Source organism: Myodes glareolus, chromosome 26, assembly GCF_982192425.1.
Source record: "Myodes glareolus chromosome 26, mMyoGla1.1, whole genome shotgun sequence".
Classification (NCBI taxonomy): Eukaryota; Metazoa; Chordata; class Mammalia; order Rodentia; family Cricetidae; genus Myodes; species Myodes glareolus.
In genome coordinates, this window is record NC_142051.1 from 10,209,343 (window position 1) to 10,281,033 (window position 71,691).

The window sequence follows — 71,691 nt, forward strand, 5'->3', positions numbered from 1 at the left end:
CTAATCTAATTTGATAACATTGCTTTAGTGGTTACCCTTAAAGTATGTTTCCCACACTCCCAATTCATTATCACAAACATGAGTGTGTTTCTTCTGGTTTTGCTCGTATTTATTTGGGTAACTCATAGCTTAATTTAATTGTGTAATTATAACTACAAACCAGTCTGGACCTTACGGAGGATCAGTTAGCCACTAACTGTCAGGGGTACACAGGCAAAAGAGTGTAATAGGGAGGAGCTGATGGCCTTCAGCAGAGGCCTAGGCCACGGCCAGTAAGTATTATGGAGAGGACAGAGGGCAACAGGGACTTATCCAAGGAGCTGATAGAGGGAAGCCTGGTTTAAAAAAGAAAAAAAAAAAGCTTTGATTGTATTCCTAGGTAGCTGATTAAGAGAAACCCAGTAAATGCAGTGGGAGAACAACATGGTGTGTGTGTTGGGCGGGGGGAGAGTCCAACAGAGCTAATGGAAGCCTGTTTAGGACGGATGCCTAAGCAGATGTGCAAACGGACGAGGCTGAGGAGGGACGGAGTGATGTGGACAACGATGAAGTGTCAGGTCGAAAGAGCTTTGCAGTGAACCTGGAGAGTTTGTGGGTGGGGGGGACGGGGTGATAGTCATCAAAGAGGCCATCAGAGACCAAACACAAACTGTATGGGTCACTCGAAGAATTTCCAACTTTACTTTCAAGACAATGGAACTCAAGAAAGAAATCGGGCTGTGGAATCATGGGCGTAGGCCCTGATTTGAGTAGTCTTTGCATTGTGAGGAAAGAACGGGAGCGCCAGATAGGAAGGGGGTGTGGCCCCTGATCTAAGTCAGAGCCCGTGGGGCCCGAGTTTGCGAGATGGAGACAAGGTATTTCCTGGTTGGCTTCAGAACGTGCTCTTTGGTTATGGAGGTGGAACTGAGGATGAAGGGTGGCTATTTAGGACCTGGATGGAGGGAAGTACCTTTGTTGGAGACAGTGGACACCGGAAGAAAATGAGTGACATTTAGAGATGCTGAAGCGTGACTCTAGACACGTCACATCTGAATACACAATGTGAGGGGACCTGTAGGTGACTGGTAAAAGTTTGCATGTGTGCACGTGTGCATGTGTGTGAGTGTTATTTAGGAGGAAGTTCTGGACTGGCAACCAGGGTGAGATATAAATAAAAGCACAGAAGTGCAAATTTAATTCATAAAGAACGTGAAATTGAGGGTACACGGGAAAAGGGAGCCCTGCATTGCCAAAATGGTGACAGACTTCTGATTGCCCCTGATGTCCCAGGAGCAAGCCAAGGCCCTCACATCACATAATGGGCATGTGTGTACTGAGATCTCACTTGGTCTGAAAAATTTCAGTGTAGCAAACCTGGGTTTTCTTATGTAAGTTACCGAAGCAACACTAGCCAAGAAAAATCTTTAGCCCAACTTCAGTGAGCACAATTCTAAACAGAGACCCTATATTTATAACTATTGCTTGTCTGTCATTCTAAAACGTGACACAGTTACAGCCAGGTGAAAAGAAGGGGAGGGGACATCATACTTAAACTAGGGTGTTTCAACTCCAGTCTTCCATGTCCCCAAGTATGGCAATGCTCACACAAGTGGTTGGCTACAGTGAAAGTCAATGAGCATGGGGTTAAAGTCTCGCTATTCCATTCCACATCAACTAGCATGTGACACAGTGACAGCCACAGACATGTGTGGGCAGAAACCATGCAACACTCAGCTTACAGAAACTGAGCCTTAAAATGAGTTCGAGCCACCCCACAGCCTATGAGGTATCTCTTTAGGGCCTGCCATTGTCCCCAAGGAGGGGCTAGCAGAGCATCTCTGTGAGCATCACTTCAACACCTTGCTGCCCAGGTTACCTGTAGGAGTGCCCAGAAAACTATACTCGAAAGTCTATTTGTAGTTTGTTCCTATCTCCTCCCACAATATACTCTACAGATGGGCAAGTATTTTTAATTCTGGTAGCCTTTTCACTCAAAATCTCTCATCACCCAAAAGGCAGGTAGACCAAGGCATGTGTGTTTTTTTTTTCTTTCAAGGTCTTAGTGTATATTACTGCTCTTAACTATTGGTGAAAACCTGATTGCCAACTCGGGTTTATTAAAAGGTCATTTCCACCCAGTTCCATCCACTGTTAACCAAACTACCAGATTCAAAATCATATTGTGTCTTGTGTGTCTGTGTATACATGCATGCATACATACATACGTACATGCATACATGCATTTGAGACGGGGTCTCACTGTGTTGTCCTGACTGGCCTGGAACTCACAAATTCTTCTGCCTCTGTCTTCTAGGACTGGGCTGCCCGGTTGTGTGTGTGTGTGTGTGTGTGTGTGTCCGATTTGTGGGCATAAAAAGATTCTACTGACATCAATACTAAAACTGTTTTTTCATCAAAGCCTCTGTTTCATCCGCTTAGAACTGAAAAAGCTCCCTCACACCAAAACTACTTTGACTGTATTCCCTAAAGTTTCCCCAAGTTAACTCCACCTCTGAGCAGCAGCGGTCTCAGTCCTCCGCTGGCTCGTTTTTGCCCTTCCATTCCATCTGATCTATGGTTCCCAGGACATAGCGGAGACTTCTGGCTGCAGACGCTGGAAAATGTAACTCGGAATTTCCTACAATCTCAGCTCTACTTTCTCCTGGACGCCGGCCCCAGGGGTTGGAGCCTTGTTATTGTCACGTGGTCGCGGGCTCCAGGAGGGCCAATGGGCGAGCGCTCGCCCGCCTCCGCGCCCCGCCTCCCCGCTCGGCCGCGCCGGGACTTCGCGCCCCGCCGCCCGCCGCTGGCGGAAAAGTTTCTCTGAGGACGATCGAGCTCTCGGTCGCCGCTCGGGCTGCTCGCACCGCGACTGGCCGTCCTTCGCTGCTGGCTCTCCCGCTGCGCGCGGGCATGCGAGGCCTTGGGTGCCGACCCTGAGCTGCGAGGAGCACGAGGCGGCGATCCGGGTGTCCAGCCCGGTCTGGGAGTCGGTGCTCGTCGGGGGAGTGGGGGAAGGAGTTGGCACGAGGCTACGGAGCTCTGGGCCGACCGGAGGCGGCGGGGTGCGCGGCGATGGGTGCTCCTAGGCTCCGAGCTGCTGCAGCGGCGCTGGGACTGCTGCTGTTCGCCGGGCTGGGACGCGCGGGCCCTGCGGGGAGCGGAGGCCACGGGGAGCCAGGGCAGCTCTCGGACGATGCTGCTGGGCGTCCGTGCCCAGCCGTCTGCCACTGCCTCGGGGACCTGCTAGACTGCAGCCGCCGCCGGCTGGTTCGCCTTCCTGATCCTCTCCCGGCCTGGGTCGCCCGGCTGTGAGTATCAATATCATTCCCGGGGGTTGGAGGGGACGGTCCGGCCGAAGAGTGCGGGACGAGTGGAATCTATCAAGGCCTGGAATCAGGGTGCAGTGTGCACTGTGTGCGCCCAGGCCGCAAGTGGAGCCCGGCGGGGAACTTAAGTCTCCCTCTGCGTCCGCGCAGGTGGGTGCTTGGCTCGCCACTCCAGGGCCAGTGTACCGAACGCCCGCGACCGCAGGAGCCAGTCTGCGAGATCCCCGGATTTTACACGTTTTCTTCTGAGTTTATTATGTGGGAAACTGGTCCAACCTTAGCTTCTCAGTGGTTTAGAGTCCCTGCCTGTCCCCAGTTGCTGCGTATGTATGCGCCTTTCTCATAGAACCCCGCTCCTCACGCTCTTGTGGTGCTCGCTCTTCCCTCTCCTGTGCGTAATTTCACACTAGCAGACCATCGGCCTCCCTCCCGGGCCACTTTGTGAAGTGTGTTGGTTCCGGTGAGAAGTTGGGTGCGAAGTCTGATCTGTCGATAAGCAAAGGGAGGAAGTAGGTTTTCAGAACGGACACCTCTTTCAGCAGCAGCGCTAGGAAGGTTGAGGGCCAGCGTGGAGTGCTGTTTGGGGAATTTTAAGCCAAGAGAGGTCACTGCCAACTGTTTGGAAGAACACGGAAGAAAATATTATTTACTTGAAAATGCGAGTTCTTGTAAATGTCAACTCTTCTTTTCTTTACTATCCTCTAATTTTCTTAAAATTGGAGGGGGGTGTTTAAGCCATAAGCAAAAAAAAAAAGTTGTATGTTATATTAAAAATTAGTTAAAATAGTTGTCCTGCTTTTAACAAAATCAAATTGCACTTTATACTTAAGATTCTTAAATGTAGGCCTGGTGGAAATTCTCAGCACTTTAGCAATCGTAGTAGGTCTTGACAATAGTGGCTGCAGCTTTGGTCTAGCAGCTTAAGAAATCGTGTTTTTGAAGCAGTGTGCCAGCCTAAAGCCTTTCATCAGTTATAAACTGTTGACCATCAAACAAAATGCCTGGTTTAAAAAGCAGTTTAATAAGGAAATAGAATTAACGAGAATTGGATTGATATTTAATGGCTGATTATGGAATGTCTGATGTAGCAGCTTTTATTACTCGTGAAAGGGGAGATAAAGGCTTGAGCCTAAAGCAGGAAGACTTTCAATTAGTTGTGGCTAATTCCATTCAATTGCCTCTTGGGGGTGGGGTGGGGGGAGGTCGCTGCTGCATTCATGCAAGCAGAATGGCCCCATTGACGACATATGGAATTGAACATGTGAGTGCCTGGGGCTAAACACCTATGGATAATAGAGGAATGAGAGAGAAAACTACAGCGGGGCTCCCCTGGACTGCCTTTCGACACGCTTACTAAGTCTAACTTTATCCGGTAGTTTCTCAATGACAGGTGGCCCATTAAATGCTGTCAGTACACAGCATTGTGTTTTGGAACTTAGATGCTTTTCAGAAAACCGTGTGGACCTGGATTGGAAGTTGAGTTGAATCGAAAAGGGGGATTCAATACCTATTTAGACGTTCTTAAAGGGAGCTGACCTAATTAGGATTTTGTTTTGCAGATAATTTGGTGGCACACTAAAAACAAATTACAGTTTATTTGGTTAGCACAGTCTTTAATTACATTTCCGCCAGTAGTAAATTGTCTCAATACAAGTCCACATTCCTTAAATGTACGTGAAAATACATTCCACTTGTATAAATAAGCACTTAGTTTCTTGTCAGGGGCCCTGCTGTGATCGCTCATGACCGGCCTTCCCATTCTTGTACTTGTGTGACTTCTGACCATCTTTGTAGGTGTCAGCAAACCATGTGGTCTTAAGTTCTTTATTGCCAGTGTTCCTTTTGTTTGTGTTCACAGCCCTAGAGGTCTGTTCTTCGCCTCAAAGAAGCTCAAAAAGCAACATGCAATTGAGTTCTCCCCCCTGTTATTTGGTATTGCAATAGGCGGTGTAAGCTGCTGCTAGTTAAATCTTACTTAATTACAAAAGCTCTTAAGGAGACGGCATCCAAGACCAGGGCGCGAGGAGAGACTGTGTATTGTTAGCACAGCTCTCCTTTCCTCGGGAAATTCAAAGAGCAGAAGTTTGTCTTTGGGATAGTTTATGAGAAAGTTCAGGAAAATATGCTGCGTGCTCTTTGTTTCCTTTGTTGAGTTTGCAACTTATGAACATCTGTGCTGTGCTGTGTGTGTGTGTGTGTGTGCTCGCGTGTGTGTGTGCTCGCGTGTGTGTGTGTGTGCGCGCGTGTGTTTCTCACTTCATCCAGTTGTCGTTTGACACAGGAGCGCCTTGTGTGTGTGTGGAAGGCTGAGGGCTTGGAGCTAAACAATAATGACACTGTACTCACTTCTGCTTTTAGAACAAACCTGCAGTTCTTTAATGAAAGTGGCTCTTAAACACGTAACTGCTTGGAGCCTCGCTCGAAAATCTTTGTGCTTCCAGAGCTCCGAACCCAAAGAGGAGGGCTTGTTAAAACGCATTAGTTAGCCAAAGGGGGAAAACTGTTGGATTGCCAACTGGAACCACAAGTGTTATTAGATTCTAGTTGGAATTTCAGACGATGTGTCTTATCACGTGGAAATGTTTGAGCTCTTAACAGGGCTGAGGCGAAAGTCCGAAAGGTAGCTTGTGCTGGCCTGACTTCTTTGGTGTTGGCCTGTTTCGACTCTTCTGGAACTGACTCCAGGTGGGGGTGGGGAGGGAGTCCCAGTCCTTATGATTCCCACAGCTGTTCTTCTATATTTTCCAGACCAAACCTCGAGCACAGCAGGCTGATTTATGAGTCGCTTTGGACCAGTGTTTTAAAACAGCTACAGCCTGCCTTTGTGTTTTTCGGCTATCCATATTTCTGCTGAGTTAGCAGCTTGGGCAGGCCTCTGTGGGGTTAAGAAGCTCCAACTCCTCTGTCTTTGCAGTTTCAGATTTGAGTTGGAAGACAGATTTCCAAAAGCAATATGATAGCTCGATCCGAATGTGGTAAAATTAATAATTTTCACATATGCTCGCTCACTTGCTAAAAGGAAGAGTGTCTGCCATACACAGGGCTTGACTTTCCCAAGGCTGTGCCCAGTGGCTTTCTGGGTAAACAGTTAATGCCTCGCCACCCATACATTGGCCTCATCACAGCAAATCTTGTAAAAAGTCAAGTTCGCCAGGGACAATGTTCTTTCATGGAACTTCACACAACAAAGAATCTGCCCTGCTATTGAACGGGTTCTGTCCTGGGTTCAAGAACACACTGACACTTTACATCCTGAATCTCTCAAGTGTTCCATCCGTAAAAATAATATAGGGAGGGTGTAGGAAATGTGGCATGTAGGAAAGAGAAAGCAATTACTTCTGAAATATATATCACTTTAAAATCTAAGTCTAGGTAAATTAAAAGTTCCATGGCTTTACGTATTTAGCAATAAAAGTCACTGAAGAATTTCTTTTCTTTTCTTCTCCCACATTTAGTGTAGTTTCAATAGTATCCAGAGCTCAGGATGGAAGCATTTGCAGTAACTGAGATATGTGTGTCTGCCGGAGTTGGCAGACATGAAACCAGTGTCCTTAGAAAGTGCACTGGGCTGCAGCCCGTTTCCCGGTTTGAAGATCTTTTGTGGGGGGCAGGGGTCTCACCCTGTTACTGGAGGAAAACTTCAGCACCTGAATCTCATTCCTCCCAGGATTCCCTGTGAAGTAATCCTTACAATGAGCTTTTCTTTCCTTTTAATTTAAAAGAAAACCAACTGTCTAAAATGTAAATACCAGATTGCTCCCCCCTGCCCCCTCCCCGCCATGCCTTCAAACACAGGAAACAATGGTGGGGTGGGAGCAGGCTCAGCATTCTTGAGTTAAGTAGGTCCAAATGACTGTCTGTGGAGCCAGGCTAACGTCCCAGGTGGAAGACTCTTTTCTTGGTCATGTTTTAAGCCATGTGGGCAGTCTGTGACTGTCTGGGGGTGCTAAAGGCACACAGGTTTTGTTTGGCCGCCAACGTGAGTTGTTGGGCTCAGGGCTTCCTTGATGAACTCCAGATGGACTTGGGCTGGCTGGGCTGTGAGGGGAAAGTGTCTGGCTGCAGCCAGCGTGGTGAGCATGCACAGCAGTGGCTGTAATTGCAGGATTTTTATAGTTTAAAATGGAGCCAGATTCCTCCCCCCCCCCCCCCTTCATGTTATAACTCCTCCAGAACAAATCTGCTCATGCCTCTTACTGTCTGGTAGGTCTCTAGGCAAACAGAGCTGGAATAAAATGGTTGCAAGTTCCTTTTTATTTTGGTGTAAGGCGAAACACACAAATCAGGGCTTCGCTCTCAAAACGAAAAGCGTGGAAAATGACAGGGTCCTTAATTTCGAGTTGTCGCCTAAGCAAGCAGCGGCACCCTTGTGATTTCGGTGTTTCTATTGTCTGTGGGAGGACATTCTGAGGTAGGTAGCGTGGTTCGCGCCTGTCAGCAGCTAACTTTAGTTACCTAAAACTCTGGTTATTTAAATGCCTTCATTTTAAACGCCGAGGAATTAACTTCGGATCAGTCAGCCTCTTCCAGAGGGGAACTTCCAACCACATTGCACGTGAACCTCATTACCACTGATCGCTCCCCCCATTTCGTCTTCACTGCACTGCTTCGGAGGAATGTAGATGGGACGCTGAAACATTTGTTGGATTTTGTTGCTCCTGCCCCGCCTTGAATCTTGATGCTGGGTACCCTTCCTAACCCAGAGCACTGTATGGTTAGGAGTTAGTTACTTTCGGTATTTTGATGCCTGTGGGAATTGTCACGAAATTTGACTGGGCCTTTGAAGGAGAAGCCCTTTCCTTAAGCGACTAAAACGCGGTACCACTTGCCCTGCGTTATTAGATGGTTGTTGTGGTTATATTGTGTGCTACAGGATCGGATATTGAAATTCAAATAGTTCTTAAATGTATCCTTTTGAGCATGTACATTCTGGGCGTGTGCACTTGCACACACACGAACATACCCTGTACTAGTAATCTAGTCCCTTAATGCAGAAAAACAACTAAAATAACTAACTCCCCATGGGCGTCAACCTCTGTTCCTTTGGCTGCGGTAAGGACATGGTACTTAATATTTTGATAGTAAAAATGTTTCTTCGGAGTCCTTGTTTCAGTAACCTGCCTAATTAGCCACTTTTCATAGTCTATGATGTCATTGTATCAAGTCGAGGGTGGAGAGATAGATGAGAGGGTGAAGCAAGCTAAGGTTCATGAAAGGTCTGTTCACCATCTGCCAAAAAACAGCTCTTAAAATGCTTGTGGGCTTCAGGTATTTGAATCTGCCAGCCCTTTAAATGAAATTTGTCCTCAGAGTTTGTCGTTCTGAGCTTGGCATTTGGCTGCCATTTAAATCGTGGACATAGTGGTCCAATTATTTCTCTTCTTGTCACTGGTATGGAGAGAGAGAGAGAGAGAGAGAGAGAGAATTCCAAACCCTGCTCTGCCAGTAGGCCGCTAAGTGATATTAGTAACTTTTAAAGAAATTGCTTGTAATATTACTTTTGTTTTCTTACAGGGACCTGAGTCACAACAGATTATCTTCCATCCAGACAAGTTCCCTGAGCCACCTCCAAAACCTCCGAGAAGTGTGAGTCCCCATTACTTCCTATATGAGGACTGCATAAAATGTCTCCCTTCCTCTCCCCACCCCAGACCGTTTCAAGGGATGAACCTTTGGATGATAAGACCTTTCTTTGAACTTTTAACTTTTAGCTCGGGCAATGCCTTTAAGTAATGCATAGTGTTTTCCCATCTTTGGATTTCATATGGCCTAATTAGCCTTTTCTGTCCTTTTGGCATCCTTAGGAAGCTGAATAACAATGAATTGGAGATCATTCCAAGCCTGGGACCAGTCTCAGCAAATATTAGACAGCTCTCCTTGTAAGTGACTGTCAGCACCATCCCTGTGGATGTTTGTAAGAGCAGCAGGTACTACCTGTATCAGAGGTTCTCAGCCCATCGGCCACAACCCCTCTGGGCGTTGCATATCAGATCTCCTGCATATCAGATGTTTGCATTATGATTCATAACAGTAGCAAAATTTACAATTGTGAATTAGCAATGAAATCATTTCATGGTTGGGGTTGACACAACGTGAGTTACCGTATTAAAGGGTTGTAGCATCGGGAAGGTTGAGAACCACTGATTTCTATGGACTAACATGTAGCTCTTATAAGCAGACTGACTACCCTTTCCAGGGCATAATAAGGAAGGCCTATTTAGACTAACTTGTTTCCACTTCTAAGTTGCAAGGATTTATTTGTTTGTTTGTTTGTTTGTTTTGGTGCTGGGTGTGTGTTGGGGGGAGATGGGGTGAGTGTAACCCAGAGCTTCTTGGTTGCTAGGCAACCCATTGAACTACTACCATCTCAAGCATCTTTACAAAAACACACTTCACTAACTTTGCTAACCTGACTTCCAGGATTCAAAAGAAGCTGCCTGCCTTGAGTTTTGGTTACGATTTGTAGATTAGAATTTAAATTTTGGTGTTGCTCAGTGGTTGTCGTGGGAACCGGATGCTGCATTACATAATGTTTGTAGATAATGCTCAGACTTCCTGTGAGGATAATGGAAATTGGTAATATGCCATGGAGGTATCGTCTTTATTTTGACTTATGTGTGTATGTGGATGTGTGTGCATGTGAGTGAGTGCAGGTACCCTTGGAGTCCAAAAGGGGGCGCTGGATCTCCTGGACCTGTTATCAGCTGTTGGATGTGGCAGCTGGGAACCAAACTAGGGTCCTCTCAAGAGCAGAATCTGCTCTTTATCCATGAGTCATCTTGCATCACCTTATAAGTATGGCTCCTGGTGTGGGAATAACATTAGAAACCCCAACTGAAAATGTTTGCCAAGTTTTCACATACAATTAAAATTGTGTTGAATTTTCTGTATTATATTCATTACTGAGGTCAGCTTTGGGAACCATCTTGTCTTTGTAACACTTAAAAGTAGCATCTCATGTGTTCCAGGTGTAATTTCTAAAATTAAGCGATCTCCCGTTTTGACCTTAAGTAATTAAAAATTTACTTGTCTCTAAAGTTAAAACATGTCCTCTAAACAGCTTGATTAAAAGCCACCGTTGTTCCTTTTTTTTTTTTTTTCTGGTAAAGGTGTTGGAAGGGTTGAAGTTATATAGTAAATTTCAGGAGAGCCTGGTCAATTAATTAACGTGATCACTCTCCAATTGCTTCCATCTGGTGATTTATAGTGGTTTGTTTTTACCGAAGGCCCAGGTCAGCCAAGTCACCGTGCAGCCGCCGAGTCTGCCGTCTCCTGTTTGAATAAAAACTAAGTGGCATTTGATACTGATGTGGTTTTCCCGGAGATCAGGACCAGAGAGGAATGAGAGAAAAGGCACTTGGTATTTGTCAAATAAACACTGAATTAAAAACAGAGTTTTCGTATCAGTATCGAAACTCTTCGTGTTTTATTGGCATCGGAGTGTGTCTTGCAGCCTCGGGAGTTGTCTGACCAAGGGGGATTTTTAAATCGTCTCCTCATCCTGTTGTCTTTGTGCTGTGTGTTGGCCGATTCTGTTAACATGTTTAACAACCTGGCACACTGGTGGCTGGGGGTCTGTAGTGTGTCAGGCTCTGGGTGGGTGGTGTAACAGCCTTCAGTTTGGCATGTCGTAGAGTTGAACGCCTAAGAACATGGAAGAAAGTTAGGAATCTCTCTTGGAACTGAAGAGCAATCACCACCCCGTTGGATGCCATCCCTTCTAGCTAGCGAGCTAGAGGCTGGACGAATGGGAAAAGTTCCGACCCCTCCACACGCTGTGTCTGTATGCGGTTAGCTCTCGTGAGGCTGTGCGTCAAATTAGCCTCAACAGTCTCACCTCCTCTCCCTTTCATGGGCCATCGTACCTCTGCGCAGTCACTATTTTGTTCACCTCACATAATGAGTGGCCCGATTGTGGCTTAGCTTCGGAAGCCCCCCGTGGTGGTGATTTGTATGAGGAATGCCCGATTAAAGATCCTGAAAACCTTACTTCTCTGGAAGCTTCTAACTACAAGTATTTTGTTTTCTCCTGAAAACTCTTCTGGATATTGCAATATATAGTTACTATTTCTAAAACATTAATATCCTCTGTATCATGCTGTGTAGATGGAATATTTATTTTCCTTCATAGAGAAGCCCTTGGAAGTAATCTCAGCTAAATATCAGAACTTTTAAAGACATTTCTGAAATTGCAAAAAAAAAATAAAGTATTAACCCTCATGACATGACTCAGATTCCATACTTGCCTTAGCACTAGATTTAAGTTGCATTTTTCAAAGTAGTTTCTAACACCATTTGACCTTTGTTATCAGGGTTTTTTTTTTTTTTTGCTTGTTTTTCTATATATTTTTGGAAGAAAATATTTTTCTGGACTATTTATGTTATAAAAAAGGAAAAATTAGTTGAAGTCTTTACGTGCATATAATCACAATCTTTATATAAAATAAAATTTGTGATATATATTTTCTGTGTGTATAATGCATCCTAAGGATAAAGGTTTAGCACTCCAGCTTCATGCTGTTGTTTCTCCGTGCCGCAAGGCCCTCCCAGGCTTCAGAGATGACTAACTGGTAACATATTTGTCTCTGTCTGTAATTGTGGGTGATGGGAGCCAATGCTGGGTCAGATGGCACCCCTGGTCCAAAAAGAAACTCAGATCAGCCGTTAGAACCCTGGGAAAATATAAGCGATTTGGAATGCTGGCTGAGTGTCCTCTGGCAAAGCTTGTCTCTGATAACAAATCTTTTACAATACAGAAGACCTGACCAGAAGGCTCAGAGCTCACTGTGCTGGGGCAAGGCATAGGCTGTGTCTCTCTCTGTGTCTTTTAATTATTGATTTTTTTTTTCCTTTCTCAAATCATCGCATGGCTGTGGCAGGATGGGATTTGTTTATTTTTTGTTTTGTCTTTTAGAAATGGAATAACCCGCGGGATGAGCGCATCCCAAAGTAAACCCATTGACCACACACTTTATGTGGCGTGACATGACTTAGCCAGGCTCCATGCACTTTTGAAACCTGTAACGTGAGTTAGGGAGGTTTAATTTGTGAATCATGTGTTTAAGCAGGGCTGGTCAAATCTTTGTCTTGACGCTGATGGCTTAAAGAGTACGGCCTGACCTGCAGACATTTGCCAAGTGCCCTGGAGATGAAAAGTGTTAAATCAGTGACTGCCAGCAGTGCTTGCGGGAGTTAAAATGAACACCCTCTGACCCCATTCCTGGAGAGTCCCTATTGGCAGGGTGGGGGCAGGGCCAGGAGCATCTGTTGGGACAGCCCCCTAGGTTTTGATCAGCTCCGACATAAACGTTTCACTGAAATGTCAATCAGGTCGATATCACAATCAAGATGATATTGCCATCTTTTTACAAGTGTGCAACTGTGTGTTTGTGCCCATGTGGAAGCCAGAGGGCCATGTTGGACATCTGCCTCAACCTCCCCTTATCATTATCACCACCACCACCACCACCACCATCATCACCATTTCACTTAGCTAGCCTCAGGATCTTCCTGTCTAGCACCTTACTTACTGAGCCACTTCTTCCCTTCCCACCCCAGCATTGTTCTTCTAAGTACCAGTTAACTTCAAAGCACCAACTTCAGTAAAAAGCCATTAGAGATTTGTAACAGTAAGAGGATCAAATGTAGTATCTGAAAACATCACCCTGGCGACAGTATAGAAAGCAGCTTGGAGGTGTCCAAGAATTACCCTTGCAGCCTGTGGAACTAAAGCGTGGTGACTGCCCTGATCTATGGAGGGGTCTCACCAAGAGAAAGGTCACAAGCAGTGAGGCTCAAGGATGGGCCTGTGGGCCAGCAGCCATTGAGTGCAAGGCATCTCCAAGCCTCACTGAGGAGCTCACAAAGCTCAATTCAAGAGGCCTGGGATTCATTACTGGCCCCGCCCACAGCAGGCATTTCTCTGTGTGTTCTCTCTTTAAAATGAGAAGGAGAGCAGTACCTGTCTCCCAGAGTCGTCTTGAGGATTTGTGGGGAGAAGGCAGGAAAAGCCATCTGGTCCACCCAAGGGAAGAGGGATGGGGAGGGGAATGACTCACTCACCTAGAACGCAGTGAATCTATGTTCTATGCCAGGATCTGCTTCAAGCACAGAGCCCACAGACTGCCTCTTATGGTGGGAGCTTCATTCTAGCAAGAAGGGAGAGAAAGACTAATCAGTAAGCCAGCTTCAAAGGCAAGGTGGCTTTGTCTCCTGATAAAGGTGTGATTAACAAGCTCTGGCAGCTGTCCTTTGATGTGCGCAGGAATGGCCAATATTGGCAGAGCCCTACTACGTGTCAGCTTGCCGTTGTGAGGTCAGAGGTCAGCAGTGAACAATACAGACAAGAATTCTTGCCTTCACCGCAGGGATATATCTCACCTCTCGTGGAAGCAGGAAGATAAAAAATCGATTAAGAGTGGTCCACAGAGCAAGGTAGATCTTGGAGAGAAAAATAAAGCAGGGAAGAAAGACTAAGGAATGGGCATGGCTGAAGAAGACAGGACAGGATAGAAGGGAAACCCAGTGAGATTGCTCAGTGGCCCCTGCTGCCAAGCCTGAGGACCCGAGTTCGTTTCCCACAAACCCCTATGGTGGAAGGAGGGAACCAGTGCCCACCAATTGTCCTGTGACTTCCACCAGTGCACGGTGGCTCATGTACCCCCACCACAATAAATAAGTGAAAATGTAAAATAAATAAGGGGATGCAGAGAGAAAACGATGCACTGAGAAGGCGAGATCTCAGCAAGGGCCTCCCTGTATCTGCGGGAGGCTGTGGCTCCTCTCGAAGCCTGCTTGGCCCTACCCTGCCCACCTTGCCTTCCTTGTATGTCTCCTGTTGCCCAGTTAGCAAATAACCTTGTTTCCACCCTTTTCCTCTGTGCTTGGAGACTTCTGGGGCTCAGTGTCCTATTGCAGGGATACAGTGTACAGTCGGTGCCTGGTTAACGTATGAAAGCCATGTGTACTTAGCATAATTCAGACAGATCTTTTATATACATGGTCTAAACCTGTGGCTAAATATTTACCGTGTTCAACTATGCATGCCTGGTAAAGTAATAATATTAAATTATGCCAACAGCAATAACACTAATTAAAAAGACCAAATTAAAAAGAATAAGAGAAGCAATTTAAGTAGCTCCGGATTCATTAGATGACTCCACAATGAGAGCCTGTCCCAGACGCCATGGCCGCCTTTTCTTTTGTCTTTGTAAGTCACCCAGGTTGGTGTCCAGAGACCCAGGTTTTGCATGGTGATCCTGCCTTACACTTTGTGCTCCACTTTAACGAGTTCTGAGTGTAAACCAATGGTAGAGACACATGCGCGCACACACACACACACACACACACACACATTCCACAAGATTGAGCTGCCGCCCTCAGAAGAAAGCTAGCCATCTTGGATTTCTGGGGTGAAAGAGGGAGACTGTACAAAATTCTCACCTGCGTTTAAGGACTGCTGGTGACTGGTGGCTGCCCCACTGCTGGCCTCTGAACCTACTGTGGATAACATGTGGTTCCGTCCTGTCTTTTGTCCTGTTGTACCTGAGATGTGTTGGAGACACAGACACCTGTCCCTTGGTGTGTGGTCTTCAGCTGCTGAGACACTACAAAAAATAGCACTGTGTGGCAGGGAGCATTGGCCCTTGAGGTAGTGGGGGGGGGGGGGGGGCAGGGACTTCCGGTTCTGTAGAATCTGTAGAAGGATGGTAGTTGCTAGCCAGTCTTTCTTGTCTCTGTAACAGGATGCCTGGGAAGACGAGGAAGGAAAGGTCACCTTAAATTCAGATTTTGAGGTTTGAGTCCATCATGTGAGAAAGGGCTTAGTAGAGCAGAACAGGGATATTTTGGTGGCCAGGAAGCAGAGAACCGAGGCCTCTGCACTAGAGGGCTTTCTCTGTTTCCATCCTGTCCCATGTGGGCCCCAGCCTGTGGGGTGGCACTGCCTTCGTTCATGCCCAGGTTTTCCTCCGAGGTTAACCCTGTCTGCAAATGTTCTCTTACACGCAGCCAGAAGTGCTTCCTCATTAACGCCCCAGCCCAGCCAAGATGACTAATGCAGTTAGCTATTCAGCACACAGATTTTCCTTTTGTTTCTGTTTTGAAACTCTCACAGGTGTAGGGTGTGGGGGGCCATTTGTTGCATCTTATGAGACTCATGTCTTCCTATGCTCTCTGTCCACACAGCAGCTCTGGGCAACTCCATTTGTGTAGAAGGCCTTCCTGAAGAAGCTGAGTGGATGTGACGCACATAGAACCCTCTGGAGTAGGGGAAACCAGGGCTGGAGTTGGGGGCACTGGCTTGTGTCTGGCTCACAGGAATGGCCTGTCTGACCTTAGGCAGACTTAATTAATTCTTCTTTGTTTGTCTTTATGGTGTGGGAGGTCCTTCTGTCTATGTGTTGCTTTTATTGGTTAGTGAATAAGGAAACTGGCTTGGCCTATAGCAAGGTAGAACTTAGTGAAGCAGGGAAAGCTAGGCTGAATGCTGGGAGAAAGAGGGTAGAGTCAGAGAGAAGCTATGTAGCCCCACTGGAGACAGATGCTGGACGGAACTTTACCGGTAGGCCACAGCCAAATGGTGATACACAGATTAATAGAGATGGGTTAAATTAATATGTAAGAGCTACCCAATAAGAAACCAGAGCTGATAGGGCAAGCGGTGATTTAATTAATACTGTTTCTGTGTGGTTATTTCGGGTCTGAGCTGCTGAGCGGCTAGAACAACCAAGTGGCCTTCTTTACAACATCTGTACAAGCGGGCAGAGATGTCTTCCCATCTGCCTCCTCAGTTCCCACTGCAGAGCAAATGGCATTCCATACTTGAGAGGTTCCCGAGGAACTCCAGCAACCACAACTGCAGTGGCTGCAGTATGCTGTGGGCTTAGCTCAAGTGCATAGGTCTAGGGCAATGGGCCAATGTGGATTTTTGAGCAGGAGACTCACGGGAAAAAGGTGGCATCCAGAAACTATCTTGGCAGCAATACATGAGGCAGAGATAAGGCGCTTTATATTTAGAGTGAATTAACAGTAAAAACCAGAGCTTTCTTTCAGTGGTTCAAAAAAAAAAAAAAAAGACAGCACAACATAATAATAGTAAATAAATCCCTCAACATTTATAGCCTAAATTTATGTTTATGGGGTGAATTTTGAGTAGTGTGCTGTGCAGTGTAGATCAAACAGTGGGAAGGGAGCTGGGAAAGACCACCAGAGAGAGGTGGTACCCAGGGGATTAGGAGCATCCCAGGCATCGAAATGCAGCAATTGATACCTGGATAGACCATTGATGTCAGGGCGAAGACGTGAATAGCTTGACAGGATGAGCCATGGAGGTTCCTCCTTATTGGCTGGTTTTGAAGGAGTCATGGAGAAGCCCTTGACTTTCTATTCTTTTTAAGCAGCCGAATCTGCCTTCCCCCTCTCCCCACCTTTAGACAATCAACATACTGTTCCTTTTCAAAATCCAGTGTCCCGTGTGGCTTTGAGAATCAACAGTTGTGACCTGCCTACCACCCACAGATCCTACAGTTGTTCTGTAGTCAGAGCCCTGGAGTATGTTGTTGTTCATCTCTGGGAGAGACACAGCACCGGCTTCTAGATCAGGCATGGGGTGGGACAGCATGACTGAGGAGAATGAGATTATAGTACATCGCCCCCCCCCAAACTTGACTATGCTTCAACTCAGTATTCATTTAGGCTGGTTGCTGGTTTGAGTGTGCCCCTACAATGGCCCATATTCCTCCTTTCAGTGTGTGTAGTAAGTTACATGGGACAGCACCTGATTGTAAAATACATCTCTGTTAGATGGTTTTACCTGCTAGAGGTGAATACATGTCTGAGCATGTTTAGGATATGTTTAGCCTAAGCTTGGATGACCACCAGTAGGTTAAGGTTGCCATTAAATGCATTTTTTCACTTACAATATTTCCACATATGCTGTGGGACTTCCTGGGGTGCCATTCTATCATAAACCTGGAGACATATATAGTCTGTTATTTATATAGTGAATACAGCCATATTAATTATACAGTTCTCATGCATTCCAAACAGAAATCAGACTTCTGGATTAGTTTGGGATTCACTAAAGGTACTGTTGTTTGGTTGTGTCAGACTAAGTTTGTCTGAAGAATTCACCAAGCTTAATTCTTAGCTTTTAAATCTAGTATTAGTGATTTTCATAGGTTCGTAGCTCAGAAATCAAGTTGCGTATGGGAAGACAAGCATTACGAGAATTTCAAGCAGTGACGTGTCTGAATTACTTCATAACTAGGAGGTGAAAGCACAAATAGTTGTTTTAATCAAAACCTTCCTAAGTCAGTATTGGAAAAGAGGTCACCAGCTTGTCATATTAATTAAGAAAGTTGAGGATCAACTTTAACCGGAAGTAAAACATAGGTTTCTAAGGGGGAGCCAACAAGGTTTGTTTTGATTAAGTGGGCATAACCCCTACCCAGTGCCTGCCCACATCTGGTTGTAGAGGAGCCGATGGAATGTGACCAACTTAACTGCAAAATTCTTCCCTGTCCTGTTGATGGATGAGTAGACTAGTGTCTTCCTGCATGCAAAGGGTTTTGCTTTAGAGATCTCTACCCGGCTCCCATGTATGTAAGCCAGGTACTGTTGTGTTCACGGAGTAAAGGTTACGTGGCATTCTTTTCTTGGACTTCACAGTGTTTCTGTCTGATGTGTACATAGAAGGGTTTGCTGTGCACAGAGTTGTTACCTGCACCGCATTGTGAGTTCACCGTCACATTTACTCCTTAAACCAGCCTGTCCCCAGAAGACAGACTTACTGGGTTTTCAATTCTCTGCTTAGAGTGACTGAATTTGAAATATGTATTTGTCATCATTGCATGGCCTTGGAGAGCTTTCAGTGTCTTTTCCAGGTTCATTAGGTCAAAAGTGGAATCTTGGCCTGGCTGTACAGTGCTCTGCCACCTTTCTTCAAACCGGACTGTCTCTGCAGTTATTCCTTGGGTTCCGGGAGGGACTGTCTTGTTCCAGTCCTGTTTCCTTTGCCTTGTATGGCACGAGTACTCTGGTCTCCACTTCCTAAGACTCAGTTCAGGCTCTACTTTTATGGGATTTCGTTTGTTTCATTAGTTGGTTGATTTGGGGTTTTTGTTTGTTTTTGTCGTTTTGTTTGTTTGTTTGTTTTTGGATAGGGTCTTGACTAGCCTGGGATTTGATATGTAGACCAGGCTAGCTGAGAACTCATAGAGATCTCTCTGCTTCTGCCTCCTGAGTGCTGGGCAAAGGCCTGGGTCACTGTACCCAGCCATTTTTACGTTTTTAAGTGTATTTGTAAACTTATTTCTTCCAGTTGTATTTGTGATTTTAAAGTTTCTGTTTTTCTCTTCCAAATGGAACCTACCCAAAGCGATGTCATTTCTATTTTTATGCCCATTAGGATATAGCTCGCCTGATGGTGTTTGGTGTTTGGTGTTTGGTACATGGGAGGTTCTCAGTACACGTTTGGATGGATAGAGGCCTGACTACATGACTTGCTCCTAGTGAATCACACGATTAGCTCTTCAGTTCCTCTATCTGTTACAATTTGTTTTTACTTACTAAATTTGATTCTTCCCTTCCCAAAACCAAGAGTGGTAGATTTGAAAGAAGTGACCTATTGGGCAATCTTTCCCCAGTGGTCTTCCTTGAAGTCCCTAAAATCGACCTCCACTCCCTTGAGCTTGTCCTACTAGAATGCTTGGCCCAGATCACCTGCACTATCCTAGCCTCCCCATTCCTCCCCACTTGGGATTAACCCTTTCAAGTGTCGCTTTGAAGCACTGGGGACAGCTTCTCTGAGGAAGCATCTCTATGCCAAGTGGGGCTTGTTCTGCCAAGACAGACAAAACAAAGTTCTAGCCAGTTAGCTTTTCATGATTGCGGTGGCAAGATTCGACATGCACCTCTATTCTGTTCTAGTTGCTTTTGCCTCTTTCTTTTCTTGCTTAAGTTTCTCTGATGGCTCCCTAAGGCCAGGGGTTCAGGACTCTTGTCTGCTGAAGACCAAACCAGCGAAACAGTGTTGTGACCAAGAGCCCTCTTCTTCCTTTGGATGAATGTTGCTTAAGTACTAAATTCAAAACATGAAAGGAAAGGCAATTATAAACACAAGTACCTCTTTTCTCTCCCTTTAAACCACCTGCCTGGCTGTCTCATTCTCTTGTGTATAGCTTCAGCCAGAAGATAGAGCAGTCTGGCAGTCTATAAAATAAGGTTGAAGGCAAAAGGAGATTTTAAAGGAATAGTTACACTTTGGATACTTTAGGGCATAGGAAACATTTGGTATTTATTTGTGAACTGTCAATTTTATTATGGATGGGCAATTCAAATTTATCATAGCAAAGAAATATAACATGCAATAGTCAAAATGAACATAAACACATATGTAAAAACAGACATATATATGTGTGTGTGTGTCCATCTATTGAGAAGGAGAGAGAGGTGCTTTTGAATTTTGTCACCGTTTTCTTTGTAATCCCACTCATGGCTTTGGTCTAGAATAGATGACAGAATGTTTCCAATGAAAAATGCTTACAGATTTGGGCACACAGTCACTTCATAGAATGAGTCTGTCTCCTTTTCCTACTCACCACAACCTGTAATTAACAAACAGAATTATTTACACAGAATTAGAAACAGTTTGATATGTAACTGTTGTGACCCAGTTTTTTATTCAGTATAAATGTCTATGCACAATTGTCATAACTGGGGATTAGAAGAGGCATTTTCCTCGGTGGAAGCAAAGGATCCTTGAGAGAGAGATCCTTGGGCCTCTCCACAGAACACATCTGGGGCTGAATGTCATTCTGGTGAATGCCCGTTCCAGAGAGACCCGCACTATGGCTGTAATGCTAGAACTTACTCCTCTGTGGTGGGGAGGAAGCTTCCAGTGTGGGCATCGCATGCTTTAAACACAAGTTTTTTAATAGCTCTTTGTCCACCACTTGTCCTTCTGCTACTGTTTGTTTGGTGGGACAGGTCTCACTGCAGAGGGAACATGCACTGCCTTGGTTCTGCTGCCTCAGCGTCTCTGTGCCAGACTCCAGGCATGCTGCACCAGTCCCAGCCCCTGCCATCTCAAGGGCGCAAACCCTCTTGCCCCTTTCTCGCAGGCTTGGCCAGTCCTGTTCAGTAAGTCCTCTGTGATGATAAGAATCCCCAAGCTCAATGCCGGGGTGCACTCAGAATGGGGGCACAAGCGCACCTGCCCATAGGATCACAACTACCATGTGTTCTGGGTCTACTCAGAGGGACCAGGGAGACCAGGATACTCTGCCATGTGCCCTGCCTGTTGCTCTGCGAACCAAATAGAAAAGAATTAATTTAGCCTGGTGTATACATGCACAGGTAATCCTTCTGTGATACCTGGTTATTTACTTGTGGTTTCGACAGCCATGCTGTCTTGCTTTTATTATGAAGTGACAGTTCCTTGTTCAGGGCAATAAAACGGTTTATTCATGTGGAAGACGTGAGTGAGTGGTAAATATTTGCTTTCTTTTCAGGAAAATGGGGTGCTACTGATGAAATACTGCAGAAGACGTGTGCTAAGCATGTCACATGGAGCACACTTATTCTGCTCTGTCCTCTCATAGCCACCTTAAAATGAAAGGAATAAAACAAAGAAAAGGAGAAGAAAAAACCCAAAGTAAATACCATCAAGTACAAAGGAAAGATCACAGGCAAAATGAAAATGTCATAAAAAGTTTACAAGCCACGGGATAAATCATAAACTCATGTAGGGAGAAAGTGGAGGAGATCCTGAACGTGAAATATTTGTGTGTGTGTGTGTGTGTGTGTGTGTGTGTGTTCATGTGTTTGTGTGCATGTGTGTGAGTGGGTGTGCATATGTATGTGTGTGAGTGTGTGTGCATATGTATGTGTGTGAGTGTGTGTGCATATGTGTGAGTGTGCATGTGTGTATGTATTGAGTGTCTGTGCATATGAGTGAGTGTGTGTGTATGTGTTGAGTGTGTGTGCATATGTGTGTGTGCATGTGTGAATGTGTGTGTGTTCCTGTGTGTGCATGTGTGTTTGTGTGTGAGTATGTGTATGTGTGTGTGAATGTGTGTGCATGTGTGTGTGAGTGTGTGTGCATGTGTGTTTGTGTGCATGTGTTTGTGTGTGAGTATGTGTATGTGTGAATATGTGTGCATGTGTGTGTGAGTGTGTGTGCATGTGTGTGTGCATATGTATGAGTGTGTGTGCATGTGTGTATCTGTGGGGGGTGTGTGTGCATGTGTGTGTATGTGTGTGTGTATGTGTATATACACATGTACATATGTTGCTGATCCTCAGGATAGTTCAGGAATTCAAAGCCTATGAAAGTGGAGGCACCCCATAGGACTAGAAACAAAAAAGGCTTAGCTAGAACCCATTTATAAGAAGTATTGAGACCTCCACATTCTCATCCTGACTCAGCCCAGTGACTGCCCTGCATTTGATGCACGAGACTGGAAGTTTATTTCTAGGACAACTTGAGCAGGAAGCTTTTGGAGTCTGGGTGGGATGGAAGGCGTTGTCTCTGAGTCAGGAAGACTGATGTGAACGTGGATGCTGAGGTTGCATCCTCCCACTTTAGCGCTGCCCTGCTGCTGCTCAGGTGATAACAACCGTCCTTATACCTCAGACTAGAGACTGAGGATTTGCTAGGAGAAAACCCTCCCAGCAGAAATCAGCTCCCTCTGTCACCTACAGGATGACATTGTTCGCTTGTCATCCGACGACCTGTCCACCCTCAGTCCTCAGTAAGCTCAGGGCCCCTCATTTTCTTTACATTTCCTTCTTTATCTGTGTGTCCCTGGAGGCTCTCACTGTAAACCAGAGGATGACCTTGAACTTCCGACCCTTCTGTTTTCAACTCCTGAGAACTGGGATAAAGTCACGTACCACTGTGCTTGATGTATGTGCCACTGGAGACCAAATCCAGAGTCTTGGGTTTGCCAGGCAAGAATTCCATCTCCTTGGCTACAGCTACATCCTACTTCCTTCGAGTTGTTTTGCTGTTGTTCGTTTCAGTTTGTCTTTGTTTTCGAGATAAGGTCTTGCTGCTTAGGTTGGGGCAGCTTTTGAACTCAGTGTCTTCCTGCCTCAGCCTCCTGAATGTTAGGATGATGTGTGTTTGCTGCCCCACCTAGCTTTAGATTTTTTTTTTTAAAGAACTTTCTTAGAAAATATGAATGAATATCTAATGCTTTCCAAAGTGAGAGTCTGAACAAGTGGGAAAAAGGAATTTGGCGGCAATAGATGGAGACACAGATCTGGTCTTTGGAGGAGGAAGAGGAACCACTAATGCCACAAAAGCAGAAGGGCCCAGTGAGAACACACAGCGGGAAATCCTCTGGGAGGTGAAAATGCAGCCAGTCGCCAAGCTGTAAAATCGAAGTTCAGAATGCAGAAACAAAGAAATTTTAACAAAGAAATCGAAGTGCTGGGGGAAAGTTGGAAAATTCTCCCAGAAAGAGCCAAGGGACAAAGGGATGGAGACTAGGAGGAGAGAGGAGGAAAGGGAATGAACCTAGGAAGCTGGCTCCTCTGTGAGTTGAATTCCACCAGAAGACACTGGTAGACGTTGAAGAGATTACCAAAGGTGGAGGGGATGCACCACCTAAGGACTGAGAAGCAACATGGCTCTTTACTGAAAGGACCTACTGTGTGCCAGCAAAAGGCTTGCAGTGAGTACGTCACTGTGAAATTTCAGCATGTTGGGGCTGGACAAGGAGCTCTGAGAGGAGGCAAACTTGAATGCAGGCTCTCTCAGGATAATTGACAGCGATCTTGCCACAGCATTCCTAGCAGCAGAGCACTCGTGAGGGCTTGGTAGGAACACCCTGAATAGAACCCCCGGGGTGAAGGATCGCCACAGTGCCTGGCTTCATCTGTGAGGACCAAGCCTTCCCAGCCTGAAAGGACAACCGCTTCTTGCCCGAACACATTGCACACACCTAATGGCCAGACCCAGAAACATTCCTAAACATGAAAAAGCTAATGGGAGACTAGGCCCAGGAAAACGAGGGCACAAACTGAGGACAGTAAGGAACGAATTGTAAAAAGAAGTCTCTCAGAGGGAGGCACAATCCTAAGGGCTGTGATTCTTCCTGAAGCCTCTGTGGTAAATCTGGTTATTGGTAGTGCTCCACCATCCAGCTCTTGGCGTCCAGCTCATGATGCTGGGTGAGATCTTCCTATTCCATTTCCATCTGGTTGGATTTACCAAGTGAAGCAAAGCAAGACATTGAACCGGAGGAGAGTGATGCCCTCTCGGGCACGGCAGTCTGAATTATTATATCAGAGAGCCTCATCTCTGAGCGAGTTAATCCGTAGAAGGAGTCATCTTTGTGTTTGTTTGCTTTCCTGCCCTCTTGGGCAGCTGAGGGAGTGTACCATTTTCTGGTGAGCCCAGGCATCTTGGATCACCGTTCCCATGAGTACCTACAGCACAGGTGTAGGGGTCAGAGGACTAGAGATCCACCATGGGGGTCCTAGGGTTCAAAGTTAGGTCTAGATCTGGTAGTGTTTTTTATGTGCTGAGTCACCTCTCGAACCCCAGAACTTAAAAATTGTATTGTCAGAGCAGATTAGCTTTATTGTGCATACTAATTTCACATTAAGATAAGTTTTCAGTAACTACCTGCTTTATCTCCCGCTTTTAGAATATTTTGTCAATTTCTGTTTACACAGAGGACCAACTTGAACTTTTATACCTGGGATCAGTGAAGAAGGGTTGTGTTGTATGTGGTATGAATGGGCTTTTGACCTACGGTCCGTTTTTCATTTTAACATGTGTTATAACTGGCAGGCATACAGAACCCTGATTATTGTCGGACCGCTGTTAAAATGCTGTACTGTAGCCGTCTTTATCCTGTTTGTGATCCAAAAGATAATTATGCTTGATGTTGACCTGGCTTTGAGCTGAGAAGAACTGACAGCCGCCTCCTCGTGGGGCTCTGTTCTTGTCTGCATGCAGAACTTTCCACAGTCGGCTCTCACTCGATGGCACACTGCTAGCGGGCCAGTCTAAACATGTGTGTTCTCTTAATGAGACTTCCTCATTATCTTGTTCGCAGAGGTGAGCAAAGGCTGTTTATTTTTATCTGCACAGGAGAGGCTTTTCGCCTGCCAAATTTTTCTTTTAAATGAAGTATGATATTAAGTGGAGTTAAGTTGTTTCATCCAAAGTAGTTTTCAAGGTGACTCAAGGAAACTTTGTTTTGATGTGTGTGTGTATGTGTGTGTGTGTGTGTGTGTGTGAGAGAGAGAGAGAGAGAGAGAGAGAGAGAGAGAATGAAAGAGAGACACAGAGAGAGAAATGTTGGAAATAAATGCCCTTTTGTGTGTTTGTACCCTGTTGTATTTTCATTATTAGCCTGTTATTTCTTTGTATACCATGTTGAGCTGGTTGCTTGTAAGTTTATGTTGAGATCAGTCTTTCCCTATGGCCAGGCCAGACTGTACCAGTCAGTATATTTAATGTGCTTGCAGAGTGGAGTTTTGGAATGGAATGACCACAGATTCAGCTGTTGTTAGTGACCCAGAAGAACAGAACTGGAGGGATATAAGTGGGGTGAAACATTCCAAAGAGAGAGGGAACTACAGTATCGAAAGCATGGTTTCCCGTGCTCTCGAAGGGAGAGTGGCTTCTGTACATAGTAGCCAGAACGGCATGCCCTTACACATCGCGCCTGCAGAGCCGTGAGCTGCCTTTTATCTGGCGCAATAGGTAGGCCACAGTCGAAACTATTGGCAGATGTTCCTTACTCTTCACGGAGCCAGGGCTTGATTGGTTCAGTGATTTCAGCGTGGAAAAAACCTGCTGTTCCTGCTCCTTGCCGACGAGACTGGTCCACTTCGTAAGCCCCTCTCCTCACCTTGGAACGAAGTGATCACCATCTAAATCCACTGAGCAGTGCACAAGAACGTTTGAGACGCTGGGCCTGGTGGAGATCACAGGGAGTCGGAAGGAGAAGCTGTCACCACCGTGGCAAGTGGCCCTTCGAGCCTCACCAGCTGTACTGTGCTCCGAGTGATTCCCCCAGGTTCCCAGGCAACGCTGCTGCTCCCAAAGTCCCATCAAAGGAGAGGATTCCTAATGTGTGGAGATAGTGTACTCAACCATTTTCTGAGAAGCTACCAACCCATTGAAGCGCTGGTATTGGTTGTTTTTAATCTGTGATACTTCATACCTGCCAAGCAAGAGAGGGGCCCACGTCTTAGAGAGTACCTCACATCCAGTACAAAACACAGAAGTAACAGAGTGAAGGGAGACTCCTCTAGAGTTGAACCTGGTCCCAAGGCCAGAGCTGCAGAGCAGGGGACCTGGACCCATGTGCAGTGGGGACAAAGCCTTGGCTGTGCTCCGGAAGCCAGAAGAAGCATGGTGGATGACCCTCCAAACGTAATGTCTAAGCAGGTCATTGTCATGACACCAGAATACCACCCTCTTTCCCCTTCATTGACTTAGAAGCCTCACACGTGGTGCCGTGCATCCGCTCTTGCCTGCCTTTCAGCTTGTCTCTACCAGTTCCTGCCCTGCCAGAGCGTCCCTTGTGTCATCTTGTCACTAAGAAACCTCTGGTCTGTCCCCACCAGCAATCCCAATGGGAGAGCCATTGCCTAACATAGCTCCCAGGGCCTGACATTACCTACAGTCGTCTCAGCTACCTTACTCTTTCTTTGTTTTAAGATTTATTATTTTTTATTTATGTGTATGTGTGTATGTTTGTCACGTGTGTGCAGGTGTCCTCAGAGGCCAGGATGGCATGTTGGCTTCCATGGACCTCCAGTTACAGGTAACTGAGCCATCCGGTGAGGTGCTGGGATCTGAGCTCAGGTCCTCTGGAAGACTAGCAAGTGCTCTTCGCCTGGCAATCGACTCTTTCGTCCCCAGCTAATTCACTCTTGAGCATCAACCTCTCTGTAGCTGTGAATGCTCCATCCCAGTGAGCCACTCACACTTCCATTACCTTGAGAAGATGCTGTGCTTTCTTCTGTCTCATTTGAGCCTCTGGTTTGTTCCTCTGCTTCTGCTTGCAGCATCACTGGCCTGTTCTCCCACTTGCCAGGCTAACTGCATCCTCGGGTCTTAGCAGAGACTTTTTTGGTAGATTCTGCTGGTGTTTCTGTGCTCTTCCCAGCGCCCAGGAAGTGTCTGATCCTAGTACTTTCACGTCTGTCCCTTCCTTCCTTCTCAGCATCACCCTGCCACTGACCTCTTTCTATTGTTTTCCTTGCTAGACTTGAGGGCATCTTGATCTTCTTGTTCATGGCTAGGTTTCTCTCCAGCATTCTTAGAATAAATGTCATCGAGAAAAATGGTAAGCCATGTTTGCCTCTACATTTTATGGCATTTGGCAAAGATGGCTGGAAGACGGCATTGGCAACAAAATGAAGCCATTATTTATGGACCTTAGAAGCCAGGGTTGAAATACCTGGGGCGGCTGTTTTTCCTGTGGCTTCTTTGGAAGCTAGAAGGAAGCAACTGTCTTATGTTCCCCGCCAGTCGTGCCCTGAAGGTCTGTTTGTCTTGAAGGGACTAATTATAAGTCACCTCAGTGAGGATTGTGACCATGGAACTCTCTGTGCCATCAACACCCAGAAGAGCAAATATCCCTACTCCCTAATGGGTTTGTGCAGGACTTAAACACCCTCCGGGCCATATGATTTGGGGCAATGGAAAGGTGCCATGTACATGTAACTTCAACGATGGATAAGGAATTTGTTTTTAATCAAAACTGTCCACATTCTGCCCCAGTATGATCAGCTGTGGTGCTTTTGGATGTGTTGATGAATTTTGGCATCTCTCCATATTTGGAGAAAAGCTAAAACTGAGGCAGAATTGAACCTTTGTCCTCTCCAAGTGGCTGTTTAGGGCCCAATCACTGAAACACATTTATTTTGAGTGTTGTGGGAGATTTTCTTTTCGCTTTTTTAAAAATATAGTTATTTCGCTCTTTCTTTTTAAAACCCTCTTTCATGATATAAAGCAAGTTTTTTTTTTTATTTGTTTGTTTTTGTTTTAAACTGGTACCTATCAGGTGGTAATTTGCCAGTTAGTCTAAGGTAATAAGAAACCCGAATTTGGATTTGATTCAGTTCCATTAGGGCAGATTTAAATTTTTGTGATACAGGGGCTATTATCCTGGTGGCTGAGAGGGATTTTTGTGCTGGGCATTGAGGCCGACAAAGACCGCAGTGTGCACGCTCCATCCAGAGCGGAGCACTTTCACACTGCAATTTCGGAGCTGTGCAGTTCAGGAAATTGCTGGCTTTGGCTGGACTCACACTTTTACTGCAAGGAAAATTTTATTCGTCACTCAAGTAATTGGCAGTTTTAATACCTTGTTCATAATTACCTTATAAACAAATGAATATATAAACCAAAGATTGTATGGCTGGTTATCTGACTTGCAGCCTTGTTTGACCAACATGATAGACACCTGTGGGCCTCCCTTTCCCTACCTCAAAAAAACTAATTTGCTCCGTTTATTACCAAAAAAAAGGTTATAATAACGAAAGTAAACACTACAGCTTTTGTTCTCCTTTTGTTGTTGGGAAATACCATTTAAGTCTAGGTAGTCTAACCCCAGACAGCATGGGCCCAAACTCGGTGCAGACTTGAAGAGAGATGTGAGACAGGGTGAGTCTGGGCACTTGAGGGCTGCTGGGCACGTGGGGGATGGACATCCTGATGCTAGAAACATTGGCTATGTATTTAAGAGAAAATTTCTGTCCTCCAAATTGTGGTTTTGTTCATTCCCTATACCCTGACCCTAAGGCCTCTTGGCTTGCCTTGGACTGCTTCCATCTCCGGGACGTAGAAATTGACTAATTGTCACACTTGTGTTAGCCTGTACCTCACAGCTAGATCAAGGAGTTTGTACTGTGGCAAATCCAGATGTGGAAAACCCAGATGCGGGAAACGGTCAAAACCAGAGGTCATGGCTGACTTGACTCTAAACAAAGTCTGTAAGGCTTTATGGGGGATCCAAGGGTCTTTGTAATTTGTGACTTGTATGTAGGACTGCTATTTCTTTTTTTTTTCTTTCAGACTTACTATGATCTCAGCTTTGAAGGTATGCTGTGCCTTGTGAGCCTGTTACCCCGTGCAGCATGGCTTTTGGTGGAGTTACAGTCTCCGATGATTCGGTCTTAGAGATCAAACAGACAGCACCCTAGAGTCCTTAAAAAGAGCAGAGTAAGGGTTTGAACCGTAGCTTGAGAAGGTCGTTGGTGTGGTGTTTGGAGCCTGTGTCTGTGCAGGTCCCTCCTCCTTGTTTGTTGTGAGGAAGGCAGCACCTGGCCTTTGCAGCATCAGGAAGTCAAGCCTTCCGACTGCAGTGGGCTCTGAACACACGGATCCCCGGAGGCCTGGTCTGTCTGGGAGAGGAAACTGAAAGGGGCCCTGGCTACGCCTGTGATGATGGGTCAGGGGGCCAGTTGGATTTCCACACCAGTTAGAAAACAGAAGTTAAGAGGTTTTTTGTTGTTGTTGTTTGGTTGGTGTTTTTGTTTTTGTCAAGGTAAGAAGCAGCAGCTCTTTCTGCAGGAACATGTGCAGTGAGAAATTGCCAAAACACATCGGATGCTCTGTGTTCTGGAAAAGAAAGCTGGGATTGTTTGGGGTCCAACTCAGACTTACTGTGTGAGGTGATTCAGAAGTGGTTGGACTGGTTATACGAACGTCCTAGTTTCCCAACTTTAGATTACCTATTATATTTGTGAGAGAATTTATTTGATCGTTCAACAGCATAACGTATGAAACGTGTGCTCACCATTATTTCTGGTTTCATTGCATTCCAGCACAGTGGCATGAACACAAAGTCCTGCCCCAGAGGGGTTTGCAGTATGTGTACCTGTTAGGATGTGATGCAGTGGTGGGCATGTTAGGATGTGATGCAGTGTAGGATGTCGGGATGTGATGCAGTGTAGGATGTCGGGATGTGACGCAGTGTAGGATGTCAGGATGTGATACAATGGTGTGCATGTTAGGGTGTGATGCAGTGTAGGATGTCAGGATGTCATGCAGTGTAGGATGTTAGGATGTGATGCAATGGTGTGCAAGTTAGGATGTGATGCAGTGTAGGATGTTGGGATGTGATGCAGTGTAGGATGTCGGGATGTGATGCAGTGTAGGATGTCGGGATGTCATGCATTGGTGTGAATGTTAGGATGTCAGGATGTGATGCAGTGTAGGATGTTGGGATGTGATGCAGTGTAGGATGTCAGGATGTCATGCAGTGTAGGATGTTAGGATGTGATGCAATGGTGTGCAAGTTAGGATGTGATGCAGTGTAGGATGTTGGGATGTGATGCAGTGTAGGATGTCGGGATGTCATGCAGTGTAGGATGTCGGGATGTCATGCATTGGTGTGAATGTTAGGATGTCAGGATGTGATGATGTGTAGGATGTTGGGATGTGATGCAGTGTAGGATGTCAGGATGTGATGCAGTGTAGGATGTTAGGATGTGATGCAGTGTAGGATGTCGGGATGTCATGCAGTGTAGAATTTGGGAGCCCATAGAAGAGATGCAGGATGGAGAGATGTCTCTGAGTTATTAATCAAAGCTTAATAAACCCAAAGTACTACAAAAGCCTAGCTTTTGGTAAGTGATGTAGCACACATGAGGGCTATTTTCCCACTAAGGAGAACATCCATATGAGATATATTTTCTTATTTCCTTGGAAAGAGTTACTGCCAACTGTAGAACTACAGGGTGAGGTTTGTATAACATGCAGAGTCCTGTGTGCAATACTCGGGTCGTCTGGCTGTTCTTTGGGTTGTAAGGAGAAACCCACATTACGACTGTTTCTGGTTTCTTTAACATGTTGTTTTCCCCTTGCTAAGTGATGGTCTAAAAAGTCCATGTTACCTGAACTTGTGTGACAGTGGAGCTGGCCTGCATATTCAGTTCACTCCTGCCTTCTAACTGATGGTCACTTAGTGCTAAGATTTCCCTTGGAAGCTGTAGTACCTATGTCCATTTGTAAGAGCGTGACTGGGCACCCCCTGCGCTTTCCCCATTTGAAATGTAATAGAAAAATGGTGGGAATGTTCTATCTCATTTGATGCTGTCAGGCACACTAGCTCTTGAAATAGGGGTCCCGTAATGAAGAAACACTTCTTTTTGTTTGAGACAGCCTTTTTGTATAGGCGAGGCTGACCCATTACTTCTGCCTCTGCCCCCTGAATTCTGGCACTAGATGTCTGTCCCATGCTCAGTAACACTCACTTATGTGTGGGTGCTGTAGGTTGTGCGTTGGTGTGTGTGTCTGTGTGTGTCTGTGTGTGTGTGTGTGTATGTGCGCACTTGCATTATATTTAATGACTTGTTTGTAGCCAGTGGCTACCATTGTGGTCTACTTTGGTCTATTATTGAGGACTGGTAATATCAAGCATGTCTTAATATACCTGTGTTTAGAGACTGTTCAGGCTGTTGGCTCTTCTAGGATACATTTGTAGCACAAAAAGCCCAGCAGCTGTCCTTGGGTGTGGAAGTCTCTGACAACTTAGTAACTCGCTGTAAAAACAGGTGGTCTTTACAGTCAGGCACTAGAGCAGCTACAAGTTGATGCGTATTGGAAGTTGACTGGTACCGTGCAGTAAGGCAAAGAATTCCATAAAGAATCAGATTAGGAATCAGGGAGAAATACGGCTGACTGGGTGGCTCTAAAGGCAAATGCACCTGCTGTGCTATTCTCCCCAGCTGACTGCAGTCCCCTGATGCTGTGGAAACATCAAAGTGGAAGGGGAAACTTGACTCCACAAGTTCTCTTCTGATCTCCACATGTGTAGCCTCTTCCACTAATAGTAATAAATGCAGTAAATTTGAATATATGTGTATATTACATTATATATATATATAAAGAATGGGGAAGAAAACCATATTTTATATATACATATATAAAACATATATATATATATATTATATAGTATGTGTGTATATATATTGGGGTGAGGAATGAGGGCATTGGGGTTTGTATGCCCACTCGGGGATAGATGTTTCATTTACTATCTAATAAAATAGAAAGAATTAGAAAAATAATCTGAAAGATCAGTCAGTTGCGTTTAAATGCACGGTAACCAGCTATGCTGTGCTTAGAGGTTTGCGTGATACAGTTCTTCATATAGTCAGTATGAACTCAGAGAATACGTGGCCATAGGGTTGCTGTTTGTCTTTGAGAAGTACTGTTTAGCTCAACCAGCTTTTCATACTCCTGAAGAAGAAGTCAGGAAGAGGTAACACTCTTCTCCCGTTGGTTTGTGCCGTTGACCTGTTACCCGGCTATGTTTTAATTGCAGGGCTGGGAACAGCATTGATGAAATCCTTCCTGAGCAGCTGGAGCCATTTCAGACCCTCGAGGCCTTGGACCTAAGCAACAACAATATTTCAGAACTGAGAGCTGCATTTCCACCCTTACAACTCAAGTATCTGTGAGTAGAAGTCACCAAAGCCTTTCACCCTCAGTGAACATACTGTTATGATGGGGGTAGACGCTAAGATACAGCAAACTCCATTGGACTGTTGTTCAATTAAAATGTAGCTTTCTTATTGGCTTGAAATTGACAATAAGCCTAAATAGGTATTGAAATTAAAAAAAATGCCCCAAACTACAGTCTTGTTGCATTTTATTAATAATAATTCCATACAAAGTTTCTCTGTATCGGTAACAAGTATTTGTGGTCCTTGAAGCTCTCAGACTGTCCCGTCAGTATGTGTATACTAGTTACTTTACTGGCTGCTGTACTCAATTCCTGACAAGAACCTGTTTAAGGGAGGGAGGGACTTAATTTGACTGACAGTTTGAGGGTAGAGTCTTTCATGGCAGGGAAGGCATGATGGGAGAAGTGGTAGGCAGCGCTGTCACAGCATGGGCAGGAAGTCAGGCCAGATCATGAGACCCCAAATCCCGCCCTCTGTGATCTAGGCCCCACCCCCAACATTTTTACAATCTTCTAGAAGAGTCCCAAGTGCTGGAGAATAAGCTTTCCAATGCATGCGTCTGCAGTGGGCATTTTATATTAAAGCTACGGTGTTTTATATTCATGGAACCCAGGGCTTCTTCATACCTAGCAGGTGAGGACTTTGCCGGTGGGCCATATCCCAGTCCATATGTATAAACTTTAATTTGTTTACAGGGACCTCCGTGTTAACAGCTGATGGTCAGGTTCTCTAGAAAGCATTTACAGTGGGGAGACTGAACACATTTGACCTTCCCAAAGAAACCTGAGCAAACATCTGACCTTCACACTCTCCACAGGTATATCAATAGCAACCGAGTGATATCCATGGAACCGGGCTATTTTGACAATTTGGCGAGCACGCTCCAGGTGCTGAAGCTGAACAGGAATCGAATAACAGCGATCCCCCCCAAGATGTTTAAACTGCCCCAGCTACACCACCTGTAAGTGAACGAAACCTCTGGCATGTCATGCCCTCACCGCGACACTTTTGGTGTCCATGTTCTGATCCCACAGCCTGGCAGGGGAAGTTTAGGGGTGAGCAGGTAACTGCCTTCCCCTTTCATGGTGAGAGCGGTAGAATCTCCAGATTGGGCAAAGCCTTCCCGATTGCCTCACGCCAGCCGCTGCCTGACTAGACACGTCAGACAGTTGCTGAAGGAGCAAGCAGTGCGCTGGCTGAGCGCTCCCTTCACAAAGGTGCCATTGTGGAACTGGGGAAACCACAGGGTCTCTCAATAGCTGTGGTTTAGGAGAATAATACCGACAACTCTGGGATGCTTTGATAGCCTAAATGGCTGTAAAGAACCGTCTTGTTAAGAACGGTGGAATGGCTTGTGAACAGGGTCCCGCAATGGCACTTTCAGCCTTGGCTGCGCATTACAGAGACTTGGGGAGCTTTTCAAAACCCTAGTGCCCAGGCTTCACCCTAGACCAATTATACTAAAACCTCTGGGGGTTGCAATTTGAGCTTCGGGGACTTTTAAAGCTCCCTAGGTGGTTCCAGTGTTCAGCAGAAATAGAGGGCTGCAGCCTGCAGGGAAGTAGCAAACTGAAAACTAATTGGGAATGGCAGTAACCAACTTTGCATAAGTATGGAGCAGGATTTCTGTGCCGCTCCTTTGTAGACCTCCTGGGATGGTTATCACTCTTAATTCTGCAGCAACAAAAGATGAATACTAATTCATTTGCTGCTACCCTTAGTAGACAACACTTTAGAAATGAAACTGTGATGTACTTCCTGTATCATTCCAGACATATACCAAATATATTTGACACAGATATTTACCCTTCTGTAATAAATTGGAAAAAAAATATGAAAAGTCTGGGAAATTTAAAAGCATTCTGTTAGTTTAGCACTGATCGGGTAAAATACATTGTAGTATGTGACACATTTTATTACTACCTCTAGAATTTTCTTGTCACATGAACTAACTGCTTCATTGTATCATCCAATGCAGTGAGCTGAGCCGAAATAAGATTAAGAACGTGGATGGACTCACATTCCAAGGGCTTGGGGCACTGAAGTCTCTGAAAATGCAAAGAAACGGAGTAACAAAGCTTATGGATGGAGCTTTCTGGGGGCTGAGCAACATGGAAATCCTGTAAGTGTGGGTTATCACGTTCCCACTCAGATGGAACGGCCCTAAAGTGCTCAGTAGACCCCGGGTAGCTCTTACCCCAAAACCCACATTCAGTTCTTATGCTATGCGATCACAGCTATAGTTGGTTACTCAGCTGTGTCTCAGACGATCTGAGAATTCAGAAGTGCATAAATCTTGTGCCGTTGTCTTTCTATATTGAAGCCAACTATCTAGGCATGTTAGGGATACATCATGGGCTGCAGCCAGCCATGCATGTCCAGACTAGATTATGAACTCCGGATCCTGTCTCTGGTTCTCATTGTATGTGTATAGGCAACTAGACCATAACAACCTCACAGAGATCACCAAAGGCTGGCTCTACGGCCTGCTGACGCTGCGGGAGCTTCATCTGAGCCAGAACGCCATCAGCAGGATCAGCGCAGATGCCTGGGAGTTCTGCCAGAAGCTCAGCGAGCTGTAAGTTCCCTTTTGTTCTCCGTGGGTTCGAGAGCAGAGCTCATTCTGGAGGAGGAGTTCTTACCGCTGATCTCTGAAATTTTCATAACCAAGTTTCCCAGGCGACGGCGACGCTCCTAGGTGCCCTGTGTTGTCACTACATTTGGTTGTGACTAAGTTGAAGCCAGTTCGGCTCTGTTCAGCTCTGTGGCACATTGACGAAAGCAGTCATTGTTTCATGGACTTTTTATTTAATTTTAATTGCTGAGATGAGAAGTAACGTCTACCTGGATACTGTCAGGGCCGAGTGTTAAAGCAGGATATTATAGTTGCATTTCTTACTTATCTTTTAGAAAGCAGATTATTGTGTTGAATGGAAAGAAAAACGCTGTTTGTTGTTCTTGTTCTTTGCAGGGACCTAACTTCCAACCACTTATCGAGGCTAGACGATTCCAGTTTCCTTGGCCTAAGCCTCCTAAATACCCTTCACATTGGGAACAACAAAGTCAGCTACATTGCTGATTGTGCCTTCCGGGGACTTTCCAGTTTAAAGACTTTGTAAGTTACACATTTTGCTCTTGGTACACGAACCTAATTGGTTCCTAAATGTGCCCACTTTTCTCCCAGCAGATTTCCTTTGTTGCTGAGGAAATGTGTGCAGCCTCGACTGTGGGGTCTTAATCTTTCCCAGAGCAGTTTGATTAGAATAGGTCCATTTCATTCATGTGTGTTTCTTAAAGGGATTAGAAAGGACCCTGATCAGACAGTCTGGTGATTGCAGCTTCCCTTCGCAGGACCACAAGGAAGCCCAGAACTGCTAAAGGAAGAAACAATTTTAACTCCACCAATTTTTTTCTTCATAAATCATAGATTAAAAATAGCCCAGGGCAAAATAAATAAATAAATTAAAAAGATAATAGGTTATAGGAAAGGCCTTGAGGGAAGGTGAATGTTGGCTCTTCTGGTTACCTACAACCTGATTTCTGTCCTAAGAGAAAGAAAAGTGTTGATTTCGCTGAACATTTGAAAAATCTCTCCAGCGTTAATTGAATGTTGTGCACTGGGCTTCGGGTTTTGCACTCTTTACAAACCTGTACCATGGTCCGTCTGAACCCTTAGAGTGGAAAGATGCACCGCACAGTTTGCCACATGTCTGTGTGATGGGATTGGCTTTAAGATTTAATGTATTTTTCAAGTTGTTCAGGACTTCAGGGTTTAGCCGTCTTGATAGAACATTTAACAGGGCTGGGGTGGCTGTCTTTGTTTGGGGACAGTTTTTTAAATGTTGAATGCAGCATTCAGGATGTGAGAGGTGCCTTGGAGAATTGAGTTCCTTACTCTGACGTGGGCGGAGCTGGAGGGCGATTAGCAGGTCTTTGGGCACACCACCTGGATGGTGATCCGAAGCTTCTGAGAAGTATGTCTAAGGAGAGCACTGTGTTTTCTTAGGGACCTGAAGAATAATGAGATTTCATGGACCATTGAAGACATGAATGGAGCCTTTTCTGGGCTGGACAAACTGAGGCAGCTGTGAGTATAATTTGCCTCTTAATTAGCCTCCTCTATGACTTAAAATTATTGTCATAATTAAAGTCAGATCCATAAGCTGACATCATAGAGTCATCAGAAGTAGATATGTCATCTGGTTACACCCTTGGTCCTCCCCCCAAGTGCACGCTATTGCCCATGATGTGTGTATATTAATTAGCTTTTCTTTCTTAGATGAAAGGAAGAAATTTGAATCCTGGAATTGGCTAATTCATGTTGATATCTAGATAAGAGCTTGAATTTTATTTTGACCATTACCCATTAGGAATGATCACCGTGTTGAAGGGCCTGTGTTTACGCCAACATTTAGAAGCCCCCAACAGTGTGCTGTAGCCATGAGTTCTCAAATGAAGCAGTCTGTTCTCTGTATCAGTCACACTGCATCAGGGTCCAGAAGGGACGCAAACACTTTATATTCAGCCACGAAATGGTCTTGTAGACTGTTCTCTGTTTTCTGTTGGTGATGGAGGGTATCCAGAGAGAAGAGGGGAGCAAGCTACACTGTGGAGCAGTGTGACCCCCAGAGGACCTTATTTGTTTGGCATATGTGTTTGTGGGGTGTGTTGGTTATCCTTCTGTTGCTGTGGTAAAATACCATGACCAAAAGCATCTTAAGAGTTTGCTCTGGCTTATGGTTCTAGACAGCTCAGCTAGGTGTCCATGCTGGTAGGGAAGGCATGGCAGCAGCAGCAGTGGGAAGCAGAGAGACCACATCTCTGCCACAGAGTAAACTGGTAAGGGGGGCGTGCTAGCAACCCTCCAAGGCTGCCCCCAGTGATGTACTTCTTCCATCATATCCTAAAAGTTCTATGACCTTCACAAACAGCGCTGCCAACTGGGGATATGAGCCCGTGGGGGCGTTTCCATTCAAGCTCCTGTCTGTCGAATGCTTTGAACTCATGTTAAATCATGTTACTGAATATGAGATCAGGGATCCAGTATTTCAAGTTACGTTCTTTCCTTGACGAAAATAGTTTTGTTTGCAAATGAGAATAGTCCTTTTTCTAAGAGTTCTGGTCCTTAAGTGGCATTTTCAAAATTTACTGCAATGTGACTGTACCTCTTCCCCCACTCCAGAATGCTCCAGGGAAACCGCATTCGATCTATTACCAAGAAGGCTTTCACGGGTTTGGACGCGCTGGAACATCTGTAAGTAGCTGGAACTGAGTTCCCCTAAGGGTGGTCCCAGATGCTCTCTGTTTATGACTCCTGAAACGTGAAGCGAATAGCCTTTGCCGACTGCATCCTCCTGTCCTGTAAAACACATTTCCACATCTCCCTGTCATCTGTCAGTCTTGCTTCCTTCATCTTCATACCTGTTTGTTTTCTTTCCACTTAAGACCCTCGCTGTCCTTATCATGCCCATCCATCTTTAAGCAGTGACATCTGTAATCTAAAACAATCTAACATATATTGGGCACTTATCATAGTCTGGTCATTTTGCCAGATATATAAGTATTTATTGCTCCATTTAATACTTGTAAAAATACTGTTCAGTAGCTTTTAAAACGTTAAATGAAATTCCTGAAGATTCATGGATTGTGTCTAACAGTTAAGATCACTTGAATATTAAAGATCAAAAAGATGTTCCTGAGAGGGACGTGCTGGAGGTTTGAGAGTGGGTGACTGTGTCATGAGAGCCTTCGCTGTTGCTGCTGCTGTTGCTGGCTATAAAATGTGCAAGCCAGCCCTCTCTGTTACCATCTTTTGCTCTCCACACGTCAGTTGGGAAGTGCTAGGAAAACACAGATCCAGCTTTTTCTGACTTCAGAAAGACCCTAAATCCCTTTGGCCCTTGACCACTCAATCCGTGCCCCATCTCGGGAACCTTTGGCACACATTGATGAAATGAGATTCAGGGTGGAGGGTTTTTCAGTTGCTAAAGAAGATGCTAACTCTGGGGAGTATTGCTTAAGTTATGAAAACTGACCCAGCCAACTGTTAGTGTTAGCCTCACATTTCAATTTCAGATCACAGTGTAGTTTGGAGTGCTTGCTCTGTTGAGGAATGCTTGTAGCCAAAACTTTTCCTACATGCTAACTTGGATAATGTTATCATTTAGACGCACGTCTGGGCTGTACCTCACCAGGGCTGTGTCTTTGGGTGTTAGTCTGCCGGCTGCCTTGTGGGCTTTCACAACCTTACCGGTTGTTTTAAGAGAGACGTGCATTGCCAGCTCCCCCGACAGCAATGCAGTTGGAAATGGCAGAATGAGTCTGCACCACTGAGCACTGCCATGTCAAGCCAAGATTGCCGTTATTGAAACAGATTCTTTTCAAAGGAAAACTAGCCAAAGCGTTTGTCAGCTGGCCCGTTCCGTTTCTGGGAAAGTGGAATTAGTGGATCAGCAGAGTATTACCCTCTGCTTCAATTTTCTTTGACCTTCGCTGAGTCTCCCAGACTCTTGCCCTGCCCAAGTCTAGCACCTTCCTTCTTTGTTTTCTAGTCTACTTGCTCATTCAAAATCCCTCTTATATGTTATGAATTGTGAAAAAAAAAAGACAAAGGAAGTAACCATTGTGGCTGGTAGTTTAGCTCTAACTGCTTTAAAGTACCAGTTAAAAATAAAGTCAACACGAGCATCCTCTCGTTTTATGGATGCTAACTCCTGGAACCTATTGCTTTATTGAGTTCTCATGTGAACTTCGCTGCTTTTGCCGTGGAGAGTTATTGTGACAGAATTAGGCTGGAGTAGGAAATAATGAACTCAGTAATCCCCCTTCATGCCAGGCTATGTAGGAGAGCCATCTTTCTCTGGGTTGCTTTAGGAATACCTGCATTAATGTATAGCCAAACACACATCACAGAAAGTGGCCTACGAAAGATGTTTTTAAAACGCGTCATCATGGAGCATTAGATTGTGCACTTCATTAATAGCAAATTTGAATAATGAGAACTAAACAGCAGGCAGATCAGCCAGCGCCCTTGAGGAGTCAGCACTCTGGGATTGGCATCAGGAATGACCCTCTCGCCCCAGTGACTGAACCCATCTCTGGGCGCCTTGGTCAGCTTTCTGAGAGACTCCGCTGCAGTGGTCTCATTGGCACATGCCAACGAACGGGGAGTGTTTTCTCGTCGAGTGGGTGGGCGGTGGGGTGTGGCCAGCTACAGATGTCCACCCTGAGAGTTTCCCCTTTGAGTGCGGTGGGCAGTGGGGTGTGGCCATTCCCGAAGGACACGCCCTGCCGTAGTTCACCCTGCTGTGTTGGATTTGGCTGTTTTCCAGGGACCTGAGTGACAACGCCATCATGTCTCTGCAAAGCAACGCATTTTCCCAAATGAAGAGACTTCAGCAACTGTAAGTTTTCCCTTTTCCTTCTCCGGTTTCAAGTCACGCCCCGAAGGGGAGCTGTCATGTGATATGTCATCAGAAAAAGAGCGTCTAGCGCATTCTTGACATTATTGATGTTTATACCAGAAACAAGGGAAGTGGGCTGTTTGTTCCCTTGGTTGCAATTGGAATTTCTTTTTCTCTCTGTTTTGAATTTGCAGCTTAAATCTGTGGGACCATATATAGTATGGTTCCTAAATATAGTTCTCATTTTGTATTAGTTAGGAATTTTGACATATGAGCACTTCTGCCTCACTAGGACAATAAGAACAAGAGAAACCAGAGGCCCTGCTAGCTCATTTCTTGCATTTTAAGGTAGACTATAGGATATTTACAACATCATGCATTCGGTTTCCAAATTCCTCACTTGGTTAGTATTTATTTAAGTTTGACTTACTTGTAGAAATCTGCATTTCATACCAAACAAATTGAATGTAATTCCTCTCCTCAGGCATTTAAATACATCCAGCCTTCTGTGTGATTGCCAGCTAAAATGGCTCCCACAGTGGGTGGTGGAGAATAACTTTCAGAGCTTCATAAATGCCAGTTGTGCCCACCCTCAGCTGCTGAAGGGGAGAAGCATTTTTACCGTCAGCCCAGATGGCTTTGTGTGTGGTGAGTAAAAGTGCCGTCCTTGATTTTTATTAATTCCCCCTTTCCCGCTCATTTGTCCAAACAATGCGCTTGATGAGATGCGTGTGCTCTTCATAGTAATTTTCCGAGGTATGCGAAGTGGATCTAGAGTTTGCTGCCTGTTAGCGTTTTCCAGACATTGGTAGAGTTTGCCAGCGCGTCCTCTTATTTGGTTTAGCATCAGGGTGGTTTGGCGGCAAGGATGAAGTCAGATCTCAAAGGAGCTGAGAGTTGGCCCCGTGTTCTCTCCTGCTCTGCTTCCCCCACTCTTCCTTTGTGCCCAGCTGAGGAGGCATCTTCCTGGCTTTGACTCTGGTTCTGTAAATGGCGTACCAGCGGCTGTCTGTGGTGATGTTACAGGGACGCTTTACTCTATTGATTTTGCTGCTATCAGTTTTAGAGGCCTGGGAGAAAATTGTAGTTTCTCGTATGGGCTTTCAAAGATGGTCCCGGAGTCTGGGAGCTGCATTCGTCTGTCTGTTCATGGAGATCCTAACTGGGCCTTGTGTCCTGGGCAGGAGCTCCTCCACTGAACAGGATATCCAGCTTCTCTCTCCTCGCCGTTCTGTTTGGTTATAATTTTTGAGATGGGGTCTCACTGAGTTGTTTAGGGTAGCTTGGAACTCACTCCACAGTCCAGCTTCCTAAGTAGGTGGGTTCGTAGCTCTGAGCTGCCAATCTGGAGAACCTGAAAGCACCCTAGCTGCCGTTTACCCCCTTTTTTTTAAAAAAAAAAAAATAGAGTTCTGTTTTAAAAAATTATTTTCACTAATTCATGCATGTATTTTCACAAATATGTATATATATGTATTTGTATATATGTATGTGTATGTAAATATTTCCTCACAGTTGGCCTTTGCCAGCCCTTTGTCCCCTCCCACCAAATCCCCTTTTTCCAGCATCCAACTCCTACTTCCACGTCCTCTTTGGTGACCCACCGTGTTTAGTAAGCATTGTCTATATGCGCATGGTTGGGTCCGTTATTTATTTGTGAACGTGCAATGTACTATAACTGTACGACTGTCCCCTCCCTCCGCAGCTGTAACTGCCTACCGCTCTCAGGAAGGGGCAAGGCCGGCATTAAGCTCCTCTTCCATCCAAGATGGTGGGACTTGCGGCACATTTGTGCCATTTGCTTTCTGCTCCTTTAACTCTGGGGTTTGTTGAGAGCCTTGTAGGAAAGAAACCTGAGTAGCAAAGGAATTACGGCTGCTGAGACATCAACTGTTGGCAGGTAAAGCGTCAGGAGGAAGGGCAAGTTTGAATTTATTGTAAATCGTTTTAAGGTCCATTGTCTTAGCAACCAAAAATCTCAGTATTTGAAGTCGTCTTACCCAGAATTCCTGTGGCTAGTTAGGAACAGACTGTGGTTAAAATAAAATAAAATAAAATAAAGTTTCCATCTCTGATACAGTTTTCTGTCATAGATAATAGACTGTTCTTTACTCTAGGCTGCCTTGGAAACATTTACAAAAATAAATGCTTGTATAAAACACAAAATCAGAATTTGCTCGAATTTAAGCATGTGTGAGAAGAAACTATAGATCCACATTTTATCCTGGCATCATTTAAAATCTGACTATATACTGCTTTGCCTGATATATATATATCAGGTTGCAAAATGTAATGGTGCCAGCAATTTTTAAAAATAAAACTTCTGATGTAGGTTTTGGAACCAAATAAGCTTTTGACGATCATCCACAAGGGCCTCTCACTCTTTCTCTGTAGTCTTTATCTCGCAGTTCTCTGGCCCGGATGTACGAACCCCGGATCTGTGAGACAACCCCATATGCATTGTCTGCCGTGTTTGTCTCTTTCTTTTCCTTCCCCATTGTGAATCCGAACATTGATTTATGGGATGGAAATTTCAGAAAAATCACACAGAAGCAACTGACCTATTTAACAGCTCACAGGCGTAGGGTTGGGAGCGGACAGCCAAGCCGTGGTCAGGGAAGCACTCTGCTTCCGTTCACGGCCCCAAACTTGTGTTTTCAGATCAGCCATTTTACAGAGATTTGGTAGCTTCCTTCAGGGTTTATTTAGGCCATCTCTGAGAAACTGAAGTTCAAAAAAGGTAACTCTTCCAAAAAGTAACAGAGAACTAAAAATAACTGCCTAGAATGGGGAGTTGCCCAGATCTAATTATAATGTAACCCGACAGGCTGTGCGGCAGCGTGATTGATGGGCTGCCCCGCTTCAGGCCCCAGCCAGCGCGCTAGCTCGCGCATGCTTTTTCGATGGCTTGATTTATTTTGGGCTGTTCGGGTTTGTTTTCTTTTTGTTCATTACGGTCTTTTCTTAGTTTACTTACATATGCGTCTGCCGGTTTGTCTGCCGATTTGTCTGTCCCTGCATCGGGCCTACGCAGGTGCCCAGAGGGCCAGGCGCGGAATCAGAATCGTAGGTAGAGGCAGTTATGAGCTGAGCGCTGTGGTGCTGGGAACAAACCCCAGGTCCTCTGCAAGAGCAGCCAGGTCTCTCCAGCTGCTTGTTACCATCTTGATGATTCACGGATGTTTGCTTGCTTATGGTTTCGTTGCTCTTTTGGATGGAGAGGCCTGAGCAAAAGACTGTAGATGCTGAGAATAACGTTCAAAGATCATCTATGAGCCTCGAAGTTTTAAAACTGCGTTTTTTTCTTCCTTAAAAAAAAAATTCTTTCATTGAATGGTAACTAATATGGTAATTATGGTAATTATCCTTGTGTACGAGTGCACTGTGGCAGTTTGGTACACAAAGACGTCCTATGAGCAGATTCAGCTGCTACCCAGTAGATCCATCACCTCAAACTTAAATCATTTCCTTGTACTGGGAACATCGCAAATCCTCTCCATGGGCTCTTTTAAAACAATCACCTAATTGCTGTCGGCCAGCCTTACCCCTGCATCTCTAGGTTTTAAATATGGTCTGATTTCCCTTGTGCCTTCTTAAACTCTCTGCTTATACGTATACGAAATACCAGACATGTGGCATAAACTTCTACGACCGTTTCAAGGTACCACTTCTCTCAGTTAGAAAATGACGGCGCCTTCTACTCCACTGAACTCGGGCACGTTACCTCTGAGCCTGCTCCCGCGTTGTCGCTCATTCCTGGGATTGCCGATGTGTCTGTAAAACACAGGCTTGGGGTCACCCCTGAGCTGCCCTCTGCTTTGTTTCCCGTTGTTGGCATTCGAGCGGTGGTGGACTCTGAGGCCCCTCACATCATTTTGTTTCCTCCTTCTCCATTTTAAACAGATGATTTCCCCAAACCCCAGATCACGGTTCAACCAGAAACGCAGTCAGCAATAAAAGGCTCCAACGTGAGTTTTACCTGCTCAGCTGCCAGCAGCAGTGACTCCCCGATGACTTTCGCTTGGAAAAAAGACAATGAACTGCTTCAGGACGCTGAAATGGAGAACTATGCTCACCTCCGGGCCCAGGGAGGCGAGGTGATGGAGTACACCACCATCCTGAGGCTGCACAGTGTGGCCTTCGCCAGTGAGGGGAAGTACCAGTGCATCATCTCCAACCACTTCGGGTCATCATACTCCGTCAAAGCCAAGCTCACAGTAAACAGTGCGTGATTCACTTTCCTCTAGTGTTGAAAGATACCATATAGTAACAGCTACAGTATCTGTCTGCCCCCCTTCCCCTCTCTCTCCCCCACAAACCCCTGCTTTTTTTCTCATGCTTTCCCACCTACCTAAAAAAAAATCCCTATTCTTTATTATTCATATCTAAAGCAATGATTTATTGGATTTGCCTCTCTGGATATGGCAGGATGAACCAGATCCTTTTCCTCCCTCTGGGGCACGGTGATATGTGGGGCCACACAGCATGCTGCCTTTAAAAGCTCTGGGTGCGAATTCTGTCACTCCTGATATATAGTTATGACTCTCACCAAGTGTCTTACCTTTGTACCTGCATCTTCCAACTAGAGATGGAAGCTGGAAAGATGGATGGCTCAGTGCTTATGAGCACTGTTTGCTCTGCTCTTTCAAAAGACCAGGGTTCAATTCCTAGCACCCACGTGGCAGCTCACGACTGTCTGTAACTCTGGTTCCAGGGGTTTTGACACCCTCACACATACACACACACACACACAAACACAGGTAAAACACTAATGCACATAAAAATAAAATAGAATAAAATATAAAGAGATGCCAAGTGCCACTTCTTAGAAATGCCGTGACCCATAAACAAGATAATGTGTGTGTTGGCAGCCTTGGAGTTTGGGTAGCGCTCCGTAAATGCATCCATGGTGGCCACCGTGAGTAAGCAGCAGTGCTGTAGCATCATTTGCATGGCAGGCAGACAGTTCTGCAGCTCTAAGACTGTGTTTTGGATGCTCTCCACTTTATCGTTTTAACTGTTAATGTCTGCCTGGTAGACGATGAGTTCGTTGAGCAGGCCCTTGCTAAGGCCCGGCACACAGGAGAACTGGAAGTGTAGAATGGGACGCAGTCACCAAGTGTTAGTTCCTGCAGGACTGGGGAAGAATAGATGAAGTCACAGCGCAGAGAGATTGACTGAGTTGCCCAAGATCTTACACTTAATTTTTGAGAAAGCTAAAATGTGGCCAGAGAATGCCGGGAGGATCTTCCATCCGAAGATCCTATGACCTGAGTGTCATTCCGACTCTTTCCCACCTGAGCCTGTGTAGCCTGGAACAAGCCCAGGTCAAGTTTAGCGTCTCTGTCTTAGAGTACAAACCCTGCCTTACCTAAGTCTCCTATCTCCTTGAGTACCCAGAAGTGGGGCAGTACAGACAACCCTTGGAACGCTGGCGTCAACTGCATGGCTTTTGTGATTTCAGTGTTGCCTTCCTTCACCAAGACTCCCATGGACCTCACCATCCGCGCCGGGGCCATGGCCCGCCTGGAATGTGCTGCCATGGGACACCCGGCCCCACAGATAGCCTGGCAGAAGGATGGAGGCACGGACTTCCCCGCTGCCCGGGAGAGGCGAATGCACGTGATGCCTGAGGACGAAGTCTTCTTCATAGTGGACGTGAAGATCGAGGACATTGGGGTGTACAGCTGCACGGCTCAGAACAGCGCTGGCAGCGTTTCTGCAAATGCCACCCTGACGGTGCTAGGTAAGGCAGCTCCTTTCCTAAGACTCTGAGCTCCTCTCGAATGCCCCGGCTCACCCAGAGACCCATCTTGTTAGAAGCAGCTGGGGGACGAGGCAGATGAAGACACAGAGAGGTCTGTCTTCAAAGAACAGCCTCGAGGTAGCTTTGAAGCCAGGAGACATTTTACATAGTCAGGCCTGGGACCAGGGAGATGACTCTGCCCGCTTCACTCCAAGTACGGCCTCCAGTCTTCTCTTTGTAGGCAGGCATTATTCACAACCGTTGGACAGCTCAGTGTTGTAAAAAGTATGTAAGAAAGTGTCTATAGATGGATGGGAAAGACCTGTCCCTTTTGCTTCATCTCCTGCGCCTCTGTGGAAGTCCCAGTTCTTACCACCTACCTAAACAGGTGTTTCTCAGATTCGGAACACGTTCATAGTTCATACTGTGTCTCTGGGAGAGCTATAGCAACTTACCAAGATGTCAGGGAACAGAGGAAGGCCTTTCAAGGTCTCTGGCATGAGAAACTTCATTTTAAAGAAGTAAACATAGGGATGGAGTCCTGCTTCAGACGACCTGCCTTTGGTTCCCAGCACCCACAGTGTCAGTTTGCACCTGCCTTTATCTCCAGCCCCAGGGAACCTACCCTCTCTGGCCTCTACAGGAGCACACACCTTCCCACACACAGATACATATATGTCAAATACACAATTACGAGTATTCAAAGGAAATCTCTAAAGAGTGTTTGCTCTTGTCAACGTATCAATAGCCTTGTGCATGAAATTAATTTTTCTTTTTTAACCAATTTTCTAGTTTAAAAAATATTTTATCTTCCACTAGTTACTAGCCTTGGAACATTATGAGGGAGGGTGAGGTAAAAACTCGTAAATTTCCATGGTGGGATGGGTGATAAGATCCAGGGTTGCCTTGACTGGGGGCTCTTTAATACACCTGTCCAACGAGCTGTAGGGGTATAAGATTTGAATAAATTCCCCTGCGAGCTCTTAAATGGAACCCGGTTTTCACCTAGGAAATCTCAAACCTTGTGCTTTCAGAGACACCATCCTTTCTGCGGCCTCTGTTAGACAGAACTGTCACCAAGGGAGAGACGGCCGTCCTGCAGTGCATCGCTGGTGGGAGCCCACCCCCCAGGCTGAACTGGACGAAAGATGACAGCCGGTTGGTGGTGACCGAGAGGCACTTTTTCGCGGCAGGCAATCAGCTGCTGATTATCGTCGACTCGGACGTCAGCGATGCCGGGAAGTACACGTGTGAAATGTCCAACACCCTCGGCACCGAGAGAGGCAACATGCGCCTGAGCGTGATTCCCACGCCTACCTGCGACTCCCCGCACATGACTGCCCCGTCCTTCGACGATGACGGATGGGCCACCGTGGGCGTCGTGATCATAGCCGTGGTTTGCTGCGTGGTGGGCACGTCCCTCGTGTGGGTGGTCATCATCTACCACACACGGCGGAGGAACGAAGACTGCAGCATTACTAACACAGGTGTGTAAACAGCAGCCTGGCCGGGGCTGTGGGAGTCACGTGGATTTGTGGTTTCGTAGGCAGGCCCTTCGAGGAGGTGTCTCACAGTCTGAGTCCGGCTCACAAGGGTGACTCATGTGCGGCGAGCTGCGGGAATGCCGGTAGCTAAAAATGACAGCCCAGCCTGAAATAACGCCGATGCGCAGAGATTCATCTTTTTACGAAAACCTCATCGGGATATCCTGATGGCGGAGAGATAAAACCCAAAGCTCAGTGAAATCCCTCCTCTTCAGGGTGGACGCAAGCAGGGAGGCAGGAGCCACCGCGAGTTGGCTCACCCTCTAGTGGCGGCTCTTTGTGTTCTGTGTACGCATGCGCACAGCCCGGCAGGATTTTTGTCATGAGGGTTGCCTGCACACTCTGCTACTGATGAGATAGAGAGCAATCCAAGGGCTCCGTTTATGGTTTTGACTCATTACCTTTGGAATATGTGGTTTTGAAATTTGGGCAGGGGTGTATTTCGTGGGCAATAAAGTGAAAATTAACTCGGGCCCAGAGCTGAAAAGCAGCCATGGGTTGTTCCTGGTTTTTCCAGAATAGATTGTCCCTTAACTGGTGTTACAGAAACCAGACCAGTCTATACTGTATCCTGCCAGTGCCAGCAGCTCCGGGACAAGGCTGTTAATGGATGCTGTTGTTTGATTACAGATGAGACCAACTTGCCGGCCGATATCCCTAGTTATCTCTCATCTCAGGGAACGTTAGCTGACAGACAGGATGGATACATCTCCTCGGAAAGCGGAAGTCACCACCAGTTTCTTACTTCTTCAGGCGGATTTTTCTTACCACAACATGACAGTGCTGGTAAGTGTCTAAGATGTCCAGGGACGGTTGTTTTAAAGTCACGGGGACGTCCTGGATGTAGCAGTAATTTTCAGAAGAAATTGGTGACGGTGATGAGGGCCTAGCCCAAGATTGCCAGCAAAACTACAGTTCTCCCCCCCCATCCTCTTCCCTCTCCCCTTCCCTCCCCCTCTTCCTATCCTCCCCCCCCCCCCCCGCCTTCGCTTACTGTTTTTCCAGAGTGGATATTAAAGTTTTCTTAAAGACTAGATACTGTGGGAAGGCACTCATGAGAGAGAGAGACTCAACGTCAGAGAAAGAATTGACCATTCTGAGTAGGAAGAGTGCCCTTTTATAGCTTCTGAGGGAACAAATCTACATAAAGAGAAAGATCAGCACAAATAAAACTTTGAAACACAGAACAAAGAAAAGGGAGAAAATAGTAGAAAACCAAAAGGTCTCCCACGCTCATGGATTGGAAGGATTAAGATTGAGGAAAATTGCTATCCGAAGCTCTCTACAGATTCATGGAAGTCCCCACAGAATTCCAGTGTCTGGAGCCTAGAGAGATGGCTCTTACTGCACCTCTGGAGGGCTTGACTTTGCTTCTCAGTGGCTCACAACTACCGTAATTTCAGCTCCAGGGTATCTGCTGTTTTATGTGCAAGTGTGCAAGCTTGTGTGCACACACACGTGTACACACACACATAAACACACTTTTTTTTTATTCTTTTGTTAAATTCTTGAAAAACACTTTTTCATGGTAAAAGAAGCTAGACAAATGAGGTCGGATTTAATTTATCCGATGATGTCCTCTTTCCTTTGCACTGTGAATGCTCTTGGTGCTTAGTGTCCTGTGCTGGAGTTTCTTGCGTAGTGACAGAGGCCAGGTGGCTTAAAGACGATGGGGGAGGCTGATGTCACCACTGTGGGCGCCTTATGTGTCCGATACTAAAGATGGCGGAAGCGTGGTGCAGGAGCATCTCAGCCCAGACACATTCCCGGTGTCCACAGGCAATCGGAGCACTTCCCAGATAGGTGGTTTACAGGAAAACTGGGAAAAGCCATACACAGTGCTGGGCACATGCCAAGGACTCTCCCTGTGAAAGCCTGCTGGGGCTTTTCTCAGCGTTTTCTCTTTCATTATGCACCTTTATTGAGTATTTATAGTTGCTCTCTACCGGACTGCGTAATTGGGAAGGAAGCTTGCTTGTTTTCAGCTTCAGAGTTTAGTCACCAGTGAGACGAACACTTCACAGTGGACTGCTCTGTCCACTGCTAACTGTTTATCATGCATGACAACTCTGAGACCATCTCCGTAATCCTCCGACTGCTCTGTCCACTGCTAACTGTTTTATTGTTCCATATGTTTGATTGAACTCTACCGGGAGATGTTTTGGTTTGGCTTGGTTTTTAGACTCAGCATTTAGGTAGGATACTATGGTTAGTAGTCATTGAGTCTGGTCATCTGGAACATTTTAGAGAAGGCCGTAGTGCTGAGCGTTCAAACCATGACTGTACACATAGATCCGCTTCCATTAGAATCCAAATGGGGCTAGCAATAAGGTTGGCTCACTTAGCTCAATGGCTTATCAGGACTTAACTATAGCTGCCCTGATTGGTGGATCCCAATTTAAAACATTTTTAGTCCAGATCCAAGAATAGCTTTAATGGACCATTACAATTTCAGCGTCATGGTCCTCAAGAAGCTGGAAAAAAATTTCCTATGTATACGTGTACTTTCTCTTTCTTACTACATCCTAGCCAAATTTTCTTCTGTAAATATGAAAAATGCAGAACCAGAGCGACTGTTGAATGACATTTAATACCAGCTCAGTGACTGAGGTTTGTATCTTAAAGGGACATGCCATATTGACAACAGCAGTGAAGCCGAGGTGGACGCTGCCCCTGACCCATTTCTCTGCCCATTTGTGGGCTCTGCAGGCCCTGTATACTTGAAGGGGAATGTTTACGGCCCAGATCCATTTGAAGTTTATCTTCCAGGTATGGTTTTCTTGACTAGAATATAGCTCTGTTTCCTGAAAAGACTTCTGTAGATGGAAGTTTCTCTCCCACCCAGTCCCGCAGCCCACCCAGTCCCGCAGCTGTTCAGTCCCAAATAAACACACAGAGGCTTATAGTAATTATAAACTGTTTGGCCTATTGCTCAGGCTTATTACTAACTAACTCTTACAACTTAAGTTAACCCATAATTCGTATCTATGTTTAGCCACACGAGTTGGTACCTTTTCTCAGTAAGGCATTCTCATCTTGCTTCTTCTGTATTCTTCCTGACGTGCTAACTGTATCTCCTTCTGTTGTGGATCCACCTTGAAAAGGATGCAGTTCTGACCCGAGGGTAGCTCTAATGGACCACTATGAGACCAGCTACATGAAGAAGGACTGCTTCCCATGCACTCATCCCTCCGAGGAGCCCTGTGAACGGAACCTCAGTAGCATCCCGTGGCCACACTCACGAAAGCCCGTGACCTTCATGTACACTCAGAACGAGGGACCCACGCTTCAGCCTCTGTGTTTAAACAAGTCCTCTCTGGAGTTTAGTACAAGTCAGGAACCAGGATCAGTTACTTCAAGTAATTCTTTCATGGGTATGTCTATCAAGCTGCGGATTGTCTTACTTCTCTGATTCAAGCTTCATCTTGCTTTGGGCAATGGTTTCATTCCTAATGTGACTGTGATGTCCTCCGAGTTGCAGGTCTTTCTAAACTGCAGTCAGGGCTGGGAATTGTGTGTGGTTCTGTATTTAATCTGTACCTAAGCCCCAGGAGCTTTTTGGGTTGTGCTGTGTGTGGCACGGAGGAGACAAGGGTTTGGGGAATGACTTAGGAGCTGAGTTTGTCAGCCATGTGGAAAAAGTGGTTTTGAGTCCCAGCAGCCTGAGGGGTGGAGCTGTATTCTCTGCATGGTTGTGGTTTCGTACGTCTGGTGGCTTCTAACTGAACTCACAGTGGAAGCCGGGAAGGCAGCATCCTACCTAGCCAAGCTTCAGACAGTTGAGATGATCTTCGGCAGAGGCCTGCAGTGCCTGTTGGGCAAACCAGTGCAGGTAGACAAGAGCGAGCCCCACAGGTAGATTGTGAGATCTTTTGGTCTCATGTGTAGGACCAGTTAGAGGGACGAACAGAGAGCGAACGCTGCTGTTTTTACTGAGTGAAGCAGTCAGAGAAACAAGCCTCAACCTGCCGCGGTGTGTTTTTGTGTTCTTGGTTTGTTTTTAAAGGAAAGATTCCAAGCCATTTTACTTAAGTGTTTAAGAAATTTTATCCATTTTTCCAGTATTTCTATACCTTCCTGAAGACAAAAAAAAGAAAGAAAGAAAGAAAAAAAGAAAGAAAGAAAGAAAGAAAGAAAGAAAGAAAGAAAGAAAGAATATTCTGTAGAACTAGGGTAGGCATTTTAGTTAATCGGTTGGTTTATTGCTACAGTTGAAGAAAGGGCAAGACAAGATTCTGTCCAAATACACTGGCTGCATATTATGCAATCACCCTTCATGGAGAATCATGAGCTCAGAAATCCTCAGGCAAGCGCTCCAGGGCATTTTTCAACTGACAGGCTTCAGGAACTTCAGTATTTAGTGGTTAGTGTTGCTGAGGGTCATGAGAAAACAAAAATGTTTTTATGTTTGTTTGGGACATGTTTGTTTGGTGGCTTGAAAGACACGGGTGTGCAGTTGCTCTGTGCGGCATTCTATAGACTGTGTGTTCACAGCGCACACCGATTCCCGCATAGGATGCTGGGAAATGCTTAGTCGTGTTAATGGAAACATGCTGGCTCCTTTTGGCATTCATTTACATACTAGCGAAAGGACCCCTGTGTTCATGGGATTTTCTTTTCTTGTAGGTACCTTTGGAAAGCCTCTGAGGAGACCTCACCTGGACGCCTTTTCGAGCTTTGGGAAGCCGCCAGACTGTCAGCCGAGGCCCTTTCACGTGACAGAGCTTTCCTCTGCAGAGTTGGACTCTGAGTCAGAGGAAGATGCGAAAGAAAGGACCGAGTTCCGGGAGGCTAATCACAGGGGTACTGATCAACAGACCTTAGATCCGTACAGGACTCCAGACTGCCAGCCTTGTGACTTGGGCACATAGACCGGAAGGGACCAAAAGACAGCTTCCACATGCTACCTCATCTGGGCTCCTATTTAAAAGAGACAGAATCCAATGTTTCTAAATGGACTTACAAAGTTTAAAAAGGAAAAAAAAATGCTTTATTTATACAGAGGAACCAAAATTACAAAACGTTATAAAAATTTATACCGGGAATAACTTCCATATAAAAATGCATTTTAAAAAGTATTTTATAACTTTGTTTTATATGAAAAATATCTTATGTAAATTAATGGTATAAGTCCATTTTATGTATTTTTATAAAGCCAGATTTCTTTTTATTGAGGATGAGTACTAAAGCCTTTTAAATAATCCCATCTTACACCTTTTTTTGAATAGAGGCCACTTTATTCTATTTTGCACATTACATTTAATAAAATGTGTCGATTGGTGCCAAGCCCCATTTATACAATAAGAGATTTTATTGTTTTCAAGGCATTTTAGACCTGTTTCATTTGTATTATCACATCGCAAATGAATCGACGTTACATTTAGCATATTAAAGTACAGCCAAAGGGCCCATTCGGCTCACCCCACCCCCTGGATGGTTAACAAAGTGTCATCACGTGGGTCACAGCCAAGTGCACTCCGGATGAGTCGCGGTCATCAGAAGGTGTTCCTAGCCTCACAAACAGAAGGAGATCTGTTGCTGCCATCTGGTCACAACTGCAGCTCGAATGACCCCATAATCCATATTTCCTTAATGAAGCCAATGCCTTTGTGGCCCGGTACCTAATGTCTGCCACTGGAGTTCCCGTCCACCATGGCTCTGGATCGCCTGTCTCTGATGTGGAAAGCTCCATGGCGAAGCTGGTTTTCCGTCCACAGTGGCTGTGGGGTGCTACTCCAGTCTTTGGCGCCTTACTAATCTTCACTGGTTGTGGTTGCTGTACACACAGTGGCTGGTTCAACCGTGCACCATGCCTCTAAAGTATTTTGAAGCAATTTTTTTTAAATGAACGTATCTTACTAACTTTGCCGTCCCATCTGTTTGCTTTAAACAGTATTAAGGGGGGGATGCTGCATGACAAGCTAGTGCATGCATGAATGAACGGGAGATTTTCAACACTGTGTACTCCGGCTCCAATCAATAGACTAGATAAACTGACTACACTTGAAGGCTCTGATGATAAAACTCGACATCCGTTCTTAGAAAACTCTTATTTATGTGCCGTTTAAAGAAAACACTCTGGTCCATGATGGATTGCCATGATGAGAGTTAGCGTAGCTTACTAAATTTAAGAAATAGACAATTGAAGGTGTGGGATTCCGCCATTTCCAGTTTTTTTTAAAGTAAACTAAACAGTGCTTGAGGAAGCGGAATCTGTGAGGACATGGTAGAGGCAAGGCTTCCCTGCTCTGTCTCCTTCTCTATTGAGAGCCAGGGTCCCAAGCCTAAACCACTGCCAGCTTTCCCCTTAGAGCTTGGAATCTAAGACAGGAAGTACGTGCCTCCATGGACAACCAGCAACTAGAAGTGATTTCCCTTACTATGGCTTTATTAAACTGTCAGATTTTTGAAATCTTACTGTGAATCTGTCTAAATTGTCACCTGAAGTGCTCCAAACATGGACTTCGTAGTTATGAATTTCTTTTGAAGGAATTCTTTTTTCCAAATTTTGACACAGAGGTTTAAGTCGACACCTTTGATTGAAATACTGGGTTCCTGGGTTGGGCAATGGATCAGCAGTGAAGAACCTTTGCTGATTTCACAGAGGGCCTGGGTTCAGGTCCCAACACTCGCAGGGTGGTTCACAACTGTCTGTAGCTTAGTGCCAAGGGTGGGTCTGATGCCTTGGGATGCTACAAGCGCCAGATATACACATGGTGCACTGACATGCTTGTAGACAAACGCTCGCATAAAATAAAAAGAAATCTTTCTAAACAGGAGGGAAAAACTGGCTTTCTAAGCATAATTTCACTGTGCTTTAGCCAAACTTGTGGATCAAATATAAATCTTACCTGTCTAAAAAAGACAAACTCAGTTCCTCTGACATCAGCAAGAAAGGAGTATACACCATATTGATACTTCATAGTGAATGACCAAATATGTAGACATTAAATTCTAAGATAACATAAAGGCAAGGGCAAATATGAGATCCCTTGGTCTGCTCATTTTATTTTTGTGATGTTGGGGACCGAACCCAGGGCCTCAACTAAGTGCTTTATTCACAGAGCTATAACTCTAACCTAAGATGTGGTTTGTTTCTAAGTAGAATTCTTAAACTTTCAGCAGAGCTTTCTTGTTTTCGTGTAGAAGGTCACACTTCATACAAACATATCTTAGTAAATGGTCGTAGAACTTTAGTATCTTTCTTCTTCCCACTGTTGACGCTAAAGATATGTATTATGTGTAACCTTGACCTCTTTAAAATCTTGGAGTAGCCCTTAGCTTAATAAGTATCCACAATTGCGTGTATGGATTTCGTTGTCTTCCTACAGAAGAAAAGCACAAATTAGTTCTCAGAGCAGGCTAGTCAGTACCTTTGGAATACTCTGTACCATCTCAGGAATGTGAGAGAAATAACTTGAAGCCAGCGTCACAACAGATGTTCGGTGCCGCGATGTTTCCGAAGACTGAGACCTGAAGATCCTTGTAGAATGTTTGGTCTGTCTTCCCTGATCTCAGGATCTTGTGCAATAGGATCGTTTGGAGCTTGCATTTTTAAAGGCAGTATTCTGTTAACGCATGGAATAACAGTACCCTGGCCCTCCAAAACAAAATCAGTCTTCAAAGAGGGACCATTCCTTCATGAGTTACTCCAGAAATAACTATTTACCAGAACTCATTCTTAAGGCATTTATTAATCTGTATAACACAAGAGTATGGTAATGGGCTCTAAGAAATTTCAAATGTGACCTAAAAGCAGTTGGTCCAGTCTTATAATAAACTCGCCAGAGGGTCTGTACGTGTGCATTTGCAGAATTAGCCCGATATCTGGAGTCACGTCTCTCCTATTTTTAAGAAATTTGATATTGGGTAGAGTGTTTTTTGACAAAAGCTATTTTATTTTCTCATAGTTTATTTTGATAATTTTTGGTAATTGATCAAATCTATCCTTATTGCAAAATTTCAGGTTCTCTTTCTTTTCTGCTCATTTCATTTAATACCAAGGATCTGAATACTTCATTTTAAATTCTCTATCACGGATTAGCTATCCTTGATGAATGAAGAGAAAGTTTAATCAATACTCATGCAGCTTTTTAATGCGTTTACATTGTCAGACGTTCTTTAGAATGAAAGTAATTCACAGCTGCTACAAGTTAATTTTTAGGTTTTTGTCTACAACTGCTTTCTTCCTCTCGTGCCGCTTTATTGTGCCTATGACTGTTTGATTTAGCTCAATGTCTTGGGTCCAGTTTGAAGACAGTACCTAATGTCACTGTGAGGTTATTGTCGTGGCTTTCACAAAGTCGGTTTATTTACTTTTTATTGTTGTTTTTCATGCCTTTGCCGAGTGGTTTTTATGTTTGTTTGCTGTATTTGTTTGTTTTCTATTTATGTGCTTGTTTGGGCAGATGTGGTTCTTTGTGAGATGCTGAGCTGAGCTAGGTGAGAACTGTCCCAGGGGGCCACATCCCTAGGCCCATCAGTGTTTGCTTTGGTTCCTTTTTTCTACATATGACCTTTTCGGCCAATCTCCAGATTAGAGTTAAAATTCGGCAGCTCCCTCATCTGCCCAACGTTATGTACATAATTGTATATTCTTCCCAGGTTAATCAGTGGACCGAAGGAGTTTCTCGATCACCTAAATGGGATGGTCACATGCTACTTTTTCTTGTCCAGTAATTCTCTGTGGCCAGCTCTGATTTTGTATCTAAAACGTTTGCTTTCTCACCGAACAACCTGCGTGTGTCACGTAAACTTTGAGCACCGTGGTGGCTGAAGCTGTCAGATCAGCCGAATTAACCCTCCTGCAAATCTATAGGGTGACAGATGGAGCAGATCACCCCAAATTGAGCTCATCCTGGTCTGCAGAGTTGTTGCGGGACAGTCAAGGTTATTCAGAGAAGTCTTGTCTTGAAAAACAAAACAAACAAACAAAAATTAGAATCAGCATTCATATTAGCAACTTAGGATTGTCTCAGCACATGTTACGTTTAGTCACAGACTGAATTCTGTCTGCCTTGTTCTTCCACTGAGTATGTATGGTTGGCACATGCCTTAGACCTGGCCAGTGGTCACTTCCTTTTCCCAAACTTTCCACAGCCACAGAACCCTGCCCAAGTTCTCAGTTTCATGCAGTGGCAGTGAACCCAGTTTCGCTCTGCAATATTTGGGGAAAATCTTGGCCCTCTCAATCTCTGGGCATGGTTTGCTACTTAAAACTTTGTAGAAATCAAACTTTAACCTCTATTACTGCCTCTCTCTCTCTCTCTCTCTCTCTCTCTCTCTCTTTCTCTCTCTCTCTCTCTCTCTCTCTCTCTGGAAAGGCAGGTGCCTTTTCCAGAGCTATCTCACCAGTCACCACCCATCTCATTTTTTCTGTGTAGTGTCTCATAAAAACCACACGCACACACACACGCACACACACGCCTGCATGCATATATATGTACATATATGCATGCACATTTGTAGGTTTTGGTTCCAAGCTAAAGTGGGAAGTTAGAATGTCAAGCTGACCAAGCAGGACCTTCAGCTTGGAAGCAGAGAGGGAAGACAAGCTGGAGAAGAGACCAGGGCTGCGACTTTGCAGTTAGATAACTGATTATGGTAATACAGTTGCACTTTGAAACTGTGGTACAGGTGGTAAGTTTGAAGAAGGGAAACAATGTATTTTATTTTGTATGATATGAAGGATTTGTTAGACTACTAAGTGGAAACTTCAGTAGGCCATTTAAAAAGAACCAAGTTCAGAAGAGAAAAAACGGACTGTATAAAAGCAGAGGAAAATAGTAGATTAGTGGTCCTCAATCTGGGTCACGACCCCTTTGGGGAGTCAAACGAATAACCTGTCACAGGGGTCACATTAGATACTTACATGATGATTCATAACAGTAGCAAAATTATCATTGCAAAGTAGCAATGAAATAAGCTTAGGGGTCACCACAGCATGAGAGCTGTATTTAGCAAGGCTGAGAACTGCTGGGCTACATGAGATTTGTGTCTGAGGCTGGAGAAGTCGTGTGTTTATAGAGATGCAGACGCGAGATGCTCAGCTGAGGCAGACCGATTCTGAGAAGATGTCAGCAGGGTGAAAGAAAACTTAACGATTTCAAATGTATTAAGTCGCCTTGTCTTCATTCAATGTGCCCTGAGCACACTTTGTGCGCATTGTACTACCTGCAGAAATGTCATGACCAAATAACCAAAAGTTACCCCATTATTCAGCACATGGTGACGTAGATATAATAAGCCAAGCGAATGCCTTGCAGCATGGTACGGGGTGACAAGTGTCAACAATAAAAGATCAAAAAACGTGGCAGTGGTTTTAACAACATCGGAGGCAGAGAAGAAAATTTTACGTCAGGTGAGTGGAGACAGTTCCCTCACTTTATCTGTGTCCTGTGAAAAGTGTTTGTGTCAGGGACTGCACTCAACCCTGAGGACAAACTTTAAGTGCGTGACTGAAGTCAGAGCACGCAGCTGGCAGCTAGTTGGCTGAGACAGAATGGAGCTGTGGAAACACAGGAAGCTAATGACGGGGCCTTAAGGGACAGCAAGCTGGTCTTTTCTCTGTGAGACATGCGTATACCTGAAGGGTTTTTGCCAAAGGGAAGACATGGATTAATCGGCACTTATTTGATACTGGGGAATGAGCTGAGTCTTGTGCACATTAAGTATGTATTTAATCACATATTAATTCTATGTCTACGCTGATAACAGACTAAAATGCACAAGGTTGGAGTGAGGGGCTGCTGAGAAAGACAGAATGAATCTCAGATGTCTAGTCTCAGGTGGGAAACAGTGTAGAGCAATGATGTTTATTGTAGAAAATGTCAGCTCAGTTTTGGACAGGTTCACTGGGTGATAGTCAAATGGAAATGTCAGGTTGGCAGCCAAGTATATGAATCTGGGATGAATTTCTGAGCTCAGAAGTCATCAACACAGAGCTATTATTGAAAGACTTTGAATCAACTTAATTCACTAAGGTAGTAAACAGTAAGAGAGAAAGACGCCCAAGATGGACTCTTGGGGTCTCCAACAGCAAGCACCTGGCAGATGAAGAGTTCACCTCAGCTGAGTGAGAAGTCACTATACAGTAGGTGGGGGAGAAGCACAGGTGGCATCCTCAGAAACCAAGTAAAAGCTGTGTCAAGAAGCACAGAAGGACTGCCGACCATGTGCAATCTGTTAAGAGGTAGAGAAAGCTGGATCCTGAGAATCTGTAAACCCATTAGTCCTGTGGAATTCATAAATGGCTGTGAGAATCGGCAGTGGTGGTGCACACCTTTAATCCCAGCACTGGGAGGCAGAGGCAGGCGGATCTCTGTGAGTTTGAGGTTAGCCTGGTCTATCAAGCCAGTTCCAGGACAACCAGTACTGTTACACAGAGAAACCCTGTCTTAAAAAAACAAACAAAAGCAAAAAAAAAACCAAAAATCAAAAAAAAAAAAAGAGAGAGAGAGAAGGAAAGGAAGGAAGGGAGGGAGGGAGGGAGGGAGGGAGGGAGGGAGGGAGGAAGGAAGGAAGGAAGGAAGGAAGGAAGGAAGGAAGGAAGGAAGAAGAAAAATGTCTGAGAGTAACTGGGCTGGAGTCACAGTGCAAAACTTGATGAGAATGGACTCTAGGGAGAAGGAGAGGAAAGATGTTAGCTGTAGAAACTCAAAAAACACCTTCTGAAGGCATCCAATTAAATGACATGAGAAATAAGGAAGCTGCCACAGGACAAGAAGCCACAAGAGGAGTTTGTGTCTTTGTTTTGCAAGATGAAAAATAAATGCCCAGCATATCTTAATGAGAAAAAAAAAATCTAGTAGAGGGCTAATACCTATTAGAACTGGTATTGGGGGCAGAAGGTTGCAGAGAACAGTGGTTTGTCTAAATTGTCAACTCGGAGGGAGAGATGTTTTAGCCAGTGTTCTCCTAAAGAACGAATTGCTAGAATGAATGAAAACACACACCTCAGAATCCACATACACTCACTCATTCATGTATATACGTGACTTGTCAGATTGGCTATACCTGGTCTTAGTGGTCCACCAGCGGCTGTCTCATGCTGGAGAGGCTGAGGATGCAGAAGTTTCTCTGTCCAGGGGGCTTGGATGTCTCAGTAGCCCCAATCAGTCACTGAAGGCCTGGAGGATTGCTGAAGAGCTATTGGTCCCAGAGGTAGAATGCAGGCCATCAGCTTGGTGGGAAGTACCTTTACCCAATGAGCCATCTCACCAGCCCAGGAAAACTATGCTTCTGAAGAGATCAAAGTAAATAAGCAGTAGATTCCTGCCCACACCATCACAGCTTCGCTGGAGTCCTCGTAGCTCAGTGGGTATAATGCTTGACTAGAGTACACGAAGCCTTGGGTTCAAGCCCGACATCCCATGAACTTGGACATAGTGGTACATGACTATAAACCCAGAATTTGAGAAGCCAGAGCTCACCCTGTCTATAGGAGCAAATTCGTGGTCATCTTAGGATAAATGAGACCCTGAGTCAGTGTGTTTTTTTAAAGGTGTCCAAGGGTTATACGGTTTTGAACGATGAAGGGATTTGATACCCTTAAAACAATTCCAAAACCTTTAAATGAAACAGTATAAACACTAAAGACAAAGTATAAAAGTCTACTTGAGGAACAGTCACCTGCTAACAAGTTAAGTGTACGTTCTTCAGTTTTCTTCTCTATACACAAATTTCTAAAGTGCCCGTTTTCAACATTCTGGGGCACACACTGTCTTGCTGTATGGTGTTCATCAGACTTCTATTTTCCATGATAAAATGACTGAAAAAAAATTAATACTCAAGTGAAAAAGAAGAAAGCTTTGTTTTGGTTCTTAACCACAAAGTTTTCTATCTTGATTTTGTCGGGGGCTGGGTAATAGTTCATGATGGCTAGAACTGAGATGAATGTTGCTCACCTCAGGATGGCTAGAAACAAAGAGAGGGCAAGGGGATAGAGCCCCACTCTTCCAGGGTACACCCCAATGACGTAACTTCTACCCACTAAGCTTCACCTCTTTAAGATCCACTATCTCTTGGTTGTGCCATAGGCTGGGGACTAAGCCCTTAATATGGAGTCCCTCAGGGGACATTTAAGATCTAAGATAGCATGTGCACATTAGCATAATTTGATAAGTCGATACTGGCCACATAATCTCTCCTAGTTCTCTTCTGGAATTCTATCTCCGACTTTCATGCGAACTCCCAAACTCCAAAGATTGTTTCCAATTACCACTATTTTTCAAACAGAAGTTACACTGTAGCCAAGTCCCTAGGAGCCATGATCCCAGCACACAGTGACCCATAGTAGCCAGGAACATAGTGACCATCAATTAAAGCGCAGTGGTTACTTTGTGGCCAGCTGCCTGCAGTTATTCCTGGTCGGGGTTGCCTTCTAGGCCAAGGTTTATGCAAACCCATGCGTTTCCTTTCTCCATCCTCTTTCTCATACCCACTCCAACACCACACAGGCCTGCTGCCGTCAGTCAGGCCCAGCACCACCCACAGAAGGAGCGAGACGGTTGTTTGGAAATCATCGCACACGTCTGTGTCAACAAAGGCTGAGTCCACCACCTGAGATGCCAACAGGTACAAGCACATTGCCAACACCCTCTGGACGCTTCACTACTAGCTTGGGAACGCCTACATATAAAGTTGTGCCAAAGCTCCAGACTGCAGTGAATGAAGGTCTTGTGTAACCCCCACCTTTACTGAATTCCCTAGCTCCCTAAACTTGAACTTCACCTCAGACCAGGTGTTCCTAAGTAATACAGATTTATACTTCTAATCCAGCAGCAGCGGGGTCTCCTTATAAAAACATGGTATTAAAGCCAACGATCGTTTAAAAAGAAAGAAAGCTGTCAAAATAGAAAGGCTGAAGGCGTTTCTCAGTTTCATTACCCAGTGCCCTAACCCCAGGGAAAACAAAGCCCACCTTTTAGAGCCAGGTGTTCTTTAGAATTTAGCAAGAATGGCAAGAAGAGGGTGAACTCACTTTCAAGAAAACAATAGAAGTTTATGCTGGCTTTGTAAGCATGTATATAATTTTAAATAAGTTACATAAAAATAAAACAAAAGGAAAAAGAGAAAGAAAGCAAAAAAGGAAGGATGGATGGAAGGAAGGAAGGAAAGAAGGAAAAAAGGGACCCAATGTCTATGTAAACCTGCAGTGTCCCCGGGAAACTCAGGGGTCAAACCTGGCCCCTGGCTCCCCTCCCCTCATCCACCTTGTTCTACAGATGCTAATATAAATCAATTAGGGGCCAACACCATTGGCCGCCCGACAAATGCTCCATAATAATGCAGCTCAAGAGAACGCTGAATTTCCGAGGTACCGGTTATAATACTTTCAGTGTAGCTGTAAATTCCAGGCAATGTCAGCACAGGTGGATGGCTCAGTTGAAAATAAAATGTGTCCCCAGTTCCTAAAGCGCTCCCTGGATGGTTGACCAAAGCAAGTTGTGATTTAATTCAATCACTTAAACTCCGAAGGAGTAAAAACGAGACCATCATCCAATTCAGACAAAGAAAGAAAGAAAGAAAGAAAGAAAGAAAGAAAGAAAGAAAGAAAGAAAGAAAATATGGGGGAAGTTCCGATGTGTGGGCGGAATGGAGAGAAGCAGAAAAGGAAAATACTGGTGGCCAAGGGTTCCAGCAAAAGCAATTAGAGGACTCATTATTTGGAAAATTGTAAAAGAAAAGACCTTGGCTAGACATGCGCTCAGTTCCTTGGGAGTAATTAAAGGAGAAGCAGTACCCCCCACTCGGCACGTGGACCGCTGTGAGCCATACACTTGGTGACTTATATTTTCCACTATTAATGGAATCACTCAGGACCCGAGGTCTTCTCCCAGACCCCTCTTTTGTCTAGAAAAAGTGAATGGAATCGAGCCAGTTTTCCTTGTGTGGAGAGTGGAGGGCAAATTGTAGTGTTTGTAACTTTGCTTAATCTCTCTAAAAGCGGGCGCTTTAATACTGCATGTGTTCCCTGTAGCTTTTAGCATAACTCTGAGAACACAACAAGCAGTCTAACTCTATGAGAAGAGCCATCTAAGAGGCGTCCCAAGAGGTGCATGGAGAACACATGGCAATACGTTTAGATGAAAATCCAAAATTTGGGTATGTCCCTCGTGACCTTTTAAAAATGAAGTACCGTTCCTTCATCTAATTTGCTCTTGATTCTCTTTTGTCTTGTATGTCAGATCGTCCAAGTGCATATTAATTACTTTATTAAAAAATTAGCTTGTAGCTGAGCCTGTCTGACTTTTTTTGTTTCTTTTTATGAGTATAGATGCTTCATCTGCATGTGTGTATGTGCACCATGTATGTGTCTGGTATCCTTGGAGGCCAGAAGAGGGCATTGGAATATCTGGAACTGGAGTTATAAATGCTTATGAGCCACCCTGTAGGTGCTAGGAACCCCAGATTTCTACAAGGACAGACAGTACTCCCAAGCACAGAACCATCTCTAACTGAGCCCGAATTTTAACATAGAGTGTTGTTTATATTATATTGTGAAACCTAATTGTTTAAGCCTTATGATGTCATTGCTTTTTTCTTTCTTTTTTCTTTTTTTCCTGCATGAGTGCAAGGTATGTGTTTGAATCTAATTGACTTCTACAACCTCATCGGGAATGGCACCCAAGGAGGTGTGCCTTTGTTGGAGTGGGTGTGGCCTTGTTGGAGGACTTTGAGGTTTTCTATGATCAGAGACTACCCAATGTCTCAGCAAATTTTCTGTCCTGCAAAGATATTGGACTCTCAGCTACTTCTCCAGCACCATGTCTGACTGCAGACGATCATGCTCACCACCATGATGATAATGGACTGAACCTCTGAAACTGAAAGCACGTGACCCCAATCACGTTTTTCTTTTTATAACAGTTGCCATGATCATGGTGTCTCTCCACAGCAATAAAGACCCTCAGACAGTATGCATGCATGTGTGTATGTTTGTTTATAGGCATGTGTGCATGGGGTTGCTCACAGGAGTGTGTGTGTGTACACATGTGCACACGCATGCGTGCATGCCCAAGGCTAATATTGGATATCTGTGTCAGTCATTCACTGTCAGAACGTAGTCCAAGAGTGGAGTGGTGTGAGGCGAATTCTGGGTGCTTGTGGAAAAACAAGGTGAGTCTTGTGACCGCAGTTTCTTCAAAACACACAGTCGTTCTTGGACTGTGGCTTTGTGTCCTTCCAGGGGTAGCAGAAGGAGTGAGTTGACTTCAGACTGTTCACTGCAGCTGGCTGTTGTTATTCGTTTATACACCTCTTTGGGAAAAAACACGTTTTTGCTATGTGCAGCTTGTCCTTGTGACTATACAGCTTGAACTCATGAGAACTCCACTCGGGTGACCTTTCTTAACCTCAGAGGAAGAATTCTCATCGAATGCTTGAAACAAAATTGGCTTTATGGAAGACTTCAGTCCTCTAAATTTACTGGCTCCATTCTCCCAGGTCCCACCACCTCTAGAAGGGTGAACAAACCGCTACCTTAGATACTGAAGCAGGGTCACTTGAACCTCAAGTTTGTCATTTAGGCCCGTTTAGGTAGCCGGCTTGCTTTGGGAAGTTGCAGTCTCTGCTTCTTGAGTACTTAGGTGAGTCTTACCTCTGGAGTCCTAGGCATCTGTGCTCCCATCTTCCTGCGTGTCCAGCAAGTGCTTTAAGAGTTCTGAGACATCTCCCCAGCCTGATGCTACCTGTTCTCATGTTCGTTGACTCTTTTTGTGAATGTTTGAATTTGTTATCCAATATATTTTTTTCTTGATCTTTTAGAATGTTAAAGTTTAATGGAAAAGAAGCAATGTTTATATATTAACTACAAAATGCCTTATAATAGTTTGCAATGTTTCCAGGTGCGCTGATGAACTGAATCCTGTGGCAGGAATCTGGTTCAAACAACTTGCCTTGCATTCTTAGTCAAGTGTTGCACTCGCTTCTCCCGTGAGTGCTGGGACTTTACTAGGTCATCACCGTACCAGGTTCGGAGTTACCATCAGCATTTTCGTCTAGTTCTTTCAGGGGCTAGTTTATTTTGTTTGTTTGTTTTAATTTAAATAGCACTCTGTCCCGAATTTGATTGAGACTTAGCATTTTTAGATGATTTAGCATTATTTTGAGAGCATTTATTAACCGGTCCATTTCTTTTCCTCTGTTATGAAATGCTTCCTGTTATGTCTAAAGTTTTATGCCATAAACCATACTTAGTTTTAAGAAAGCATTATTTAAAGTGTTGTTTTATGCAACATAGGTTGTGTGTGTGTGTGTGTGTGTGAGTGTGTGTGTGTTTGCACCATAAAATACATACATATGTAATTCTAGCTAAGTTTTTAGCTTTTAGTTTTAGTTTTTTCTTTGGTTTTCTTTTCTTTGTAAAACAGAGACTATTTTTGTTCAACCTATAAAGATGTCACTCCTGCTAGAGCTAAAGGAGATGAATGTTTTCTTTTCTTTCTTTCTTTCTTTTTTTAATAAGGAACAGACAGCTCTCTTGGGACAGGTAGGCCAGGCCTCAAGGGTTGATTCAGATTTCTATAACCCACTCCTGTCAGTGGGCAATTTCAGGATCCCTCAGGCTTGGGCCCCTCAGGTGGCCGTTACTAAGTGACAACAGTGTTCCAACCTGAACTATCTCTAAGGTTTTGGTCACCCTCTCTTGGCAGTTCTTTCTGCTTGTAAAGGAATCTTGGGAAGGTGCTCTTTAAGACACTAAACCAAACAACAACAAACAAACCTGCCCTTCATTTTGTCATTCATTTTTTTCCCTCCCTTCCTGGTACTGCCCATTGTACCCTCGTGGCTCAACAAATGTTAATCACTGTGATCTTCACTGTCAGCAATTTGTAAAGTGGGTGATTATTGTCTATAAGCAACAAGGGAGACACAATTGCTATTTATGCTAATGTGCGAGCCAGACATCTACACACAGCAATGATAAAACTGAACTCTTTAGCTCCTTTCAAAGCAAACAGAGGCCACATCTAGGAGGAAGAGTGACATCTATTGTTCTAGACACGATCCTTGATGTTTTCCTCTTGCACCAATTCATGCCTCTGTCAGTAACATCAGCTATAAATAAGACTCTGCCTGACACAAATGGTGCTTGCTTGCCCTTTGCAGCACAGGACAGCTGATATGGGCGGCATTTGACTGTCAAGTTTTCTTGGCTAATTACACATATGGCAGTAGCTGGATTTTAATCCATGCTCATTTAAATAGCAAGTCACTTCTTTAGCAAGAAGATAGAAGAAATGTACAAAAGTCCAACCAAGGCACATCTTTTTAAATTACTAAGAAAACCGAATTATGAAGGGATAATTCTGTTAAACATCCCTTCTGACTTCTCCATATAAAATTGAGTTCTGTAATTTTAAGGGGAAAAAAAAGAATGAGCTTTGAGATTTATATTTTATGTGACTTATATTTTAAAAAATATATAGCTTCCCCTAAAAGGCAACTGTCAATGGCCAAGGCTTTTATGTGGCCATTTTGTGTTCAGTTGATATTGGAGAAGGACGCTGAGAGTAAAGCCTGGCTTCTAGCCTCAGCTTCAGCGCCTTGAGCAGCAAGACTGTCAGTGGTCCTGAGGCAGATATGGCAGGGTACAGCAGTACTCAAGTACTCAATGCTTGTCACCCATCCCGTGGCAAAACATGTATGGATGCTTTTTGAAGTACTTTGGTACTAATTACAATAAGGTACGGTATGTACAGTGATGGTCACACTCACCTAGAATGCTCAGGGAGTTCTTTACTCTGGATAACGTAACTTCTAAGAGCTCACTAATGTTTTCAGCATCACACAGTGCACATTAAAAATGGCTGGGAATTAGGGTTTATGGAGCACGGATTCATCTTTATCGTTGCTAAAAACACCCACCCCCCAATCATTTAAGTTGATATAAATAGATCATTGTAAGCGCTTCTATTTTTACTTTTCACAGATGAGAATGCAGCACTGTTTTCATCGTACTCAATGTGAACTCTGAGAGGTACACTACAGCAGGCCTGGCAAGACATGCCCACTTGTTTGATGGTGGCAGAGCTGTCATGGGTGTAACCAATCACTTTATGATCAGATTGAAGATCTGCTCTACAACATGAAAATCAACATTGATATCTGAGGCAAGAACCACTGGCCAGCCAGGTCATGGGACTTAGGAGGGGATCTACTTAACAATGCTAACACTAATAAAATATATCCATTTTGTTAAGTGGACATAGTATAAAAACTGACTCCCAGTGACTTTTTAGACCCATAGATTAAGGTATCACTCAGCTCTCAACGGTGAAACTTCCTTTTCCACTTGATGATAATGACCAGGGAGACAATGGTCAAGGAATCCATACAAGATGGAAGAATACTCATCCTTAAATGGGATGTCTACACTGCAGAATCCCTGCCAAGGTTCAGGGAGCACCGTGAAAGATGGGGCGGAAAGGGCATCAAAACCCAGTGCAGTGAATGATCAAAGGGAAGATGTTTCTGGACAGAGCAGGGCAGCTGTCCAGCTGAACTCACACAGTGGGGACAGCACACGCAGACCTGCAGAAGCTGAAGCCAGACAAATCCAAGCATGGAGGAGGGAGGCAGGCATGGAGTCTCACCCATAGCTGAGGAGCTTTTGGCAATCGGTAGCTACCGCAGCTACCGATTTCTAAGGGTGTGGACCACATTCTAGAGAAAAAGGTTGCATATCCAAGAGTCTGTGAGCAGCACAAATTAGATTTGATGACTTTATTTTTTTAAAAAAATGAGTTGGGTGTGTGGGGAAGAGGGTGTATCTGGGAGGGATTGTAGGAAGAGGGTGAACATGGTGAAAATACATTATGTGAAATTCTCAAAGAACTAATAAAAAATAATGTACATGACTTTTTTCCAAGCCAAAAAAAAAAAAGGTTATTCGCTAAAGTCCAGATGTAGCTTATTTAGGAACACTGAGGTCACAGCCTCACCAGTCTTGAAAATTAATTTTATAAGAAGATGAAGTGGACAAATGGAGAATGTGAAACAGAGGATTTAGGTCTGAAGTTGCAAAAGACATATTGGGAAAGTTTTAGGTGGATGGAGGGTATACAGTCTTCTCTATTAATCAGGTAAAAATGGAGAGGGTGGTGTAAAGGAACAAACATGCTCTTGGCCGGAGAACAGTCTGAGCACCAGCATAGAGGAGGATCTTTTGCCAAGGGAAGGCTTCCAAGGGTGGGACAGAAACACTATGCAGGGGCCCGGAACTTCTCTAATGTTGAAACCCTTTATTATTATCAATGTGTGTGTGTGTGTGTGTGTGTGTGTGTGTGTGTGTGTGTGCGTTTCTGTGTGTATGCACATGCATGCACGTGTGTGCACACGTGTGCTTATATGCATATGTGCTTGTGTGTATGTACATGTGTGTGCTTGTGCGTGTGTGCATGCATGCGCACACACACACAGGTGTACACAGGCCATGGACCGTATGTGGAGGTCAGAGGATGACTTTTAGGGTTGATCCTTTCCTTCTACCCTGGCTTCTAGGGGTTGAATTTAAGCAGTCAGATGTTGTGGGAATTCAATCTCTTAGCCAATCATATTGGGGCAACTTGGCCCAATGGGCGTGGTCTTCTCTGGGGGTTTGTAACTCAAATAAGAGGTGAGGGTGGGGCGAAGCTTGCTTTCTCTTGGAGGGTTCACTGGCGGCAGCAGCTTAAAGACCTTCCCTGGACCTCGCTGCTCTCCCTTGGGATCAGAGAATCAGCAGCCAAAGCAGCAGCAGCATAGCAGCCCTGCTCTGTAGCGTGAGTGTACTTTCGTTTTGTACCTGTTTAATAAACCTGACTTGATGACAGAGGCTCATTCCTTTCTAGTCAGGCTTATGAGGAAGCCCTTTTGCTGCCTGAGCCATCTCGCCAGCCTTGGTATAGTTTTTAGGCCCATGTTATGCTCTCCCAGTTACGAATCTTATGGTTTTAGAATATAGGTCAATATAATATGTATGCTACATTATTGCAAGTATCCAAAATTATTTCACATTTTTTACCATACTGGAAAGAATATAGTATTTTGGATAGTAACTGCTTAAATTTAGTACAGTGACTTTCTTCTATACTCTTAGCACCTGGAAGACTGAAATGGGATTGTCACAAGTCCAGGCCAGCCTGGGCTATAGAGTGAGGAATATCTCAGAAAATCACAGTAATAAATAAACCATCCAAAAATAAATAAATAAATTTTTGGTTTTTCATTACCAGTGTAAATAATTTCAGTGACTTTGTTCACATTTTTTTTTCTTGAAACCTTGATACTATGAAGCGTATTTCAGATTATTAAGACTTCTCTACACAGCCAGTGATGTCACCTGCAGACGCTGTATTTCTATTCCTGGAAGGTACTTGAGGTGGTTTGAGTAAGGGCGGTTCCCATGGTCTCATCAGGGAGTGGCACTACTTGAGAAGGACTGGGAGCTGTGACCTTGTTGGAGTTGATGTGACTTTGTTTGAGGATGTGTGTCACGGTGGGGTGGACTTTGAGGTTTCAAAAGCCCAAGCCAGGCCCAGTGGCTCTCTCTTCTTGCTTCCTGTGACCCAGATGTACAACCCTCAGCTCCTTCTCCACTACCACGTCTGCCAGTGGGCCACCATGCTCATTACCATGATAATAATGGACTAAACCTCAGAAACTATAAGTGATCCCCCAATTAAATCTTTCTTTTAAGAGTCTCCATGGCGTGGTGACCCAGAAATAGAATAAAGACTAAGACAGTGCTTTTAAGTTTTTTAATTGCCCATAATGCTGACTAGACCCATTGAGTATGTGTTCAATAGTAGGGGAGCAAGAAGGCAGACCTCTTTGTATCACTGCCTCTATTAAGATGGTTGTCTAGGTTGGTTTTGTTTTGCCTTGCATCTTTTCACGTGGTTCTTAATGATTTTCAAATGTTCAATAAACCCTGAGAGCCCGGAAATAATCCCCATTTAGTCATTGTGCCCACCACTTTACTGCATTGTTGGATTCAAATCCTAAATCTTCTCTTATAACCTTTACATCTATAAGCATTAGGGATATTGATTTATAATCTCTCTTGCAATGACCTTGTCTGGTTTGATATTAGAATGATATTGGCCTCAATGAATGAGTTAGGAAGTCTTTCATCATGTTTCTGGATGTGTCTGTGTACAATTTATATTTAAATTTCACCATCAATGTCATCTAAGCATGAGTTTTTTAGTTCTATATATGTTGTGGAAAGTCCTAATAGTAAAGATTTAATTAGCTGAATTTAATTGAATTTATGTTTAATTTAATAAGATTTAACTTATATTACCTGTTTTGTCTTAAATAGGCTTTGGTAGTTTGCTTCTGTCTGTGAATTTATCAGTTTCATTGAAGTTGCTGAATTTGCTGTAATAAAATTTATAACGTGCCCTTATTATTTCAGGACATCTTTAGTCTTTTTGGTGATGTTAGTACCTTATTCCAAATATTGGAAAATTTCCCCTTCACTTATTTTCAGCTAATTCTGGTTATTGGTCTTTCAATTTTATTAAGAACTTAGAAAACCACTTTCAGTTTCAATATTTTTCTCTACTAGTCCATGCTTGATTTAAAAAGAAAAAGAACAAAACTCTTCTTAGACCTGTGTGCATGTGTGTAGAAATGTTTTTCTGTATGCTATCACTTGTGTGCCTGGTACCCCAGAGGTTAGAACAGGGGGTCAGAGTCTCTGGAACTGGAGTCACTGGTGGCTGTGAGCCACAATGTGGTGCTGGGAACTGAGCCCAGGTCCTCGGTAAGAGCAGTCCATGCTCTACAGCACTGAGCCATCTCTCCTGCCCCTTCTGACCGCTTTAAAATTTTCAATTCCAGCTTTCCTGCTTTTAAAATCATTATTATTATTATCATTGCTCTGACATTTAGTTTGAGTTCCTCTTTATGGTTCCTGAAGGTGAAAGTTCAGGTGGGTGATTCCTTCTGTTCTTAAAAACCACTGTTTTGTGCTGCTGCTACCCCAGCAGGGAACACCAAACTCACCTGCATCTGCACAATTTCACGTCACTCAGCTCCGAATATTTACAATTTACTTGTGAATTTTTTTATTACATCCAAGATACTTAGAAGTAGCAAGTACACAGCAGGCTTCCTCAGGTTTAAAGAGTCTTTCGATATTTTTCTTTTTTCTCATAACACAACATTTTTATTGATTATTTGGAAATTTCACAATATGCACTCTGATCACACTTGCTTCCTAGTCCTCAAAAGTCTGCCTTCCCCGTGTGACCTCACTCACAAAAAAGGAGAAGGAGGAGGAGAAGGAGGAGGGGGGGAAAGAAGGAGGAAGAAGAGAAAGAAGAAAGAAGGAAGATGGAAGAAGAAGAAAAAGAGGAGGAGGAGGAGAAGAAGAAGAAGGAAGAGGAGGAGGAGGAGAAGGAGAGAAGAAGAAGGAGAAGGAGAAGGAAAAGAAGAAGAAGAAGAAGAAGAAGAAGAAGAAGAAGAAGAAGAAGAAGAAGAAGAAGAAGAAGAAGAAGAAGAAGAAGAAGAAGAAGAAGGAATAAAAACCAAAAACAACTCCAATGTGTGTTGCCCACACCCACACACTCACACACTCAGTCACCGGAGCATGGTCAAACCCTTGGTGACCATCTTCTTAGAGAAAACTGAATCCTTCTCCACCCTCACTCCCACCAGAAGCCATCAACTGCAGAGACAGCTACACTTCAGCATCCTTATCTTTATTTTTAAGAATTCTCTCCATGCTGCTCATTCCTCCTGTGAATCCGTTCTGGGCAAGGAATACATGAGTATGGCCTGGCATTTGTGAAACGTGAGGCTTGTTTTCTCGGTCTGAATGTGATCTCACTTGGAAATATTGTAGGTATTTCCTAAAAATGATGTGTTGTGTGGGGTAGAGTTCTTGATCTTGCCAGAAGTGGTTAAGTTCAAGTATGTTCAAGTCTCCTGTGCTCTTCCTTTGGGTGTACGCCTTTGGCTCCCCACTCCATCAACAGTTGGAGGAGGTCATTACAATCCCCAAATGAGCTTTTGGATTTCTTTTTGAAGTTTATTTTGCTTTTATATCACCCACTATCTTTTGTTTAATATCTTTTGACTTTTCACCCGTTTGTAGATACGTTTGTAATTCTACTTAAAGGAATTTTAGTATATGGCATATAATTTCTTATTCAATCCTGTGAATTCCACTTTTTAGTACTTAGGCTATTCATATTTAATGTGCAAATAATCGGGCTTGAATATTCTGTCTCCCTGGCTTTCTGCTTGCCGCACCTTTACTTCAGATTTACTGCTTTTTCCTTCCCAGTACTCCTGTGTCTCTGAGCCTAGATGACTGGCCACCACTCATCACGATATTTCAGCAGACACTTCCGAGCTCCGAGCTTCTCAGGTTTTACTGACTGCACTCTCTTTTCCAGTCATTTCCTGTTTGCTGTGCATTAGCCAACTCTCCTTTCTCCTCTCCCAACTGTCTTGCTGTCATTCGTTTTACCAGTGTTCATTATGCCACAATACACTGCTAATATTTTTTGCTTTAACCACCTAAATAGAAATTTGTATGATAAGGGGGAAAGGCTTTATATTAGTTCTCAGAGTTACAAGATGTATGCCATTCTGCTTTCCTCTGAGTAGGCCTGGGTTTCCACGTGACCGCCCTTTCTTCTGCCTGGAGGACTTGCTTTGGCATTTGGTCTCTTAGTGACAGTCTATATCTGGTTGGAGCTAATGTTTCATTGTTACTAAGTCGGTGTTCTTCTTAGCATTCTGGCCTTTGGCTTATGAATTGCTGAGTGCGTAAAGTGGCTATTTATTAAACTGTGTTAGACCCTTGTCATGGTCTGAGTGTACCTTGTCTACTAAAGTTCACATGTAGGTAATTTGACTCCCAATGAAATACTTTTGAAAGGAAGGAAATTTAAGGGTAGTTAGGTCATGAGGCAAAGCTTTGGATCAATAGATCCATATTGTAATGTATGTCAGCTCTTTGTCAGAGTAGATTTGTTATAAAAGAAAGTTTGATTTGCATTTCTCTGATGGCTAAGGAAGTTGAGCATTTCCTTAAGTGTCTTTCAGCCATTTTAGATTCCTCTGTTGAGAGTTCTCTGTTTAGGCCTGTACTCCATTTTTTTTATTGGATTATTTGTTCTTTTGAGGGCCAGTTTCTTGAGTTCTTAGTATACTTTGGAGCTCAGACCTCTGTCTGATATGGGGTTGGTGAAGATCTTTTCCCATTCTGTAGGCTGCCATTTTGTCTTGTTGAC

The 71,691-nt window shown here is 44.5% G+C and overlaps 1 protein-coding gene across 1 annotated transcript; it reads left to right on the plus strand.

Annotated features, from left to right (window-relative positions):
* Window positions 1-2,794: 2,794 nt before the first annotated feature.
* Window positions 2,795-51,739, plus strand: Lrig3 (leucine rich repeats and immunoglobulin like domains 3). The gene is made up of 19 exons (XM_048418468.3): window positions 2,795-3,293; window positions 8,826-8,897; window positions 9,116-9,190; window positions 31,619-31,750; window positions 32,578-32,721; window positions 33,739-33,882; window positions 34,195-34,338; window positions 34,732-34,875; window positions 35,767-35,847; window positions 36,943-37,014; window positions 39,092-39,163; window positions 39,648-39,811; window positions 43,067-43,387; window positions 44,628-44,909; window positions 45,944-46,396; window positions 47,084-47,239; window positions 49,079-49,222; window positions 49,558-49,827; window positions 51,080-51,739. Exons 1-19 carry the CDS (start codon window positions 3,058-3,060, stop codon window positions 51,322-51,324), a joined length of 3,351 nt encoding a protein of 1,116 aa, XP_048274425.3. The 5' UTR covers window positions 2,795-3,057; the 3' UTR covers window positions 51,325-51,739.
* The last annotated feature ends 19,952 nt before the right edge of the window (window positions 51,740-71,691 follow it).

Bases quoted from the DNA above. Each gene is read 5' to 3' on its own strand.
- Lrig3 (XM_048418468.3), top strand. From the start codon at position 3,058: ATGGGTGCTCCTAGGCTCCGAGCTGCTGCAGCGGCGCTGGGACTGCTG. The intron at 33,883-34,194 runs GTAAGTGTGGGT...GTATGTGTATAG, and splicing joins CTGAGCAACATGGAAATCCT to GCAACTAGACCATAACAACC. The intron at 44,910-45,943 runs GTAAGGCAGCTC...TTGTGCTTTCAG, and splicing joins TGCCACCCTGACGGTGCTAG to AGACACCATCCTTTCTGCGG.